Source organism: Peromyscus eremicus, chromosome 1 (genome assembly GCF_949786415.1).
Source record: "Peromyscus eremicus chromosome 1, PerEre_H2_v1, whole genome shotgun sequence".
Classification (NCBI taxonomy): Eukaryota; Metazoa; Chordata; class Mammalia; order Rodentia; family Cricetidae; genus Peromyscus; species Peromyscus eremicus.
The window spans coordinates 45,974,167-46,046,255 of record NC_081416.1 but is presented as its reverse complement, the minus strand read 5'-3'; the positions used below and the strand labels follow the sequence as shown (position 1 = coordinate 46,046,255).

General features: G+C 45.1%; 1 protein-coding gene, 1 non-coding gene and 1 pseudogene across 2 annotated transcripts; 2 read left to right on the top strand and 1 right to left on the bottom strand.

Annotated features, from left to right (window-relative positions):
• The first annotated feature begins 27,151 nt into the window (after window positions 1-27,151).
• LOC131904125 (zinc finger protein 131-like) lies at window positions 27,152-28,276 on the top strand (annotated as a pseudogene).
• Window positions 28,277-38,718: 10,442 nt separating this feature from the next.
• Window positions 38,719-63,039, bottom strand: Psat1 (phosphoserine aminotransferase 1). Its single transcript, XM_059260086.1, has 9 exons — window positions 62,909-63,039; window positions 58,888-58,948; window positions 58,037-58,106; window positions 55,391-55,596; window positions 54,190-54,362; window positions 50,542-50,711; window positions 44,308-44,436; window positions 40,615-40,752; window positions 38,719-39,780 (listed from the first exon to the last, which is right to left on the bottom strand). Exons 1-9 carry the CDS (start codon window positions 62,966-62,968, stop codon window positions 39,675-39,677), a joined length of 1,113 nt encoding a protein of 370 aa, XP_059116069.1. The 5' UTR covers window positions 62,969-63,039; the 3' UTR covers window positions 38,719-39,674.
• Window positions 53,182-53,245, top strand: LOC131902897 (U7 small nuclear RNA). Its single transcript, XR_009377168.1, has one exon. It is a non-coding gene; the product is annotated as a U7 small nuclear RNA (small nuclear RNA).
• Window positions 63,040-72,089: the final 9,050 nt, after the last annotated feature.

The window sequence follows — 72,089 nt, the reverse complement described above, 5'->3', positions numbered from 1 at the left end:
TTCTTGAGTGTGAGCAGCAGGAAATATTAGATAGAAGGATTTATTGCGGAGAATATCTCGGAGATAAACAGATAGAAAATAAAGGATAGCCTCCAGAGGGCCTGGAACCTTTTCCAACAGGCCCTGACTGTCTCTGCCTCAGGGTATTTATAGAGACGCCAAGGGGTGGAGCAAAAGACCTCCTCCCCCAGCACAGCCAAGTGCAGATCATTTCAAACACCTGCACTCAGGCCCGTGGCCCTAATCATCCTCTATGCAGATCTGCTGAATAAAGCCACGAGGAACCTGAAAACGGGCTCCCACAGAGCTGTTTCCCACACAGCATGAAGCGCTTCACTGAACTACACAATTAAAATTACTAAGATTGTAAATTTTACACCTTATGATTTTTCACAAGAAAAAAGAAATCTTAGCTGTCAGTTCTCTAAGTAAATATTCCAGCTGGGGCCACCTGGCTCAGCAGGAGTGGGTCCAAGATTCCAGACCCTTCCATGCCCACTCTCTCCCCAGCAGCTGCCAAGGGCTTTCCCTAAACACCTAACTTCTAGATTCTAGGATGACTCCGGGAAAAGCTTCAGGACAAGCCATACTCTCAAATCTCTCTCAGAAGTCTTTGTGGCCTGTCTACTGTCATCAAGTCAAATGCCTGGCCATGTTCCATGTGACCTTCCCTAGTGTGACCCTAGTTTATGTGTTCCACCTGTCCCCTTCACTTTAATCACAGCTCAGCAGGCTCACAGGTCAGACCCTGGCACACAGCACGTTATGATATCCACAGCTGCTCCTACTGCGGAGTGAATCCTGCTCCCTGGATTCTCCTCTTCCTGCTGCTCAGAGTGAACCACAGGCCGCTGACCTTCTCCACCTAGTCTGAGCCCTTTTGGCCATTTGTACTTCCACCCTGAAATAGATGAGGCTCTATCCTCATACCTGTCGCTCTCCTCCAAGCTGTCCAGTGCCTCTAGCTTGTCTGTTCTGAGGGCGTCACAAGGATCAGGGCCCTCCCATAGAAAACTTGGTGGCAGAGTTGGGAGAGACTGTGGTGCTGAAGAACACTGATAGCTCCTGTCATGGTTCCATCCGGAGGAGGAGGAGGGAGAAAACAGGACCTCGAGGACACAGCTTTACACAGCGTCCTGCAGCCCACATCCCAGAGAGCTGCGGGAAGAAAGAAAGGCAGGGTCATTTGTAGCTTTAACTAATAATCCCATCTTAGGACAGAACAATGCGTGTCTTTGCCTGTGAGGCTGCTCACATCTTCCTCAGGCCCTCAAGTGGCCCACTTCCACCACACAGATGTTCCACCCACACCATTACTGCCCATCACTCACTTTGGTACCCCTGACCCAGTTCATGCGAAGTTGATAGAAAGGAGGCAGAACAGGGAAATAAGGCATTTGAAAGGGAAAGCCATGGTTCCTAACTTAGATCTGCATCCACTCCTCTGCCGACAACAGGAAATTATTTGGCTACCCAAACAGAGAAGCCCGTTTCTCTTTCTTGGGAACACGGTGATTATACACATGAGAGGGAGTAAATAAGATAAAAGACATAATGTTCACTGAATTTTTCACTGGGTGAGCAGAATGAAAATCATTTGAACGTATCCCTGTGGAAAAAATAATCAATTTTTCATAGACTTGTTATAGGTTTCATAAAATATATTGCACACATATTTTTAAAGTAAGAAAATGGCTTTTTAATGATACTTAAAATATATGGCATGGCAAAAATTATCTAAAATGTGTTTCTGAGGCCTGAAGTTTGGCACTGCCTGCTGAAATATAGATGATTTGGGTAAGCCTGTCTTCGTGGGATAAATGTGGAACCCAGCACATCTTATTATAAAGCTAATATGAAGAACTTGGTACTCAAGCAGTTAAGTAATTGGCATAAATCCTCCCAAGATATTAAATCCCCTAAACTTCCACTATTTACCAGTTTGCCCAGTGGCCTGTATCATTAAATAACTGCTTTCAACCCAGAGGCCAGAAAAAAAAATGTTCACATAGAAAAAGCCAACCCACCACAGAACAAGTACAGGCATCATCAAGAGAAGTCAGCTAGCAGACATCCCAGGCCAAGTCGAGGAGCCGAGAACACAGGGCTACACCATCAGCAAGACCTGGGCCTCTGTCCCTGCTACAGACACACCAGCTCGGTTGTCTGAGCAACTGGCTTGATTTCCATATTGGTTAGCAAGCTTCTTGCAGGAATGCTATCCATTACTGATGAAATGCTGCCCCAAATCCTCCTCTACCTCCTGTAAACCCTGAATGGTGGTCCACAGGGCACATGCAGGAACAGAGAGGGCAAACTCTGGGAACAAGAGCACAGAGAACAAACACAATTCAGCATCTTCAAAGCCATTATTGCCAGCAAGCATGAGGGTCCTTTCTCCAGAGAATGGGGCCCATTCGTCACTGCCAGAAAACTAAAGTTTTTCTCCACTTTGCCAAATAGAAATGTGCCTGGCACATAGCCAGTACGTCATATATAGCCATCCTTTGGTCCCTAAAGGATTAATTCCAGGACCCACAAGGGAGAGCAAAATCTAAGGGGTGTTTACATCCCTCATTAAAATGCTATAGTGTTTGCATATAACTTCCACACATCCTCCCATCTACCTTAACCTTCTAGACGATTTGCAATACTTAACCCCAGGCAAATGCTATGCAAATAGCCCCTGTACTGTCTTATTTAGGGATAAAGACAAGACTGTATATATTTATTATAGGTATTTTTAGATCATTTTAATTGATAGTTTGTGGATAGAGGTGAAAACCAAATATATAGGGATGATTGAGCTGATAGATAAGAGAATCTTTGAAATCACTTGTAGAATATCCAGTATATGAAATTTACTCCCACCACCCCTGGCCACGCCTGCTTAATGAAGCTCTCTCTCCCTTTTGTTTTTTTCCCCTATTATGCAGCCAGTTACATGTGTCACACCGCAGTTCGTCTGGCACCTTTCTCTAAGGAGCTCTGCGCATGACCAATGTCCGAAGATTTAGGTTTAGGTTGAGAAGACAGTTAACAACCCCAGAACAAGGAATAGGACAGCTGTGTGACCCTCAAGAGGCAGATGTCAAAAGTCTTCAGAAGGAAAGGTCACCTCAGGGCCCCCAGTTGGCTGAAAGGACTCTGGGAGCTTGAAGAAGAGCATTGAAATAGGGGCAGAGGCTGTTTTCCATCCAGAGATGGAAAAACAGACAAAGATTTAGAGGCACAAATAAGCATAGTGTTTGCTGATAGGGGAGAGAGTGCCTGTAGGACACAGGGCTCATTACAGGGTGGGGCTTCCTGGGGGAAAGGGGTAATGAGCGCCCTGAGAAGTCGGTCTATTACATAGAGGAGTCATTCTGGCTGGTGAGTAGGAATGGCAGAAGTGTCTTCATTGTGGCAAGAATTCACCCCAGGATTCCTTTAAAGAGTACGCTCCCCCTGACATTGAGTTAATGATTTCATTTGCACTCAGCTTTCCAATATCCCATCTCAGTGGTTCCCAACTTATGGACCACAGAGTTATGGCAGAGGTCCCCAAAGTCATATAAGCACTGCCTAGAGAACAGCGAATGACTTGCTCCCGGTATATTGCCACTATTTTGTCCTAATATGTGGAGGTACTGTAAGACATAAAATGCAAATTCATTCGAAAGTTAACAGTAACCCGAGTTGCCCCAGGCATCAGCCTGTGGCGACACACAGAGTCACTTTAACAATAACCGAAATGTCACTGACTCGGATCTCCCCTGCTGTTCACACAGGGATTCTGCCTACAGTAAACTGCCCCCTCCAGGATTCCTAGAGATTTTGCATACATTCCTGGAAACAAATCTATCCTCCCCAGAGAGCCAGTGGATGGCGCTACACCTGCATAGCCCTGACATAGCCATGGCGTGGTTGCTCAGGAGCAGAGCAAAGATACCGGATGGTTACGTGGCACAGTGAGGGGCAGACACCTCATTATTCTGTGGAGCTAGTATTCCCCAAACAGTAATGCTTGTACCGTTATGTTCTACTGAGGATTGTTTTCCAGTTTTTACTTAACAGCTCTTAAACTTTAAGTGGAAAAGGTAGTATTCATACATTGACCGTTCAAGAAGACCAGCAGGGACATATTCCTTCCCACCCAGTACCCAAAATTCCCCTCCCCCGATCCTCTTTGACCAGCAATTAAGGTTTTACGTATGTGAGGAAATAATGCAAAGTGTAGAAAGACTAGCACTGTAGATGATTTGCAAGAGCGAAAGGAAGAAATACAGACATCGACTAGTGAAGAAATAGCCCATCATGCCATTTATTGTAGACGATAGGCAGACATTAAAAGCAGTGAGGTTTGCATCCAAATTTTGTTACTGGAGATCCCCGGGGCACACTGATAAGTCAAATTAGCCAGTTAACATACATCAGATATATTGTGCTCCCATCATAGAATTAGGGGGCATAAGTTAACCACGTGGATGTGTATATATTCAAAGTGAAGTCCCTGAGGTGTCAGTATCCTCCCTCTCCCATCCCTAATGAGGACTGTTTTCTCACCACTCAGATCCTTTTATGGAACTAACTAGAGGTAGGCGTTCATGCTTGGTCTGCCCCCACCCCCACCCTGTGTCAGGGATGGAACCCAGAGTACTGTGTATGCTAAACAAGCACTCTACTCCTCGGCTACACCCCAGCCCTGGACTGGGAGATTGTAAGAGAGGGGTTTAGTGTCCAAACAGCCTTACTAAAGGAAACAAGAAATCATAGATAAAGACTGACAGGCAGACCAGAAGTGGGGAAAACCAAAACTTCAGTTTTTAAAAGACGGATTCTGCAACAAATGCCTCCAGGCTTGGATCATGGGAGAGAAAGCCAGCAAAGTAGAGGTAGCCTGCTCTCGTGCCTCAGCTGCCCTGCCTGCTTCACGTTAGTCCTGGCCTGCCTTGACTCCTCCTGTCTCTGTCAAATTTCATTTCACCGCAAGTTCAGACACTATTTGCCACATACATAGTTTAGAGTTCTTGGTCACTTCAAAACTATATTTCATGGTTTTGTCATGTGACACTTTGTCTGCAACTGAGCAACAGAAGCCGCCAAACCCACAAAGGTGTAGGACCCCCAGTGTGTTTTGGGGATCAGATCTGTGTGCCTTACATGTTTCTGCACTGTCCATTAAATGGAGGCAAGAAGACTAGTTTAAGGTTGGAAATAAGTAGGGGGGGCGGGGGGGAAACAAACACAAGGAAGGAAGTCCAAGAAATAATCTCTCAGTGTTTTCTCTATAAACCTAAGTTAGCTAAAGATGGACTTTACTACAATCACTATGGACTGCATTCAGAATTTTAACGGGCATAATTTACTCATGCTTGGGGCCAGGACTGCCATGGATGAGACAAGTGGAGTATCTGGATCACAAAATTTAAGGAGGCATGGGTTTCCAGGGTCTTACTCACTCAGAGATGCTATCAAAATACCCTGCAAGGGCGTATTTCTCCTTAAATTTTGTGCCTCAGCCACCCTGCCTGCTTCACTCTAGTCCTGGCCTGCCTTGGCTCTTCCTGTCCTAGTCAAATTTCATTTTAATTCAAGTTCAGACACTATTTTCTACGTACGTGGTTTAGAGTTCTTAGCTATTGCAAAATTACATTTCACTGGGTGCTTGTAACAATCTCTGAGGAACGTAAGCATTACTCCCCATTCTGCAGAGAAAGGGGAAGGTCAGGAGTCTTGTCCAAGGTAGCACTTCAGGCCAGTGGCAGGCAAGCTCCACCCAGTTCAGTCACCCAGTGGCTGCTACCAAAAGCATTGGTATTGCTCATATCGTCCACCCATAGGCTCCATGTCTCTTCCTTTGCCCTCCTCAAATCCAGAGAGTACAGACGAGCTAGAGTCTAGCCTAGGCCGCTGGCTACTCAGAATGAATGCCCCTGAATTCTCCACTCCCTGCAGCCTTCCCCAACGACCACAAGCAGTTAGTCCTCTGCTTCCAGTCTCAACCATGTGGATGGGCAATCGGGGAAGGCACTTGCACAGGAGGCCTTAGAGTCAGTCACAGCCAGGATCCATGCTGTCCCTAGCTTTCAGCATCTCTGCCTTTTTCCTTACTGGAGAAGAAAAAAAATTACCATCAGTTGTGGGGCCATTACCTGGAGCTCAGTCAAGAGGGCTGAAAGTCTGATTAGGGTGTTCACTCAGCCAGGTCATGATGCACCCTGTATATCCAGGGTACCACCAAAACCCCAACTTCAAATTTCATCAAAGTGAATATCCTTCCCATATCCTCTACAGATTTCTTTTTTTTGGTTCTCAACTGGTACATTTACGAACTGGAAGTAAAATGAACTCATTTTCAAATTGCAATTTTGTGTTCGTGTGTGTGTGTGTGTGTGTGTGTGTGTGTGTGTGTGTGCAGATCTTTATCGCACTTGTCAGAATTGATTCTGTTATTTGAGTCTCCCTCTCTACAGCCTGGATCTTAGGCATTATTAGATAAAGCTTTGCCTCCCTCTGCTGTTGAGAAGAAGAATCGTGTGTGGCAAAAACAAAATCTGAGTTGGAGAAAACATTCCAAGGAAACTCTACCTAGGGATATTTGTATAAGTTGTAGAAAGTGGCTGTAGAGGGGGTCTAGTATTACAGTACTGTCCATATAACACTTGAAGAAAAACCCAACTTCAGACCCAATAACATAGATCAGGACAGATGGCATGCTCACCTGCATAGTGGAAAAAAATCAATCAAGTGATTCTTTGGTCACTGGACTAAAAGATTCAAGATTGATTTTTCCCCTTTTAGTAAAATATGAAACTCCCTGGAAACTAAAATATTACTGGGTCCTGTATCTTATGAGGATTTATGTGGCCAAGGCATAGCAATTTGTCTAAAAACTTTCCTTTGACAGCTATACAGATGGCTGAATTTGCATGAGCTCATCAGGCAATGATTTTTAAAAGCATTAACCTCAGAAGTAAGGGAGGGTAGAGGTTTCCTGCTAAGTACCAGGGTTCTCAATCATAAAATTAAATATTCCCTTGCAAACTTGGCTGTATGATAATCAGCTATGACCCCTTGCAATAGTTGGTGATCTGCAGGGAATTCTGAATTTCTAAAGAGCTTGATTGTGTCCTCAATGTGCCACGTAATGGAAAGCTGATTTACAGGAAGTCTCTCCTCCTGAGGAAGATGCCTGCACACTACAGATCACAGCAAAGCCCTGCCAGGCCCATCTCACTCAGAGGCTGAGTCCCTAGCGTACATGAGGGCACCTCTTCAATAAGTGTTTCCACTCTTGAGCACATGGTTGGGTTGTCCTAAGTAAGCACTGTGTCTATATAGCCTCAGCCAAGGTCAAAGAAACGGGGGGGGGGGGGGGGGGGGGGGCCTGAGGTACTTTAAGAGTAAGGTATGAGCCAGGCAGCAGTAGCACACGCCTTTAATCCCAGCACTCGGGAAGCAGAGCCAGGCGGATCTCTGCGAGTTCGAGGCTAGCCTGGTCTACAGAGCGAGATCCAGGACAGGCACCAAAACTGCATAGAGAAATCCTGTCTCGAAAAACCAAACAAACAAACAAACTATCAAACAAAAAGAGTAAGGTCCATGCTGACAGCCAAGGTTCCACTCTTGGCCTGTAGGAAGGTACACAGGAGAGCGGTGCTTCTGTGGAGCTGAGAATTGCCTGGAAAGCTTCTCCAAAGAGCCATAACACCCTTCCCAGAATTCAGACCTAGGACAGATCAGAAGTTGTCTATCTTTTACATTTTCACTTTATTTGCGTAAGGGGGCAAATTGTGAGTTGTGAGTGTGCCACAGTTCACACATGAGAAGGTCGAAGGACAAATACTGGCCCTCTCCTTCCACCCTGTGACTAGAGGGGTAGAAGGCCAGGTATTGGGCCTGGCTGCAGGCGGCTTTGCCCATCGAGCTGGCTTGCTAGCCCCAGAAGTTGTCTTTTTAACAAATGATTCAAATGATTTCTTTTTCAATTATGAGGGATTAACCCTAGGGCCGTGTGTATGTGAGATAAGCTAGCTTTGCCACTGAGTCACAACCCCAGCCCTCCAAGGGATTTTTATCACCTGAGAAGAAGAGAAAAGCCTTAGCCAGAGGGGGCAGGGTGGAGAGACAGACAACTCTTGGGTTGTTGACCATAAGGTCTCCAGCCCAATGACTCAAATGCAGCCAAGTCTTCTTGATGGTAAGTGGGAGAGGCTGTGGTCCAATGCTTTGTTTGTAAAGAGTGGTGACTGGCCATCATCGGTGGTTCTCTGTCTGAACACTCAGAATGTCATTTGAAAAAGACATGCGTGCTTGCTGTCACCATGTTGAGATGGTACCTGTCAGGCATTTGATCTACATGAGACTCCCCCAAACAGCATGAAGCCTCACTCCCAACAGGAAGCAATGTCAGTGTTAGACTTGACTTCGCCTCCACAACGCCTCCAGCATTTTCACAGGTTTATAGCATCCCACCATTAAATGATGGAGAGGAGGACACCGGTGGGTCAATCACAGACAGAGATGAAGCTTTAAGTCATCATATTAGCTGTGGTGGCACAATTACAAGATGGCTCTAAGACTGTCCTCTCCAGTGTCACACACCCTCTTCCCAGCCATCCAGTCACATGGGTCTGATTGGATAAGATGGGCTCTTTAAACCTGGGTTTAGAGGTCAGAGACAAGCCAATCAGAGAGGATCTAAGCATAAGACAGATGATGCAGGGGTAACCAGGTTAGCAGAAATGAAGGCATTTTACATAGACACTTGTGCCTCCATATTTACCTGTTGAACTATTGAAACAGTGGTCTCCAACAACTTGGAATACCTCACAGACTCTCGTGTTGGGAGAAGGAAAACGCTGAAGCTTAGAGCCAGCCAGAGGAGGGGTTTGTCTCCCAGGAAGTCTCCGCACAGTCCTGACAGTTTATCAGGCCACCTCTGAGGAGAGACTGGAGCTGAGACAGTTGACAGTCAGTGATGGGCAGGATCACACCCTGACCAGGACTGCTCCATCATGCATTCCTCTCTCCTTCTAGTTAAGCCTACACTTCATGCCAGGGGCCTGTGGGGTGGAGAATCACTGGCCTGCTTTGTTCCTCTTCTCAGGGTGGCCATATTGAGTAAGTCCCCTTGCTCTGTTTTTCGAAATTATTTGCTTAACTGTCCACTTGAGGACAGACAGCCAAGCTTAGCTTATTAGAGCTTCCAGGGCTCAAGCGCTGACCCTAGCAACTCCAGGAACTGGAAAAGTCCATGACTGGCTTTAAAGTGAAGGGGCCATGAGATACAGAATGTGAGGGGACTCTGGGAGCTGAGTACTCTCAGGTGACATCATCAAGGTAAGCGGCCCTTTTCCTGTGCCCATATGGAATGGGTTCTGCCAGCAGTGAGTGAGTGTGTGAGTGAGTGAGTGTGTGAGTGAGTGTGTGAGTGAGTGAGTGTGTGAGTGAGTGAGTATGTGAGTGAGTATGTGAGTGAGTGAGTGAGTGAATGTGTGAGTGAGTATGTGAGTGAGTGAGTATGTGAGTGAGTGAGTGTGTGAGTGAGTGAGTATGTGAGTGAGTGAGTGTGTGAATGTGTGAGTGAGTGTGTGATTATGTGAGTGAGTGAGTGAGTGAGTGAGTGTGTGAGTGAGTGAGTGTGTGAGTGAGTGTGTGAGTGAGTGAGTGTGTGAGTGAGTGAGTATGTGAGTGAGTGAGTGAGTGAATGTGTGAGTGAGTGTGTGAGTGAGTGAGTATGAGAGTGAGTGAGTGAGTGAGTGAATGTGTGAGTGAGTGTGTGAGTGAGTGAGTATGTGAGTGAGTAAGTGTGTGAATGTGTGAGTGAGTGTGTGAGTATGTGAGTAAGTGAGTGAGTGAGTGAGTGAATGTGTGAGTGAGTGAGTGAGTGAGTGAGTAAGTGAGTGAATGTGTGAGTGTGTGAGTGTATGAGTGAGTGAGTGTGTGAGTGAGTGTGTGAGTGTATGAGTGAGTGAGTGTGTGAGTGAGTGAGTAAGTGAGTGAATGTGAGTGAGTGTGAGTGAGTGTATGAGTGAGTAAGTGTGTGAGTGAGTGAGTGAGTGAATGTGTGAGTGAGTGTGTGAGTGAGTGAGTGTGTGAGTGAGTGAGTATGTGAGTGAGTGAGTGTGTGAATGTGTGAGTGAGTGTGTGATTATGTGAGTGAGTGAGTGAGTGAGTGAGTGAGTGAATGTGTGAGTGAGTGAGTGAGTGAGTGAGTGAGTGTGTAAGGTAAAGGATACAGAGCTTCCAATGAAAGCCACAGCCTTGGCCAACACCACACATGCACAGCAGAGAACATACCCATACCTATAGTATATCCAGTTTTCACCAACAAAATCATAGGGACAATAAATTGACATCTAATCAACTGCTAAGTATGTGATGACCTGGTATACGGAAGTAGAAAATGATGCAGAGAAGTCTCAGGCTTTGATGTCTGGCTCACTACTGGGGATGACGGAATCCAACAATATCTTGTTTTAAATGTAAATGGATTAGAGCCATGGTCACTCACTGTACCTGGATTCGCTCAGAAAAGATAAATAAGGAGTTCCCATGATGAGAGAGCAACATTTGAAAATCAATCACGGAGCAAGAACTCTTAGGAGACTGCACCCGGCTTGGAAAGCAAAGCCACTGACTCTGGACAAGAAAAGATGGACTGTACCCAAAGGACACAGTATCAGCCAGGAACAGAGCACAGCGCTTAGAACTAGAAAGAGGCTTCAAGTGGCAAGTGCTGCTGTGGGATGTTCAGGGCTTTGGACTGTGGTCTCTCTCCTGTGATGCCCTGGGAGTCTGGTGCATCCCATAGGACCTGCCTGCATCCTCGGAATTCGTAGCTCAGACTGCCCAGCTCTCTGTTGGGGCATTTGTGCTCATTCTTTGTGCTCTGCTTGGGGACAGTACTACCAGAGTGGTGTGTGAGTTGCTGTCCCTAACAACGCCCCTGCCGACTGTATGCAGACACCACCATCAAGTGCCATTTAGTCACAGACTGGAGAGTCACCATCACCTTTCAGCCCTTGAGCTATCCAGAGTCCCTTAAACATACCTCAGAGTGAGGTATGGGCAGGAGGCAGTAGAGGAAACACCAGCACAAGGGTAGAACATACTGGAATTCCGATTGGCCCCGCTCCCAAACAGCCTTTTAACAGAGATGTCTAATTGATCTTTATTGAGCAGAACCTTCCCTTCTGCTTATAAATGAAATGATTGCTCTCCCCTCTGGTTCCGTCTAGAGAAGTTAATAGCCTCAGTTTTCTCTTACAGCAGAGCAACTTAATGACCGGAGACTATCATAAATAGAGTTTATTGTCCAAAATACGAGCCTCAGTCTCATTGGCCTGCCCCATTGAGAATGCCTTGTTCTCAGATGTTGATTTTTCCCGTCTCTCACAGCCATCATGAGCACTGTTCCTATGGATGAGGGTCTGCTGGCTGGTTAACAAACAAATGTCTTCGGCAATCTATAGCTGCTTTCTTTTTTCAAGAGCTTCCCTGCCCCACAGGATGCTATACTAAGCACCAGTGTGGACCTCTCCAGCAGCAGCTCCCAATGAGGCCAGAGAATGGTCTAAGATCATTCGCTGTGTGGGATGCACACATTCTGCATGTACAAAGCATTGTTCCATGCTTCCAAGAGTCACACTCACGGGGGTTCCTTCAGCAAGCCACCGCCTTGGAGACTCAAAAAGTGGCTGAGCAGAAGAAGAGGACCAAGCCCCCTGAGCACATTTGTAGTGGACTTTATTGATATTAGTGTTACTTTCTGCAACCAGGAACCAGGTTCGTTACAACCAGGAGGAACGAATGTTCCATGGTACTGCTAGGAAACTTGGGGTTAAGTTCCTGTACTGACACACTGTAGAAGGTGGGCGTTTCTGGCATCTAGATGGTGGTACTTGATGCTAAGCCCTGACTAGGGATGCGTCCTAGTCATGGACGAGGCTCCTCTTTCTGGTTGTTGGTCTTGTCCTAGCCCCCATCTTCTTCTCCAGTTTGCCATGTTAAGAATGGCAGACACCATGTCTATCATTAGTATAAGCCAACACTGGAACCTGGATATTAAAAAAAAAAAAAAAAAATCTAAGCTGGGCATGGTGTTGCACGTGTTTAGTACCAGCACTCGGGAGGCAGAGGCAAGTGAAACTACATGAGTTCGAGACCAGCCTGGTCTACAAAGTGAGTTCCAAGACAGCCAGAACCACACAAAGAAGCCCTGTCTCAAAAGAAAAAAGAAAAAAGAAAGAAAAGAAAAACTAAGTTTTCTAAACTAAATGTTCTTAGACAACAAGACAAAACTTTTGAGAGCAGAGTTGTCCAGAAAAAAACAAAGCAAACATTGGAGACATGGTCACACCACATGTGGCCCTAACAAATCCCCAACTAGCTAACGAAAGACTGTAAGAAGGTCACACCTGGTGTTTGCTGCAAAATACAATCAAGGCAGGTGTAAGGTGTGGGCCCGAGGCTGGAGGATTTACCTGAGGATGTTATGGCTTTCCTTCTATTTCTTATCACAGTTAAACCCTTAGAACTATGCTGTTAGCAGGCGTTTGCCAGGTATATGCACTGAACTTCATCCCCTAAAATAATCTATGTGGAAGCCATAGCCTCTGGGGCCTCAGAATGGAACTGAATTTGGAAATGGGGCTTTTAAAGAAGTAGTTGGTTGAGGTAAAAAAAAAAAAAAAAAATAGGCTATTACAATCCTCCTCAGCCAATCTGACTGGTGTCCTTAGAGGAAGAGATGCCAGGGATTCACAGCCACAGTACAGTGGACAAACCATATGAAAATCCCTGGAGAGGGCATCATTTGCCACCTCAGACAGAGACCCTGGGTGAGGGACCCACGGACCTGGATCCTAGCTTCCAATCTCTAGGAGTCCACAAAGCACCAGGCAATAAACACACTGGTGGGGGGGGGTCACCAGGCAAGGTCTTTGAACAACGGCAAGTGGCACTTCTCAAGGGTAGGCAGTGCTGTCCCCAGCTAGAAGTGTCTGTGGCCTTGAATACCATTTGGCTTTTCCAGAGGGGTGTTTGGGGTGCTACACTCCAAAGCATCAGGTCATCGATCAGCCCAGATGCAAACCTTTGGCCTGTTGCCTACTAGCCACTTTTCAACTGGCACACCACATTACACCAGGCCCCTAACCCTGACCTGGCTCTGTACTACCAAAGGGATTTACTGAAAAATTACACACACACACACACACACACACACACACACACACACACACACACACTGCTTCTCTGAGCATCTGAAGAGGATGGATCCTGAGTTTACAAGCCTGAGACAGCAGAAGTGGCAGTCACATGGCAGACTTGAAAGCAGGGTCTCCTGGCTCGGGATGGGAATCCACAGCTGTCTGACTCCCAGACAACAAATGTGGAACAAGCCCTTCAATAGGCAACACCCACCCACGGGGTGCTGCTTCCTGCCGAAAGCGACTCTGAACACACTGCACGCTTTGGGCGAGCCTTAACCATCACCTTGGTACAGCAGCACTGTAAATATCACACCATGTCCCAAAGGGAGGCTCAGGGACTTCCAAGGCTGTCCTGGCATATGGGAAGGCTGGGACTGGCCCCAGTCACCAGCCTAAGTCCTGTGCTTGATCTCAGAACTGTTGCCCCTTTCTGCAGCTGATCACGAGGCCTTCCAATGCTGCCACCTAGAGGCATTTCGACAGTTCTAAGCAGACTGTGTCCCACTCCAGAGAGGTAAGGACTAGGGATTGGGGAAGTTGCAGGCCCAGGAAAGCTGACTCAGCATGAAGGCCTATAGGTGCTGAGACACTTGGCCTGCTGAGATGAGGGCCCAGAGGAAGCAGGCATACTCCAGCATGGCACTACCTGTTTGCCAGCCCAGCCAGAGCATGGGTCTGCTGGCAGGTGGCCTAGGTTGCTCTGGGCAAGGGGTGATTTCTCAAGGACAGACAGAAAAGATGGCACTGGGACCCAGGGAGACATCCTTCCTCCTCTAGGAGGGCTTTCCAGCCTCCACACCAGCACTACTCTGAGCTGAATTCTTCACTGGACTGGCTGCCAGGTATACACTAGGTACAAGCCACATGTTGCCTGCTTGTGACAGTAGAAATGTCTCCAGACCTTGCCATATACTCCTTGGAAAAACAATTACCTCTGTGGAAAGGGACTTCTCCACCCTACCTATGTGTAAAACAGTTACAACACTGGAAATTTTTCCACGTCTATGATACGCATTAGAAGTGCATCCCTGACAAGGTGGTGGCATACACCTTTAATCCCAGCACTTGGGAGGCAGAGGCAGAAGGATCTCTGTAAGTTCGAGGCCAGCCTTGTCTACAGAATGAGTTACTGTTACACAGTAACAGTTTGAAAAAAAATAACAAAAAGAAGGAGGAGGAGGAGGAGGAGGAGGAGGAGGAGGAGGAGGAGGAGGAGGAAGAGGAGAAGATCCCCACCCCCTCTGTGCAGTGCACAATCTATCCACCTGTACATAGCAGCAGCCCTCTTCAGCTTAACGGGAGACCGGTGTTAATCCGCCCTACCTTTGATCATTCCTTTCTACTTGGCTAACTTCTAAAATACTGAAGGGATCCTTAGAGTAATGCAATCATCAAAATGCAAGCTTCCTAATTTAAATTTGGAGTTGAGTTTGGGAAGGACCAGGCTCTACCCTGTAGAGAAATTAAAGAAAATAAAATCCCTGCTAACCTCTCTTCACTGTTTTTATCCAGTCATTAAGGTGTGACAGACATAAGCTGCTAATAATATTTTCCCCTCACTGCTGGAGCAATAGGTACAACAACTAACTTTACAGCCCTCTTCCCCTATCCCTAAAGCACGCTATCTTAATTAGGAAATAAATAGTAACAAGGTGTCGCTAAGGGCCCCTTAATGCCTTCCCACCATCTAAGCCCATAGGCCACCATTTCTACACTACCACATACTCAGGGTCAATTGTAGTATGGAATTTGCTCCTTCTTCCCCAGAAGGAGACTGCTTTATTTAAACACTTAGAAATTCTCCAAGTGGCAAAGAGCTGTCTCTGTGCTGATTCTTCTCTCTTCTGGCTGTGAAGGGATCCACCCACAGAGGATGGGGGACCTCAGAATGAAGACCTGGAGAGACAGTGTTGAGCAAACTGCAATCCACCTTAAATTGCTGGCTGTAGACCTCCAAGTGTGGGGTGACTTTCTCCACCTTCCCTGCCTATCTGTCTAAGTACAGGTAGAAGGAAACTGACATCTCTGTCTGGCTTACAGCATGTAGTCCTGTTGCTGTATGCATTTTCTTCCAACAATGCCTGCCCTTTACAAAAAGAGCTTGCATTGCTTGGATGCTGCTGTGGCATGTATCTATTATCAAATGTGATCCCCATAACAAACTCATGAGTAAAGGATTCTGCTGCTGGGGAAACATGCCACAGAGATTAGTTTACCCCAAAATTGCACAGCGAGGGAATGGGAGAGTGTATTTCTAAACCTAGACTGTCAGTCCATAATTCCCACAGCCTGGAACTAGACTCAAGGTATGGTGGATTGAAAGTAAAAGGCCCCCATAGGCTCAGAGGGAATGGCATTATTTCAAAACATTAGGGCATGTGGCCTTATTGGAGTAGGTGGGGACTTGTTAGAGGAAGTATGTCACTGGGGGTGGGCTCCGAGGCTTCAGAAGCTCAAGCCAGACTCAGTAGCTCACTCTTTTTTCCTACTGCCTGCCAATCCAGGTGTAGAACTTCTGGCTCCTTCTCCAGAACCATGTCTGCCTGTGTGTTGCTATGCTTCCTGCCATGATGACAATGAACTAAAACTCTGAAACAGTAAGCCAGCCCCAATTAAGTGTTTCCTTTATAAGAGTTGTCATAGTCATAGTGTCTCTTCACACAATAGAAACCCTAACTAAGACACAGGGCCTATATGTCTTTTGGACTCACCCTGACTCAACAGTACAGAAGCTAAAGATATCATACATTGCCCAATGGTATCCACAGCACCTGGAAGGGAGGTTGTTAGAAATGCAACATCCAGGGCCTTGCCCCAGGATACAGTGTGCCTTAGTTAGGATTTCTATCGCTGTAATAAAATACAAACTTGAGGAAAGGGTTAATTTCCTTTTACAACTTGTAGTGTGTCCATCATCTAGGGGAGTCAGGACAGGAACTCAAGGCAGGAACCTGGAGGCAGAAACTGACACAGAGGCTATGGAGGTGTGCTGCTTCCTTGATTGCTCAGCTAGCTTTCTTATATATCCCAGGGCCACCCACTCAGAGATAGCAGCACTCACAATGGGCTGGACCTTCCCATATCCATCACTAATTAAGAAAATGTACTATAGACTTGCCAACAGGCCTCTCTTATGGAGGTGCCTTCCCAATCGAGAGTTCTCTTCCTAGAGAAAGAAACTAGCTAGAACCTATACTTTACTAAGTCTCTGTATCAAAATCCATATCCACATTAAATCTGAGAAATGCTAAGCCGGCAACAAAACCTCAGCCCTAGGGGCATAGTCCTCTTGTCAATCATGAAAAGGAAGCAGGGTTTCATAGGGCACAAGCCTTGTCTTACCCTCAATGACTGGATCCTCACCAGACCGACAAATACAGTACTTCAGCATGGCCAAGCACTGAGTTCCCATAGCACAGCACCACAGGTTGCATTCCAGCTCAGAGCATTCCCCAGGAAGGCCATAAGTGCAAAGCACTGCAGCCTAGACTGCAGACCAGCAGTGTGGACCAGCGTCTCCAAACAGCTCATATTCTCATGGACACACACAGGAGCCGCCATGACCAAACAGCGCCTCAGTGGAAAGCTTCGATCGAGATTGGAAGCAAGTCCAGGACACCCAGTCTTCCCATTGCTGTTAACACAGCACTCAGTTAGCACAGCACTCGGTTAGCACAGTACCCAGTTAGCACAGTACCTGGTTAGCACAATACCCAGTTGACGCAGTACCCAGTTAGTGCAGCACTCAGCACAGTACTCACTCAGTTAACAGTACTCAGTTAATGACACAGCACTCAATTAACACAGTACTCAGCAAAGTACTCACTCAGTTAACATAATACTCACTCAATTAACACAACACTCAGTTAACGACACAGCACTCAGTTAACACAGTACTCAAAGCCCTAGACAGAGCAGTTGGGCCTACCAAAAGTTTTAGGGCAGCCACACTAGAGAGGAAGAAGTAGAATGGTCTCCGTTCCCAGATAATGGATATTCGTAAGAGAAAAACCTGAGATGTCTTCCCAAAATAGTGTTATTAGGACTAATACAAATTCAGCAAAAAAAAAAAGAAACAAAATAACAACAACAACAAAAGTTCAGCTAAGTTGCAAGATACAAAATCAGCACCCACAAACAGTAGCAGCTGGTGCTGTGGCTCACCTGTACCCCAGCCCTGGGCAGAGGAGGTGGAGTGGTGCTAGTTCATGCCGGACTGGGATACATATAGAAACCCTATCTCAAAAAACAAAGTTAGTCAGATATGTACACAACAACAATTAACATTCTGAATGGAGAAGTCAAGAAAAATGTAATTACACAAACATACTTAGATATAGACAGAGATATACAGTCTTTTGAGACAGGAACCTGCTAGGTTGGCTTTGAAATTGCAATCCTCCTGCCTCAGTCTCCCAAGTGCTAGGATTACAGACATATGCAACCACACCCACCTCAAAATACCAGAATTAACTGAACAAAGACTCAAATGACTTGTACATTGAATGCCCCATGTTCAAGAACTTAAGAAAAGATTGTTAAGCTGGCCATATAAAACAATCTTTAGCTCCAATGTAACCCCCACCAAAAACTCAATGGCGTTTTCTCACAAAAATTGGAAGAAAATCCTAAAATGTGCATGTAATCTCAGATAACTACAAAAAAAACAAAACAATTCTGTTCGTTTTTTCTGAGTCGGAGTCTTCCATTTAGCCGAGGCTGAACTGAGCTCTCTGTTGCCCAGGTTGGCCTCAAACTCACAAGGCTGGCCTCAAATTCTCTCTCCACTGAGACTGCAGGCATGCATTACAATGCCTAGCCCTAATCTTGAGGGAGACAAAACTGGAGCCTCTCACTCTCCGATTTCAAAACATATGAGAAAGCTGAAATAGTCACGTGGGTTTAGACAAAAGGCCACACAGCCAACACAAAGCTACAAAGATCCAAAGAGTTTGGCATTGGTCTGAAGACAGACAGGCCAATGAGGCAGAACAGAGATGCCAGACCCAAACCTGACACACCTCACCAACAGACTGAGACAAGGAGCAGAGCCTTGCAAGGGACAAGAGCACCCACAAGCCCTGTGGTGGAAACCCACAAGGGAAGGAGATTTATCCCTAGTCCAGATACAAAAATTCAATCAATTACAGCCGGGTCTGGTGGCACACCTGTAGTCCCCGCACTCTTGAGAATCATGTGTTTGAGGCCAGGCTGTGTAATAAGAAACTGTCTCATAAAGGGGGGTTGGGGGGGTGGATACAGCCCTAAAGCTGTATTTAAGAGGAAGCTTTGGGACATTGTTGTTTACTGTGACAATAAAAAACACAAGCAACAAAAGCAAAAGGCAGGTAGGTGAGATTACCGCAACTCAGCTTCAACCTGTTGAAGGAAACAGTCAGCAGAGAACGCCTACAATTCAACAAACGAATCAACAAGCCAACGTAAACCTACATGGAGCTGGGTTCAGCCCCAGGAGTTCAACACTTAGCTCCAGCCTGTGCAGCACAAGAGCCCATCTGAAACACGTTGGCAAACAACTCAAACAGACATCCCAGAGAAGACACACAGGTAACCCCTGTATGAAAAGGTGGCCGGTGCCATCCATAGCCAGGGAAATTCAAAGCAATAACACAATTTAGAGGGGATGGGGGGAAGCCTGGAATACTCATGCACAACCAATAAAATGTAAAACTGTGCTATAGTCACTATGGAAAGCAAAATGGTGGGCTCAAGAGAATAAAAACAGACTTCCCATCGGATCTACTGTTCTAGCTTGCTTTCTGTTACTTCGACAAACATGACCAAAAGCAACTCAGGGAGGAAAGGGATTTTTTGACTTACACTTCCATGTCACACTCCATCAGGGAGAGAAGCTGATCCAAAAACCAAAGTGCAGACCAAAGAGGAACACTGCCTACCAACTTACTTCCAGACTCATGATGAGATATATTTCTTATACAGCCCAGGCCTACCTGCTCAGGGATGGTACTGCTTACAGTGGGCTGGACCTTCAGGCATCAGTTCCCAAACAAGACAATGACCCACAGATGTACACATAAGCCAACCTGATGGGGGTCTTCCCGAGTAAGTCAAGGTAACAACCACGTGATTATCTGCCATATGCACAATCCCACATCTGCGTGTATCAGAAGAATTGGAAGCAGTCTCAAAGAGGCATGCTGGTAGCAGCTCTGTTCTCAGGAGAAAAGAAATAGATTTGACCAGACGTCTCTGGGTGAGTGAAAGGATAACCGAAGGAATGTGGGCGGCACGTACAGTGCAACATTGCTCACCCTTTAAAAAGGAAGAAAAATGTCACATGCTAAGACATGGATGAGACTTAAGGACACCAAGGTAAATGAAATGAGCCAGTCACACAATAATCAAGCCTGTACGATTCTACTTATCTGAAGCAGCTAAACTCAGAAACAGCAAATAGAGTCGACAGGGTGGGGTAGTAGGGTGGGGGACAGGGAGAAAATGAGAGGGTGGGAGTTGCTAAATGGGTGCAGAATGTCAGCTTAACAACATGGAAAAGTACTGAGATCTCTGCGCAGCGTGGGCATCCAGCTGGCCCACTGTCCTGTATGCCTTAAAACAGCTAAATGATTTTAAAACCAAAAACACAAAAGAGAGACACCAGGAAATGTGAGAAGTTAACTCATGTTTTGAAGTCTCGGATTGTAGTGATTTAAAGGGAAAATTCTGTTTTTCTGGGCCGGTTAGGAGGAGTGCAGAGAGGGCGTCTCAAGGTCCCTTCCGGACTCAGGATTTAATGCCTGTTTATTGAGAACCTCTTGGTGCGTGTTCTCTGTACTACATCGGAATGGAGTTTCCCGGGCGTCCTAAAAGCTTATGAGCTAAGGAGACCAGAGAACAGGCAAGACATAAAAGCCTGTCAGAACACTGCGACAGCCTTAATCAGACTGTCTTTGCTTTTCTCTGCTTATAAGTCACTGGCTTTAAATTTAATATAGTGTCATGTCTTTATTTTTCTTAAAGTTTTCTTAAAAGATCATATAAAGATTTTCTTCCATGGTAAGACTTTTATATTATATTTTTCTTAAAACGGAGTATGGTACATTTACCCTCCATCAGACAAGTGCGTATAACTCCCCTTGCTTTATTAACAACACTGCTCGAGGCTTCTATGCCCCTAGCAATAAAAATGTGTTTTCAGACCCATCAAACCAATGAAATCTGAGTCTTCAGAGCACAAGATAATGAAAATCTCTAGGTCGGTGTCTTTTACTACTTTTAATCTGTTAACAGACCCTGAGTGTCTCAGATGAAAGGCATTCTGGCGTGAATCGCTGTCGTTAATAGCATTCCATCCAGGTAAGTCTTGATTATTCCAATTTCTCACAAATTTGGACACTTTTACTGCCTGTAACATCTCTAGGGGAGAGAAGGGAAAGAGACCCATGCAATTGATTTCTCCAAACATACACAGAAATGTAGTGTGCGGGCCAGCAAGCCGACCTTACAAAATGCTGGACGTGGAGCCAGGGGTTTCCAGCCACAGAGTCCCCACACCTAGAGGACAAGCTGTCACCAAAACTCCACTCTAAATGGACTGAGCATTATTAGAGGCCACTAGACCAAAGACTATAGAGACAGCTTTTAAAGATGCAGTTGCAGGGAGAGCGTTCTAGAGCTGGAGGTGCATCTGGGTCACAGAGCACTTGCCCAGCATCTGCAAGGCCTTGGGTCCATCCCTGGCACTGAAAAGCATCAAACAAAAATAAACAATAGAAAAATAAAAGACGTTTCATCTCCCCTCTTCTTCCTCAAAGTGGAAGGCTACAAGTCCCATGTAGAGGATGTCTGCCCTACAGCAGGGAAAAGAAATGCTCTTCTATGGACTCCAAAGCTGAGAGGATTCTACACAAACAGATCCTGAATTCCTACCTTCCTCAGCCTCCCATGTAATTGAGTTAGCCTTTCTGCTTCTCTGTGTTCAGCCTTTGGGCTTCACCGTTCCTTTGTTCTTCATCCTCCTTTGCTCCGCCTTTCCTTGTGAGCTGTTCCTATGTCACACACTGCTTAGAGGTGCTTTTCTCTTGCTAACCTGGCTTATGTCCATTGAATTCTCACGCCCAGTCTGAGTCCTCACCTGCCTACAAGAGTAACATCTTTCCCAAGGACAAGTCAATCCCTTGTTGCTTCTCAATGAAACAGCAAGCCCTCCCACTGTTGGAAGAAAGCTAGTCACCTTTTGTTATGTTATGCATGTGAAATGTCTCCCACAAGCTTGTGTGTCCCTAGCTATTTGGGGCTTTTGGGGGAAGTTGTGGAACTTCTAGGTCCTGGGCCCTAGCTAGAGCAAGTGGGCCACTGGGAGTATAGTTTGGGCTCACAGTCTGATGAGACAGTGCATCACTGCGAGGAATTCAGGGCCAAAGGAACATGAGGTGGCTGGTCACACACTGCATCCACAATCAGGACGCTCGCTTTCCCTATTTATTCAGTTCAGGACCCCAGCCCATGGATACTGTTGCCCACCTTCAGGGTGCAGTCTCTCCTCTTTAGCTAAAATTTTTCTTAAGACATACTCATAGTCACCTAAGGTGTGTTTCCACAGTGATTCTAAATACAGTCAAATTTACTGTGAACATAAATCATCACAGGAGCATGTCCTTAAAGGTCCTACCTGGACCTCGTCCCTGTCTCCTTTCCCTGCTACCTTTCTTCTTCCATGAGGTGAACAAACTCCTTCATCACCTGTTCCTGCCCTTGCTCAAGCACCCAGGGAAAGCCATTCAACCATGAGCTAAAACATAGCATTCCTCTGTTAAAGTATTCTCTCAGGTTTGATTAAAGTGACGAGAAAGCCAACTAAACATGCCAGTTTTTTGAGAAACAACATGTAGTTATCCAAGGGTACTGGACTAGGGAATTGTTTGAGAAAACCTGTCACCATGAATGGGTTTTTGTGGCCTGATGTACTAAGAACCTGACCTTCACGTTACATGGCTCAGGTGCACGCAAGACGTGAGGGGAAAAAGGACAAATGAGCCAAGAAATCTTGTTCACAAGAATCCAAGGGCAACCTCCAGGGGTCAGAGTGTACAGTTAGAGATGTGTATTGTCTAGCTGGTGGGATGCTAGGGGACGTAGGGGCTCAGGAGGCCCCTGTCCCTGCCTTCTCTTGCTGGGGCTACTTCTGTAAACTCCACCGTTGATCCTTGACAGCTGGGGGTCAGAAGCATCATCAAGAGGTTTGAAGTGGGGAGGAAAGGAGAGGCCAGGGTGTTTCTTTCTCTTCAGCATGGCCTATCTGGGGAGCAGGCAATGGCGCCTGCTGTTAAGGGGCTGTGTTACCTCCTCGCTTGCCCCTGCAGCAACTGAGTGGCTGTTGTGACTTCCTGGCTGTCTCACCATTCCTGTGGCCTTCTAGCTTTTTCAACACCGTATGAAAGAAGCCTGAGGGGGGCATTTCATATTCAAGCCATAACAGGTTGTTTCCCTTGGGGAGAAACTTTCATTATGTAAATGTGGTGGGAAGAGCTTGTAGAGGAGGGGACTGTGCAAACATAGAGATGGGTGGGGACACATGGGTTGGGGGTCCAGGGGTGAAAACTGATCAGTTGTCCTTTCTCTGTCTAGATTATCCAATCCCCTGCAAATGTCCTAGAAAAGGGGAACTCATCCCACCCCCCAAACGTGTAAGTCTTGTCCCTGCCAGGCAGACTTGGATGCAATCTTGGGTCCCCACACTGGGGGGTCTGTCTTTTTGTGCTTTGCTGTGTGCACTTCTGCTTTCACAGAAACTTGGCTGAGTACCTAGATCTTGTTTTTCCTGCCTTTTTAGTCTTTAAATCAACATAGAAAAAGGATCCATTCCTTCAATACTGGATGACCTCCCCATGGCAGCATCAATATTTTATGTGCTAATTAAAAATAAAAATAAAAAGAGAATGTGCCCGATCTGCCAAGTATTGCTAATATTTTGTGGGCATATAATTGTAACACTGCCTTGGTTTATATGGAGCTATTATTGTGAAATACAGTGACTGTTTCCAGGCAATGAATATGAATGTAAGTCAGGATGACCATTAGATGTAATTATAATATAATGATGAGAAACCAGATGAGAAGCCATGGTGAGAAACCAGAATATCAACCCATGGATTCTACCTATTCATGTTTACAATTTTTTATTTTATTACTATTATTATATTTATTGTATATGTATGAGCAAGAGCACATTCTGTGGTGTACAGGTGGAGGTCAGAGAATAACTTACAGGTGTTGGTCCCCTCCTTCCACCGAGTAGGTCCTGGAATCAAGCTCAGGTTGTTCATCATGCTTGACAGGAAGCACCCTTTACTCACTGAGCCTTCTCTCTGACCCTCAAGATACATTTGACTCTAAGCCTTTAAAATACTCTGGTTCTAGTTTAGTGTCTGTTGTTATGATAAACACCATGACCAAAAGCCACTTGGAGAAGAAAGGGCTTATTTTAGATGACAGGTGTCCATCATCGAGGGAAACCAAGGCAGAAGCTTGAAGCATAAACCATGGAACAATGCTCTTTACTCAGATGCTTACAGGCTCATGTTCAACTACCTTTCTTTTTTCTTTTTTTTAATTTATTTATTATGTATACAGAAGAGGGCGCCAGATCTCATTACAGGTGGTTGAGAGCCATCATGTGGTTGCTGGGAATTGAACTCAGGACCTCTGGAAGTGCAGCCAGTGCTCTTAACCTCTGAGCCATCTCTCCAGCCCCCTCAACTACCTCTCTTACACAACCCAGGCCCACCTGCCTGGGATGGCACCACTCACAATAGGCTGAGTCCTCCTACATAGATTATCAAACAAGAAAATGGCCCTCTGACATACACACAGGCCGATCTGCCGGAGGGAATTCCTCCACTGAGGGTCACTCTTCCCAAGTATGTCAAGTTCACAACCAAGAGTAGCTGTCTGTGGAGGACATTTCACCTCATTCCCACAGAGAGCTCTAGATACTGAACTTCCAGCAGGGAAAAGGTCTCCCCTGGAGCAGGACTTGTGCTTCATATGGAGATGGCACATGAGCTGTACCAGGCCCAGCAGCTCTGCCACATCACCTGTATCGGGGCATGCAAGGTAGGCACTCAACCACTGGATTATATTCCAGCCTTTGTGCCCATTTTTGGTTGGTTTTTATTTTTAAGACAGGAGGCCATATTTCCCAGGCTGGCCTAGAACTTATAGGCAGCTTAAACTTCTGATATTTCTGTCTGCACTTCCCAAGTGCTACGAGTTCAAGCGTGTACCTTCACTCCCAGATTATGCATAACCCAAGGATTCATGCCTGGTAGGCAGGCCCTGTATCGACAGCTACATCCCCAGCCACCTTGCTTCAATTTTAAAGTAGAACCTGATTTTTTGGTGAGATCCCTCTAAACTCTTCTAAGGTATACCTATTTAGCCTTGGCAAAACACGTTAAAACTTAACCTTGGCAACTCCATGCTCAAAGCGACTTAGCAATTTCCCTCAGAAAGTAGCCTGTTTCAAAGAAGCATAAGTCAATACATTTGTATTTTATCAGGACCATATTTTACAAAATGTCTCCTATCTTGCATTATTGTCTCTAGAAAAGAAAGTTATATTAAAATTGTTTTAGTTTAAAAGGATTTGATGGCTGAGCGTTTAAGGCATTGGACTTAAAGTTGTTTTAGTTTAAATATAGAATAGCATCCAAATCTGTGGCTTATTTTGAAAAATTTTTTTAACTTAAATATCTGGCTATACCTCCCAAAGTAAGGCAGTATTTGGAAACATCTGTTCTGACCAGATAGCTTAAGGAAATTTCTGGATTATCTACATTTGAACAAGTCCTTATTTTTTAAAGATTTATTTTTCATTTTATATATATGCATGTATGTCTCTGTAGTTGTTGTATTTTTCTTTTTTTTTTTCCTCTCTTTTTTCTCTTTGAGGACCTTCCACCCAGGTCCCAAATAAATACACTGAGACTTATTCTTATTTATGAATGCCTGGCCTTAGTTTGACTTAATGAAGCCATTTATTTAGTAATAAGTGTTAAATTATCCCAACCAAACACAACCAGGTCATTCTACAGTGGAATGAACATGGCTCCAGGCTGAGATTTCTTCACCCTGAACACCTCAGTTAGATGTTCATTCAATTCCACAAGTCTCAAGAGAAACAATACCCCAGAAGCTCAGGGAGATCCAGGAGGCATGGGCTAATTTGCTATGATAGATCTTTTTTTTCCACAGTGGTAGGTATTGAACCAAATACCTCATATATACTATGTAAGTGTTCTACCACTGAGTTATATCCCCACCAAGGAAATACCTATTAATTAAGCATGAATGTGCATCATTTTTCCATGGCTATCAATACTGTGATCTACATTCAGCCAACATTTACCGAATGTCACTTACAAAAGTTGGCAGTGTTAAACCATGAGAAGATAAGAAAAGTGTAGTGTACTGGGGGGATATCCAGGAGGTCTTTTGCTGGTGTTAATGGTCTACAGATTTCTCTACTTCCACTCTCCTTGGGCAGTCCAAGCCCTGGCCATGATGGACTCAAGCACCACAAGAAAGAGCATCTCAGGTTCTCCAATCAGTCAACGCCCAGGGCTAATCTGACTTCCTCATGCACTGGGCACCTACTGTTGCCTGAGTCTTTCCTCCTGTGGCCACTTGTAGAACCTGCCGTCCCTGCAGGGTACCAGAGGAGTTAGTTCAACACTAAGTCTCCCAATAAAAAAGTCAAATGACAACTGTCCCCCAAAAGACGTCCACTTTTCCCCCTTTCCCACTCTTGGCCTCCCCTTCTTTTCTGCCTCAGTCCTTCCTCTTCATTAACTCCTGTCCTACATTCAGATCTCGGCTTAAATGTCAACTCCCACTTCCCAGTCTGGACACCCTTACAGTTGAGTGTTCTTTTACGTATTACAACCACCTGTTCAGTCATTCTTTGTCTAACTCTCCAACTGGGCCAATGGTTCTCAACCTTCCTAGGGCTGTGACCATTTAATACAGTTCCTTATGTGGTGACCCTCAGTCATAAAATTATTTTGTTATTATTTCATAACTGTAATTTTTCTGCTGTTGTGAATTGTAATGTAAATATCTGAAGTACAGGATATCTGATATGTGACCCCTGATAAAGGATCATTTGACCCCCAAAGGGGTCATGCCCCACAGGTTGATAACCACAGTGCTAGGCTGTAATCCCAGGGCTTGGGGTGGCAAAGTTAGGAAGACCATGAGTTCTGGGCTAGCTTGGGACCTAAAGCAAGACCCTGTCACCAAATAAAAAATTAAAAATACATTAACAGAGACTTGGTTTTCATGGTCTGGAGTGCAGCACCTGGCCCATGTTGGGGTGAATGCATAGTGGATGTGATGCTAGAGGTTCTAAGTCCCAACATAGCCAGTCAGCTGACTCTACCCTCTGCCAGAGGCAGGGGCCATGTAGGTTCCTCCATATCATCTAGTGCCTGGCCCAGGGATGCACCATCAGTGGAGGCTGAAAAAAAGATGGAATGCCTTCTAGAGTTTCCTGGACATAAATAAAAGTAAAAATAAAAATAAAAAAAAAAAAAAAAGATCCTGGACCTAATGAACAATGGAAGCAGGACCAGTTTACTGACATCACTGGGATTGCCAACAGATATCATTTTAAGGCCTGTAGGCTGTTTTAGTTGCTTTTGGTAAGTTCTACAAATTCCTTCAGGAGTTTAGTCAAGAACCTTCAGTTGAGGGTCTGGAGAAATGGTTCAGTAGTGATGCACACTGGCTGCTCTTGCAGAAGACCCAGGTTTGATTCCCAACACCCACATGGAGGATCACAACTCCAGTTCTAATGGATCTGCCAGCACTATAAGCATGTACATACATACAGGCAAAACACACATAAAACATGAATAAAAATATTCTTTTTTAAAAAGTACCTTTGATTGAGATAGACTGTTAGTAAAATGACAATTTGTCACTTAATTGGCCACATATACATCAAAATTCATGATAGCAAGAAGCAGTCATCAATGGTGTATGAAAAGCAGCAGTTTCTACAAATGCTAGAAGCTATTAAAGCCCTTGAAGTTAGGAAGCAGCTGAGAGGAGATGATCCCTATTGGGGGACAAATGAACTTGGTGACCAGCCTGCCCTACTCAGAGTTTTGGACAAGGAAGAGAAACAAAAAACTCATCTCCATTGTAGGAAATACCACCAAAAAAACAAGGCCAAGAAAAACAAAGATTCCAGAAAGGTCAGATGTTCTCATTGAATCATAGCCCACTGGGAATCAGAACCTGCTGAAATGGAGGTGGAGATGGCTGACTGCACAGTTGGAGGAGAAGACGAAGGCACTGGAACAATGGCAGAAGGGATTCTGCCCAGCAGTCTGTAAAGCCCACGTAGAGTGCAGGACCGTTAAGCTGAGAAAAGATAGATTAGTGATGCATGCACCTGACCCCATAAGCAAACAGGAACACAGGACATCTCACCCCGCTGAGAGTTCCAAGTGTGAAATATACAATAAAGGCATCTTCGAGAGAGTGCATGGAGATGACGCCTAAATTGTTATGTCAGTAAGAAGCCAAGAACTGGGGGAGAAGTTCACATGGATCCATATTGTGGGCAAGTCAGACCACCCTGGACATTTTAAAGAGCACCTTTGAAAAAACTTTTGAATGTTAAAATTGTCATGAATTTACTAGAAATAACACTCTCAAATGTCACCTCACTACATACCAAACTAGAGTAGGGGCAAAAAAAAAAAAGGAAGAATCTTTATAAATGCCAGATCTGTGACAGTGTGCTTAACAGTGAGGCCAGTCCAAAGACTACTTGGTAATATACATTAGAGATAAGCCCAACCATTGTTCTCTATGACTTGTAGTTTATGCAAGGAAATGAATTACGGAGGTATCTTAGTGATGCTCACCATATTTCAGAGGGTCCAATAACTAACTAAAGAAGTCTTTTCAGTAAAGCATGTGTGCAAACTGAACCATCAATGACTCTTACAGAGCAAGCTGGGAAAGTGCATGTATTACTGTTGCATCAGGTCTGTGAGCCAAGAGGAAAGAACGACCCTTAGCCATGCAGACATTGCTGAGGCTGCCATGGAAAATCAGGAAGATAGTGAATGTATACAGATCAAATCATGGGTGTATTCCCAAACAAAGAATGACAGAACAGCTGTGCCAATTTCAGAATGAAGTAATAAATGTTCTTAAATTTACATGCAGGGTGAACTGATGGACCGTGTGACTCTCCTTAAGTTGGGTGGACCAAAGTTAAACTATTTCCTGTTGTACTGAACTGTTTCTTTTTTTTAAGATTTATTTATTTATTATGTATACAGTGTTCTACCTACATGTATGCTTGTACGCCTGAAGAGAGCACCAGATCTCATTACAGATTGTAGTAAGCCACCATGTGCTTACTGGGAATTGAACTCAGGACCTCTGGAAGAACAGCCAGTGCTCTTAACCACTGAACCATCTCTCCAGCCTGCACTGAACTGTTTCTATGGAAACAAACCAATGTCTGTCCTTCTCAGTCAATGCCACAGAATGGGGATATTTGTCCTAAGTGGTAGCTTTGAGATGTATATTTCTAGTAAATTAAATAGATTGTATTCTGATTATATAGTTGAATACAAATATATCTAGTTTCATCATAGTGCTAAGGGTCTCCCTTTTATTTTTCCCAAATCACATCCTTTTTCAAATTCTTTGCACACTATAAAAATCATACAGAAAATTATTAGTGGCAAACATGGCAGCCAATGCCTTTAATCCCAGCACTCAAGAGGCAGAAGCAGGTCAACATCTGTGAGTTCTAGGCCAGCCTAGTCTACACAGGGAGTTCCAGGAAGGCCAGGACTAATAGAGAGATCCTACCTCAAAACATAAACAATAAAAAAGCCTGAGAATACATAATATGTACTGTAATGCACGTAAGAGACGTAAGTGTGTAGGAAACACAAGGCTGCATGAAGAAATGTGCAATGCTACTGTGCAGTTAACTTTTGGGGTCTGGCTGGCTTGCTTTTGGACAATATTCTCGTCTATCCAGTGGTTACTCTGCCATCTCTGCAACAGAAACAGAGAGGTGGTAGCAAAATTTCTAGAATGTTTAAAAAATAAAAACAAACAATGAAAAAATCCTGCCCATGTACCTTTTCCAAACCAACTAAACCTTTGTAAAGCATTTCTGATTTTTTCGAAGTTTTTGTTTTTAGGAACAATGTAAACTGCTTTGGTAATTACTGTTTTTGCTTTAAACAACAACTACCAATTCTTTTCCATTTAAATTATGTTGAAATTTTTTCACCTAACGGCAACTGAGGGGCTATTTGTAATTGGAAATTGGCATATGTGATAAACTTTATTTTGAAGAGATGTTGCCCTAGTATTTTATCACAGATTTTAAAAAAGTACACAAATATCATTTTTAAATGAACATATTTAAAATAAAGCCCAGAGGAATAGATGTATGTAAATATATCAGGCTTTGCTTTGAATTGAATCTTTTTCTCCAGCTGTGTTCATTTCTTTGTGTGCTGTGAGTCAGGCTCTCACCATGTAGCATTGGCTGGTCTTATGTAGATGGGGCTGCGCCTCTGCCTCCTGAGTGTTGGGATTAAAAGTGAGCACCACCATGCCTGGCCCCATCTTTAATGTAAAAATTTTGTGCTATAATTTTTAAAGCGATACAAACAAGAATGATAAATTGTGGACTTAAAGTAGGTATGTAGAGTGCTGGAGATGGCTCAGAGGTTAAGAGCACTGGCTGCTCTTCCAGAGGACCCTGATTTGATTCCCAGCACCCACACGGCAGCTCACAACTATTTGTAACTCTGGTTCCAGGGGATCTGATGCCCAGTTCTGATCCCTATGGGTGCCAGACATGAACAAGTACCCAGACATACATATAAGCAAACTTTCATACACATAAAAATACTTTTTAAGTATATGCATGAATATTTGTAATCAATATGACTTATAAAATAAAATATAGTAACTACATTTTTAAAAGTCAGAATTAGTTGTTGTTGCTTGAGACAGGATTTCACTATGTATTCCAGGCTAGCATCAAACTTGAGATTCTCCTGCCTCAGCCTCTGGAGTGCTAGGATTAACGCTGTACACCACCATATCTGACTCAAAAGCAGGATATTTTGACAAACAACCAGGTTTCCATAAGGCTTAGCTGGTGTCTTAGTTTGGGTTTTATTGCTGTGAAGAGACCATGGCAATGCTTATAAAAGAAAACATTTAATTGGGGCTGGCTTACAGTGTAGCTGAAAGTTTTCCTATGTCTCTCCCAGTCCACAGCCACTCAGACCCAAATAAACACACAGAGACTTATATTATTTTTAAACTATGGCCACGGCAGGCTTTTCACTAGCTAGCTCTTACATCTTAAATTAACCCATTTCTATAAATCTATACTTTACCACATGGCTTGTAGCTTATTGGTGCTTTCACATCTTGCTTCTCCTGGAGGCAGCTGGAAGTGTCTCCTCTGCTCTCTTTTCTTCTCTCCTATCTTTCCAGTTAGAATGTCTCGCCTAATTTATTCTGCCTCACCATTGGCCAAACAGCTTTATTTATCAACCAATTAGAGCAACACATATTCACAGCATACAGAAAAACATCCCCATCATTACAATTCAGAGGTTTAGCCCATTATCTTCATGTGACGTGCAGACAGACATGGTGCTGGAGAAGGAGCTGAAGAGTTCTTTATCTGGATCCACAGGCAGCAGGAAGTGAAAGTGATACACTAGCCAGGCTTGAGCTTCTAATACCTCAAATCCCACCCCCTAGTGACACACTTCCTCCAACAAAGCCACACCTACTCCAACAAGGCCACACCTCCAAATAGTGCCCCTCCCTATGGGGGCTATTTTTATTCAAGCTGTCATAGCTGAGGTTGGCCTTGCTTTTCAACTCCACCAGAAGCTAGACTTGATTTAACCAATTGGCCTATTCTTTCCTCCAGTTGGCTCAGGGGTGAGACCCTGAGCTAAGATAGCCCAGTCAGAATGTGCATGGGGAAAGGCCAAGGTGGACAAGTTCTCACCTGAACAGCCTTCATACAAGGACAATGTCTGAACTGCTGCTGCTCTGTGGGGATCATGAAGCAAGTTATGAGTGCAACAAGTGTGAGTCAGGAAGGCTAGCACCCAGGAAAGGCTGACTAGCCATGCCTGCAGGCTTTCCAGTTTTATTAACTAATACATTTATTTCTTATTTGTCTTACTTATTTATAGTTTCATTTATGTTTTATCCAGTTCGTATCAAATATTCTATTTATTGTAACTAACAAAATCTGAACTGTTTCAAAACCTTGACCTTGTGCTCCTAACTGGCTATACCCACAAGAATCTTGTTCATGGAAGGCACTGAATGCTTTGAATGGCTGCCATATGATGGACTGCTGGGGAAATGGAGAGGGGGTGGTGCTGAATGGGGAGGAGCTGGAGCTTTCATTTGAACTCATTTTTCTTAAAAACATAATTTGTTCTTGATGGAAATGCACCCCAAATGCAAAAGTATCTCCCCAGCACATTTTAGAGCAGGTTTGTGGCTTGGGGTGTTATCAACTATCCTTAGGTCACATGTCACTTCCCAATAACTCCTAAAGATTTCTGCTTCCATCAAGGACTTTCACTCTCAAGAAACTATGGCTTTCACTCAAGGAAGAAGAAGCAGAAAGGAATGATTCCTCCTTTGGCTGCCTTTTATACCCCCAGACAAAATAATTCCCATTTCTGATAAACTACAACTTTTTTTTAAAGAGTGTCTCATGTAGCACAGGCTGGCTCAAACTCACTATATAGCTGAGGATGACCCAGAACTTTGGATTCTTCTGTCTCTACATCACACAGGTTTATGTGGTACTGGGAATCGAACCCAGAGCCTTGTGTGTAGCACTATACCTACTGAGTTACGTCCCCAGTCTTACTTTTACATTTCTTATACTTCAACTGAGTCTTATTTCTCAGACATTTAAGATGTCTTCAACCTTTTACCTGGCTCAATGGAGGCCAAGGTTTTATCCTCCTCTTGGGGACAATTCTGCTGAGCAACAGTTATTGGCACTGACTTTAACTTTTGGTTATTATATGACATCTTTCAAAGCATAACAAGGCTGTATGGCTCATGCTCTGGCTATTAGATTAAAGCCCCATATTGCTGGAGGGCTGCACTCCTAAAAATAGAGACATAATAAGCTTGACTAGATAGAAGGAAAATAGAATCCTCAATCTTGAGCAGAGAATTATTTTCCTGGTTCAACAAAAGCACATTTTCCACAAGTAGTTCATCACTGTGACAACATATCTTAGAAGAAGGGTCTTATGGCTTCAGTCTTCTGGTGTTTTAGGCCCTTGGTTTCAGAGTTTGTAGTTTGTGGTCTGCTATGACGTCTTTCTGTATGCTGTGACTATGTGTTGCTTCCATTCGTTGATAAATAAAGCTGCTTTGGTCTATGGCAAGGCAGGATGGAGCCAGATAGGAAATCCAAGCAGAGATACAAGAAAAGAAGGGCAGAATCTGGGAGATGCCAGGCAGCTGCCCAAGGAATAGCTGCCAGCAGACCTGTAAAAGTCACCGCCACATGGCAAGACATAGATTAATAGAAATGGATTAATTTAATTGTAAGAGCTAGCTAGTAATAAGCCTGAGCCATCCGTCAAGCATTTATAAGTAATAATAAGCCTCTGAATCATTATTTGGAAGTGGCTGCGGGATGGGGCAGGACGGAGAAAAGCCTCCTCTACAGTGGTCACAGTGCCATTGTTGCTATGCCTGTGGTGAAACAGACCTGTGGAGAAGAAACCTACTCACCTCATGTGGAAACAATGTGAGAGGCAGAGAACTGGACAGGCACTGGAGACAGGGGCCCATGCAGTCAATCCAGACACGGACCAGCCATTGGCATCACAGTCCTCATGACACAGTCACTTCTTCCCCAATCTAAGCAAGGGCGTACATGCTTTACCACCTTCTCAAGTTCATTTTCAGGGCCTATGCAATATAAATCTTCTAACTGCTGGTACAGGGCTTCTAAAATGTACTTTTACACCCCTCAACTTACATTCTTGAGTGTTATAATGGGAAGGACGTAAACATAAACAGTATATCACTTTGCCTCCTTAAATTTTATTTTCTTTCCATAGAACTTGTCACTTATTCAATGAAGAAAAGGAAATTTAGTCTTAAAATATTTCCCTATAAATAACTTTTCACAGAGGGCCAAGTAGTAAGTTGACATCAGGAAATTCTGAGACACCAACATCATGAATCTCCAGCCAGGATGCTTGCGGGACACAGTATCACTTCTGTGACACATTTCTTATTTTTAGATCTATTTGTTTTGTGTGTCTGTGTGGTATGGAGGTCAGGACAAGCTGCCCAGCATGCCAAAACACATAGCCTGAAGAAGCCCCATGGAGGGGCTGGAGAGATGGCAGCCCAGTGGTTAGCAGCCCACTTGCTGCTCTTAGAGTTTCCAGAACCCTCAAGGTAGGTCACAAGTGTAAGTCCGGGTAGAAGTGGTCCTGCACTCTCTTCTGGCCTCTGCATGCACCAGGCACGCTTGTGTGGTGCACATACATTGATGCAAGCAAACACTCATACACATAAAAGCAATACATTTTAAAGAAAGAAGCCACGCAGAGACAAATGTGGATAAGCCAAATTCTACTCCACAACAAGCCTTCAAAATTTTCCCAGCCTGTCAATAACAAATAAGAGATTGAAGAACTAGTTCATATTTAGATGACAACTAAGTGTGACAGGGGGATGTAAATATTAGATTGAAAAAAATACCCATAAGAGATGTTGTGGGGTGAGGGGTAAAACCTGAGTATTAACTGTAGATCAGTTTATAAGTTAATGTCTGATTCCACTGTGCTGCAGTGTCTGAAGGAGAGACCCACTCCCTCAGGTTGTACACACACACATACACACACCAAATAGATCTAAAAATAATAATTGTGCTGTAAGATAATGTCCTTGTTCTTACAAATAAACACCATATAGACATGAAGAAACACAATGTCTCCAACCCACTGGTTCTGACTAGTTTTTTGTTTTGTTTTGATTTGTTTTGGTTTTGTCAACAACTTGATCCAAGCTAGGGTCATCTGGAAAGAGGGATCTTCAACTGAGAAAATGCCTCCCCAGATTGGACTGTAGGAAAGCTTGTGGGGCATTTTCTTTCTTTCTTTTTTTTTTAAATATTTATTTACTTACTATATATGTAGTGTTCTGGCTGCGTGTTTGCCTGCAGGCCAGAAGAGGGCACCATATCTCATTACAGATGGTCGTGAGCCACCATGTGGTCCTGGGAATTGAACTCAGGACCTCTGGAAGAGCAGCCAGTGCTCTTAACCGCTGAGCCATCTCTCCAGCCCCAGGCATTTTCTTGATTAAGGATCAATATGGGCCATGGTAGGTCCTGGCTGGTTTAAGAAAGCAGGCTGAACAAGTCATGGAGAGCAAGCCAGTGAGCAGCACTCCCTGCTCCCACCTCCAGGTTCCTGCCTGAGTGCCTGTGTTAACTTTCCCTCATGGTAGACTGCAGTCAGGAATGAAGGCTGAAATCAACCCTTTCCTCCCGAAATTGCTTGTGGTTAAATGTTTTATCACAGCAATAGAAAGCCAAGAAGGACACCAGCCTTAGTTCAGAAAAGCATATGTATGTGAAAACGCAAAAGCAGACTTCTAAATCCCTGAAGTTGTCAGCCATGTGATTCCCACTTCTTCACCCAATCTAGTCAATTTTCTATCAGCTATCTATGTAACTGCATATATAATGTCATTTCAAAACGTAACTTGCAAAAGATACTACTGGTAACAAATTTAAAAATTAACTACATATATTTCAAAATGAATGTATAGCCCACTGTATCAATCTAAACCAGCCTATTCTTCAGGTGTTCTTAGGCAAGTTACAAATAAAGGCTAGGACAGTGACAGAGATGGGGCCGGTGGATTCAATAGCCTGTCTATATTTCTGGTAACTTAGGTTTTTTTATTTGAATAAAACATTTTAGCTTTCCTTAAACTTGGCATGGAGTACTTACTTAAAATCATAAACCTTACATTCCAAACTATTTTTTATGTTTACTAATTTGTTTGAGGGAAAGGGAGTACATATATGGACAACTTTCAGGAATCAGTTCTCTCCTTTCACCTCAGTGCAGGTATCAACCACAGGTCGTCAGGCATGGTGACAAGCACCTTTACTCACTGGACCATTGTGCCAGCCTATAAATTTCATATTCTTCCCCAAGGGAGGTCCAAAACTAGTTAGAAAACAGGGCTAATTTCTCTTAGCCTAGAGAACTTGCTTGTGTGTAAACTTTTTCCAATATGCTTAGTTCCCTATATTCTTAGGAAATCTGGTTTTTTATCTCTGGGATCTTAAATACGCAAGCTTCTGTTTCTGTCACATCAAGTGAATTTGTCCTTTAGCTCCACAATGGCTTCAACAAGTCTTTGCCCACTGTCAGCCCCCCTCTCTCCAGCATCTCTTTGATCAAGATTTCCTACCCACTCTGGAATAATCCAGAAGTAATTAGAATTTCTTACCTGTTCTGCCCAAAAGGAGACAATTTATCACAAACTGTCAGGGATCCCAATTTTAAATTACCAAGAGCCCAATAAGAGAGTTAAGGAATCTTCTTTCCAATTAAAGTGATTGATTTCTTAGCAACTGAGTAGCATGGCACTTTTTAATTATGTTCATTCCAATCCAATGTGAGAAACTTCATTTTATTCTCCTTCCCACGAACAAGATACAGCAAACATTAATCTCAGTGGTATGGGGCCAGACCCTGCAGTGCCTGTGGCAGAAGTGACCATGTCATCTGTCAATGGTGCTTGTCTGTTTTTAACGGTCTTAGTGGCCGTTTCAGCACTAAAGAGAGGAAGAAGAAAAATCATTCACTCACATAGGTCACCCAAAAGCATGCCAAGCCTTCCAGCCCCAGGAGCCACAGCCATGACAACATGCTAGGTACGTCTCCCAATAGACAGGAATCTAGCAGGGAATGAGGGGTTAGAAACAGATCTTGACTCTTTCTTGTGCAGAGATCAGAACTATGGTATTGGAGACATAGCAGTGTGTAGAGTAAGTTTGGGGTCACCACCATTCCAAATGAAGTAGCTGGATCAGGCGTAACGTGACACTTTCCAAGAGGGTGTGCTCAGAGAGCAGGCACACAGAGGACAATGTGCACTTGGTTTTTATTTTTTTCTAAAGATTCACTTATTTTTATTTTATGTACATTGGTGTTTTGCCTGCATGTATGTCTGTGTGAGGAAACCAGATCATCTGGAACTGGAGTTACAGACAATTGTGAGCTGCCATGTGGGTGCTGGGAGTTGAACTCTGGTCCTCTGGAAAAGCAGCCTCTTAATGGCTGAACCATTTCTCCAGCCCCGGTTTTTATTTTAACTCAGGCAGTGACTGTGTCTTTTCCTCATTGGCTGGGGCTGAACCTTATTCAGTCTTATGCAGTTGGCCAGTCTATAAAGAATTGGTGTACAGGAAGTGAAGGAGGAAGGGGCCAGCCACTTTAAGCTGAGAGTGTACCTGGGCTTTTGTGTAAACAAAGGTTTTGCTGGGTTGTAGTGGGGGATTAAAACATTTGCATAAAAGTCTTACGAGGTGAAGGACACGAAAAGATTTTAATTCCTTGCCATCACCACAGACTTTATAGTATTTGATAGAAAACTCACTTTACTTTGCTTCAACAGAAGACACGAAGGTCTTTCCCCACTGGGATGATATCAGGACATGTTATGTGTCACAAAGAACTGTGAAAGAGTCCTGGAGAGATGGCTCCATGGTTAGGAGCACTGGCTGCTCTTCCAGAGGACCCAGGTTCAATTCCCACATGGCAACTCAAAACTGTAACTCCAGTTCCAGGAGATCGGACACCCTCACACAGACATACATGCAGGCAAAACACCGATGCCCATAAACTGAAAATAAATAAGTTGGTTTCAAAGAACTGTGAAAGAGAAAAATAAACTTCAGAAGCAGTTTAGAAAATGCCAAAGAACATGGGTCAGTCCTTCACCCAGCCTCATGGGGACCCCAAAGTTTCCCCTATTGTCTTGTTCCTAACCTTCGGTGACAGGCCAGCAGGTTCCCATCTCAAAGTCTCCAGAGCTGATGCATCCCCAGCATCCCCTCCCACCACCCTCCATGTGATCAGCACACTGGCATCACCTCATCTCTTGTGGCATACAAAGGTCACATTTTATGCTCTGGTTATTTTCTAAGATCTGTGCTCCAAAGTCTACCAGGGCCAGACAACTGGCTCCCTCCAAAAGCTTTCAAATGGTAAAGCTAATTCTAAAAACCTCTTGGAGTTTTAAACTTCCCCACTCGACTATAGGACCCTAGTCAAACTGTTAGTAGAAATTGCATTGTACACTAAGCTTTTGATATTTTATAAAATCTACGTGCTGAGATTGCATTCTGCCTTTACTGCCCCAAGCTGTTTGCAATACTAAGAAAACAGCGCACTATGCTCTGCATTCATTAGGCAGTCTAAACATCTACATGCAAGACAGACAAGCAGCCACCTCAGCATCACAAAGGGGTAAGAAATGGGCCTACAGATAAAATGGTCATCTCCATGACAACAAAGAAAATAACAGAAAAAAGTAGAGGCAGCAGATGTTGTGCAGAAAGACTGGTCTTACTGAGTTGGGCAGGAACTCGAAGCTTAGCATGGCATGGGCAAACATGTAACAGAAACGCTCTAAGAACCATTAGCACAGCAGACAGGAAGCCAGGCAGAGGTTAGGAAGCTCTGACTGCTACACTACAAAGCCTTGATCATTCATGCAGCCAAACACAGAGCAGAAAGTCAGTCCAAGTGGCTGTGCTGAGAGGAGTGGATGGGGCAGAGACAGGTGCTGAAATAATCTAAAGGTTGTCACAGCAGGGCTGGCTGTGACATGAAGGGTTGAGACAATGGGGGCTGACAACAAAAAGGGGGGTTAGTTCTGAGCACTACTGCTGTTTGTGGATCCTTAGTTGATTCCACAGGCTGGCTCTTGGCATTTGCAGAACACTGTGATGGTTTGTCACACCCCAAAACAAGACCTGTTTTCAAGCCTTTCAAATTACAGGCATCCTGCAATACCGGGTATTGTTTCCATCCTTCTACAAATGGGAAGGTGAAACCTGACCAGGAGAACCAATCAATCAGTGTCTTCTCCTTGTGAAATCAAATGAACCAGGAAGAGCTCAAAACTGTTCTGCCGGCGTTTTTCTGGACTAACAGAGTTCACACAAGTGCATACTGGGAGCTGTGCTGGAAGGGACTCTGCTGATTGTGTCTGTTCCAAAAGGAAAAGGTAAGCAACCACACTGAGTTGCATGAGAGCTAGCCTGACCCCTTTGTCTGGACCAAACTGCTCTATCACAGGCTACTTTAGACCCTGGGCTTCCTGTCAGAATGTCTAAAAGGCAAACAGAAGAATTCACAGGCAATGGTTTAGTTGCTTTAGGACTTTAATATTCTTCACACAGTCAACAGAAAACACTAACAACACATGAACAATGGGGAAAGACCTCAGCAAAGATCTGGAATGTGTAGTAGTGCCCTGGTCAAACCATAAAAACAGCCATGTGAACACAGTTCACAGGGGTGAAAGGGTAACTGGGTTTTGTTTAACAGCCTAATCGAAAAGCAAAGAACCAACCATTTCTTCTACTTGTGGTAAGGATAGGAAAAGTGAAATCGTGGAACTTCTAGGTCTTTCTTATGAAGCAGCTTTAAAAAGGAGTAGGTGAGAGGGTACAACTGTCCATAGCAGAGGACAGTCATGCACAAAGTTGAACAAACTCTAAAAGCATCTTCAGAACTGTTTCATTAGAAATATAAAGGCATAGATACAAACCGTATGGTGTTAAAAACACATTCACTATATAAGCACTCATATAGTATGTCACTTTTATCTCTTTATGAGAATAGCAGTATACAGATCCAAAAAGCTCCAAAGAGTCAGTGTTGACTTTAACCAACAGCTGCAGAACCCAGCAAACCCCCTGCTGTCAGATCCAGCACATAGCGCCCCCAACCTCCTTGTGGTATGCTCCTGTGAACCCAAAAATAACTAATCAGAACTGTCAGAACAAAGTCCAAGGCAAGGACTGCAATCCACCTAGAGACAGGAGCAGCAGAGCTACCGGGCTGACTTTGTTAGGAGAGCAACAGGAAAGCTTTGACGCTGCTGCCTCCAGGTCAAGTCAGAATGAAGGCGGCCGTTAGCTGGTAGTCTCATCAGTTCTGCAGAGCCCCGGATGTTTAGTTGTTATTCTTGGAAGAAGAATCTGTAATAAGCATGTATTTGGAAAAAAAAAATCCAGGTCTGTTAAGTTTCTGTAACCAATCCAAAGTTACTCTGGACTCTGCATGTTGCTCACAGGCAGAGTGTAGCTAGTCATGTTCACAGCTGATGCATCTCCAAAAAATTCTTCATGAAGGCAGCCAACTTCTCCACATCTTCAGTTGTGACAGCATTATACAGAGAGGCACGGATGCCTCCCACTGACCTAGAACAACAGAGACCCAACCATGAAGACTGAGAATATCATGAGGAGAAAGCATGTCAGGGTTAAAGCCCTTACCTACAATACAGAAGACTCAGGCTTGATCCTCAACAACACAGAAAACAAGTGAAATTTAAAAGGCATCTATTTTGGCACAACACACTTTCAACTAACTATCCCTCCTAAGAGTTGCAACTCTGAGGCCAGAATGCTCAACTTCCCGCCTGCAAACCATCCCCAGGAGGTAGCAAGAGGCTTCTGAGTCATTAAGGAAATCCCTTGTGCAGTGAAGGTCATCCACCATGCTCACACTGGATTACCTCAAACTAGTCACATTTTTAGAGTAATTATTAACATTATTTGTACAAATTAATGGGTTTCACTTTGACATTTCCATACATGCATACACTGGACTTTGGTCATACCCAAACTATTACCTTTGATAAAGAAGAAACTAAATAAGTGGAGAAAAAAAAAAAAAGAAGCCAGACAAAGAGGGTGACTATGGGTTTGGGGTGATACCACTAGCTAGGCTTTGCAACAATTCCAACCAGACAGACTGAGCACTCAGCTGCTACAGGTCTCCTGTGTGAGGACATTTATTGCCCAGGGTATCTGATGTTCAGCTGAGCCCAGTGATGGTCTAACACCAGAGTAGAGCAGGCAAGCCCTACCACAGGCACTTTCAGTGTGGATGCAACCTATGCAAGATGCACCACAACCCAGCCAGAAGTGGGTCTATGCCCCAGCAAGTCTGTAACCACGGCTCCAGGCTGTGCAAGGTCCTGGGTTTGTTCCTTTCTGCCTCGGACATGCCTGGAGATGCGGTGCGCTTACCTGTGTCCCTTCAAGGAGATCATGTTGAGTTCCACCGCCTTATCAAGAAATCGCTTTTCTAAAGCCTCGTCTCCCTTGGCATTGCCAATGCGAAATGGAATATTCATCCTGCTTCTACTCTGACGCTCCACTGGACATCTGAAAAGCATGGTTATTATCCCAGCTGTATTTCTCACGGGTATAATGTCATAAACAAATCTGTAGGTTTTTAAATAGTATCTAGGGCTGGGGCTGGCATTCAGCAGACGGAGTGTGTAACACATAGAAGGTTCTAGGTTCTGGTGGTACAACCCTATAATCACAGCAATCAGGAAACAGAACCATGAGGACCAGTGTTCAGGGTCATCCATAGCCACATAGTGATTTCAAGGCCAGCTGGGGCTAAATGAGACCCTGTCTCAAAAATAAAACAAATGAATGAGTTAAAAGACCCACAACAAGGAAATTAAATAAAAAGGAAAAAACTCTTCCTCAGAACATTATAATTTACCCAGAGGAAAAAAGAGTCACTCATGCAGGTTAGCATTCGCTTATATGACTTTTATCTAATTTCTGTCAGACTCAGCCCTTCACTTGAATATCAGGAACAGCAATGTCTCTGTTTCACACTATCTGTGCTTCACACCATCTGTGACAATTCAGTGGGTCACTTACATGGTTTCCAACATGTGTCAGCCACACAGCACATGTGTACAGCTTTTTCGGATAGGCTACAGACAAGCTGGGCCTACAGGTGGCTGAAGACTTAAAAGACTCAAAGATCTGGACTTGCAGCTCATGTCCACAAATTATCCACCCCTTCATGAAAGGAAAAAATAACTCAAGGCCGGGCGGTGGTGGCGCACGCCTTTAATCCCAGCACTCGGGAGGCAGAGCCAGGCGGATCTCTGTGAGTTCAAGGCCAGCCTGGGCTACCAAGTGAGTTCCAGGAAAGGCGCAAAGCTACACAGAGAAACCTTGTCTCGAAAAACCAAAAAAAAAAAAAAAAAACCTCAAAACAATCATATCATAAAAGCTCAAAACTGAAGACTAAATCACCAGGTAACAAATACATTACACATCACCCACAACGGCAAGTCCCCCACACACAAATGAGAAGAAAAGAAGGGGATCAGTCGTTTTCAACTGAGAGAAAGATGGCAGAGAGAAATTATATTTCCAAGTGAGGAGAGCGATTAGCTGGAGAGGGCCGCGGAGACGGAGTTCCAAAGAGGTAATCTTGCTGAGAGGGGTCAAAGAGGGGGCATGTGGAAGTAGGGAATGAAGAGCAGAGGGGGCAGAGGGAAAGGGGAAGACTGCATGTATGGAGGAGGTGGCTGCCGCACTCTGGCTGAGTCAGCATGTTGAGCTCCTGGCCGGAGTGGCTGGAGGCACACAGGCCTGGCCCATGGAGAGCCTGCAGACACTCTTCTGGCATTTGACTAGATCCCTGAATGATGAGGGGCAGTGAGTTTGCCCAGTAATCGATTTGTGTTTTAGAAAAATAGCTATGGGGGGTGGGGAGACGGCTTAGTCAACCAATGGCCTGCAGTGCAAGCGTGAAGACTTGAATGCAGATACCTAGCACCCATGGAGAGCCAGGCAGGGTGGTACCCTTCTGTGATCCCAGCTTGTGGCTACCCAGCCACTGCAAGCCAAGAGCTCCCACAAGCAGACACAGGCACTTTAGGGGAAGGGGACAAGAGCATGTTTTATTAGCCCAGTTATCCAAGAATGCATCCATACTCTCCACCCACACAAATTCAGCAAGTCTTGGGTAAAAATTACAAGTCTAAGTTAGGATTGCAGCATCGTTCTTTTCTATTCCGCGTGGCCCACAAAACACTCACAGGTAGTGCAAGTTACTTACTGTTAGGCAGATATATCTATTACAAGAGACTAAGCCTCAAAGAATCATGATCATTAAAAATGGAGGTCCTGGCCGGGTAGTGGTGGTGCACACCTTTAATCCCAGCACTCGGGAGGCAGAGCCAGGCAGATCTCTGTGAGTTCAAAGCCAGCGTGGTCTACAGAGCAAGTTCCAGGACAGGCACCAAAACTACACAGAGAAACCCTGTCTCAAAAAACCAAAAAATAAAAAATTAAAATAAAAAAATAAAGGAGGTCCTGGCTTGCTCAGTAAATATAAATGTTTATGCATATACATGGAATTGGCTATATAACAACACATTCACATACCACATGATATATCTGTGTACATCTGTGCCCACCTTGAGGGCTAGGGAAGATCAAATGTCATTACTATCCATGATGCGTCTAAGTCCCAGGCACTGCCATAGGTGCCTCCCATCTGCCATTATGGCAAGAAGCCTGTTGTGACAGGTTGGACAGTAGACACATATCCATCTTTCATCATCTGGAATCCATGAATCTGACCTATTTGGAAAACTTGTCTTTTGCCATCAAAATGATGATAATGATCTTGACATGAGGCTACCATGCAGCACAGGTGGGTGTGTCAGTCCATGCCCACAATCCCAGCCCTTGGGAAGGCAGCAGGACAAATCCAAAGCCAGTCTGAGCTACACAGAAAGTTCAAGGCCAGTCTAGGATACATAGTGCAAACACGTCTCAATACAACAGCAAAATCATCCTGAAGTACTGGGGATACCTAAATCCACTGGCTCACTCTCACAAAACAGAAAAACAAGAAAGGAAAAGGCCACTAAAGACCAAGATGACGCAGCTTAAGCCAGGAACAATCTGGAGGAGAAGAGTCTGCCCTAGAGTCTCTGGAGGGAGTCAAATCAAGAATATCTTCATCTTGAATTCTGGGCTTCTAAAACTGAGAATTTCTATTGTTTGAAGCTGCCAAGTTCATGGGTGCTTTATTACAGTGGCCCCAGGAAGCACTTTCAAGATCTGTGCATTATTTGTAGACCTCACAAACACAGCCAGTGATCAACACATGACTTCCCCATTCCTTTGTCATGAAAGTGTACAACTAGATACAAGTCAACCCTGCCATAGCCAATCTCATTCAGACTGCAGGCCAGCGATGGGGACACCTGTCCCAGAAAAGGGAGGTAGTGAATTTGATAAAGGGGGAAGGACGGGTAGGGAAGTGGCTAAGTGGGCAAATTGTTTATAGTGTATGAGGACCTGAGTTCAAATTCCCAGAGCCCACATAAAGTCTGCTGGGGTAGAATGCATCTGTAGTCCCAGAATGCATCTGTAATCCCAGTGCTTCTAAGGTAAGATGGGAAGAGAACCCCTAAAGTTCAAGGGACTGTTAGCCTGGTAAATGAAACTATGAAAAACAAAGAAACCCGGTTTCAAACAAGATGGAAGGTGAGGACTGACAAGGAGGTTGTCCTCTGACCTATACAAACAAAATGTCCATGTACTGCACACAAGCCCGTGGAGGGAGTGGAATCAGGAGTGGGGATTTACAGCCTAAGAGACTAATAGAAAGCTTTAGGCAAAGCTGACAGCTTTCTGCAACCATTTTCCAGCGTCACAAGGGAGGGTGTAGAGAGGGGGTCCCACCCCAGACTGCAAGGCATACTTTCCCAGGTCAGCCTGTCTGCTGACATGACTCAAAAGACTGGGATTTCCCAAGAGCAAAGAATTTCCCTACCTCCAACCCTAGCTCATGAGGCATGGGAGCATCACTCACCAGTATGCCAGTGTCCTGGGAAAAGGTAAGTCTCAATGTTTACAATTCACAAGAGATATGATGCATTGACTTACACATAAAATCCTTGCGAACTATCAATGATCTCATAAATCATTTGGGATTTGATGGAGCTGAGCTTCTCCATGGCTGCGGCTCCACCATTGTTCTTGATCCATTCCAGGACCATGCCCATGACGTAGATGCTAAAGCAGGGATAAAACACACCATTAAGTTCAACTCTGTAAAAGTCAAAAGGACATGTAAGCAAAGCGGAGTCACACTGACACTTTAACATCGTTACAAATGGATAAAAGCAGACCACTTGAAGAGTATACCAAGGACTAGGCCAACACAATTATAGCTCATGCAGCATTCTAAAGAGGCAACATAGTGCACCTTCGTAATGCCACACCAGTCCCACTAGGGCCTACTGCATATGCTCCATGACACCCAGACCACACATCCCCAGCTCTTTAGACCAGTGGTTCTCAACCTGTGGGTGGTGACCCTGAGGCATTAAATAACCCTTTCACAGGGGTTGCCTAAGACCATCAGAAAACACAGATATTTACATTATGATTTATAACAGTAGAAAAATTAGAGATATGAAGTAGCAATAAAATAACTTTATGGTTGGGGTCCCCACAACACAAGGAACTGTATTAAAGGGTCGCAGCATCAGGAAGGTTGAGAACCACTGCTTTAGACTGTCCCCCCAACCCCACCCTAAGCTAACCCTTCACCTCCCGAGTCCCCAGAGTCCCTTGCTCATATGATCCATATAGGGTTGTGGGGGTTGGTTTTGCTTCTGTCTTGCCACTCCTTTATTTTAAACTTCTGTGAACATGTCTATGTCTTAGATCCTCATGCTAGAAGGCTGGAAGCCCCACTGTTCTTCTTTTCTCTCCTAGAGCCCCAAGTCAGCACCCACAACTGGGCAGAGGCAGTGGCAGACACCACGGATTCCACACAGGACTAGTCACCATGAAAATGTAAGCCTTGTCTTTACTACTGAGAACAAGGAGTCATCACTACCTAAGGTGGACACCTCTCTTGCTCTTCTCAGCTCTACCCCCACATCCAACATGCAGATCCAGCAGCAAGATTTGCTCCCTGGGTCACAAGAGGTGGCATTAGACTTAACTAGATCAACCAGCAACTTCCCTGGGATTTTCTCAGATGGCAGTGGGAAAAGGGAGAACTGGACTAGCTCATTCCAAGTAGAAGGTGAATCCTAGCGGATCCTAGCTAAATAGAGAAGCCAACATCCTGGCTAGAGAAGCAAGGATCAGAAATGAGAGCAACTGACCTGTAAACCTCAGCACATGGAGACTGAGGCAGCAGGACGGTTTAGCCTGGGCTACATAAGAATTCCAGGCCAACCTGAACTACATAGCAAGCCCCTATTCTCAAACAAACCGAAAACAGAAGTGGAGAATAGATGGTTTAAGATTTGTGTTCCTGGTTCTAGGAGGCCCAGCCACAACACAGAATCATCCCTTTCAGACGTCTTATCTCCCACAAAACCCATGCTTAGCACAGGACCTGGCAGGAGTAGCCCACACAAATGGTAGCTGGTAGCTACCCAAACTAAGCTGAAATTACATGGAATTTGAGCGTGGCAGGTGGCTTCCCCATCAGTCTGGCTGCCTTTAAGAAGGTTCCACACATCCCTTACTGAAACAGAGCAGAAGCAGGTCTCCTGTCCTCCTTGAGCTTGGAATCTGCAGGTGGTCAGCTGCCAGCTCCATTCTCTTCAGAGTGCGGCTGGGTCCAGGTGTGAGATAAAGGTACCCATGGGAAGGAATGCTGAGCAAAAACCTGGGGTGGAGATGCCCCAGCTAGGCCGCTTCCTGTTCACTAACATGTTACCCTCGGCCAGGACAGAAGATCACCAGGTCTGCAGAGCTCTGACCGCCATAGGGGCTGTCACTCAGAGACCTCTAACATCTGATTGCTCCTTCACTGTCTCAACCAGGTGAGTCAAGAACCCAGGAGTTTCATCCCAGAGCGCAACAGAAAGCAACAGTAGACACACGGGCACTTTACAAAAAGTAGGCGGCATGCAAAAGCACCCCAGAACCTCTCCAGAGGCTTCCCGGGCCTAGGACTCCAGGCTGGTGATGGAGGAGAGGCAGAGGAGATGCAGAAGACAGCCTTGAGTGGCTGGACAGAGGAGAGGGAGAGGGATGAGAGGGAAGGGGCCTTACTGAAGTCTACAGAGCCCCAGTCCATTACAGACCACAGAGCCCGATTCAGAGGCTCCACTCTCCCAGTTTACAGACAGACAAACAGACTCAGAGCCTCACTTGGCTAAAACCCTCCATCCCAAGCAGCTTTAAAAGCTAAGACTCTACCCCTAGTGTCGGCCTGACCTCAAAGCCAAAGTGTTTTCCCCTAGTACCAGGGCTGTTTTGTCTAAGACTATAGGGTTCAATCACCTGCTTACCTGTGGGGCAGAAGGGCTGTCACCAAACCTGTCCCAACGGCCACCTGTGTGTGCATGTGTGTGTGCCCCTGTGTAGCTAAAGATGCTCTCAAAATCTATGCAACCCCAAACTGCTCCTCCCCAGCATCCACAGCCTGCTCACCCATGAGTCACACGAACATCCCACCAGACTACCAGAGCCGAGCAGAGTCCTGATTAATACTTTCAGGAAACCATGGTCACTTTCACCTGATGCTTTGTTATCCCCGTAATTCAAAACTGCGGATTCTCTAAGAAATCCAAAGCAACAAGGGCCTCAGTCTCAGCCAGACCTCAAGACCAACATAGGAGCCTGTGTTTGGGCTTGCTGCCCATACTCTCTGGCTGCCTTCTTAGGATCTGAGCAGGCCTACGCAGCAGAACGCGAACACACATCCACAGACCACCTGCAGCAGCCCCCTTAGCCTGGGTCTCCAATGCCTTCGTAAGCAGCAGGTGGATCTGCAGACAGCAGAAAGACAGCCCCAGGAAGAGGAAGCTCCCCGTTTCCCCACCCAGCTCCTGGGTGTACAGTGATGTTGGGCCCCAGTGACTGCTTCTCACAAGGTCTTCTGGGTTTCCACTTTCTTACTAACTCATACCTCCGCCCTCTAAAGCCAAACCTCTTGAAACCTCGGAGCCATACAACGCTATGTGGATCCACAGCGTGGGCTCGATTCTTTCCACCATAAGTGCACACTTTTAACTAACTGATGTCTTCAGTTCTAAACAGGCTACCTACACACACACCAAATAGGCTTACCACTTAAGCCTACCTGAACTGACTAAACCACGACAAGCCTGTTCTCTGGAATAGTGTGCAGCTTTGAAGAGAAAGGTAAAAGGGGGCAGGCATTTAACCTAACGTGACAGAATGCCCATGGCACACTGCTGGGTTGAAAAAGGGATTCACACCAGTCTGAACAGCACTGTTCACAGTTCACTGGCACAAACAAATAAATGACAGTATACAGCTGACCCCCCAAAATCATGAGTTTGGCAACCGTGGACTCAGCCAACCTTGTACAGACAAAATTTCAAAATCAGTGTCTGGAATGAATATAAACAACCAAATCTTTTCCTTGTCATTACTTCTTACCCAATACCATATATAAATTATTTGGAGCATTTACATAATATTAGGTATTATAAATAATCTAGAGATGACTTAAAGCATGTAGGAGAATGTATATAGCTATACACTATGCCATGTTTAAAAAGAGATTTGACTCCTTGGGGGTCCTGGAATGAGTCTTTGATGATTAATGAGGGGTGACTAGATAGGCAGGCACTGTTTCCCTGGTAACGGTTCACTTGGAAATTTTTGCTAAGAGTAGTGTTATTTTTATATATTTTTAAAACAATATAAATTATACCCTGCGTGTCAGAGTTTAGAAAAGGTCACAAGAAGTCTCCAGGCTGCAGACGAGCTCCTAGGCTGGGGGATCAGGTGTCATAACTCTTTCAGAAGCTTCTGAAAGCCTTCATGCAGCTAGCCCTCCCTGAGGTCAACTCCCCCACAACCTTAGGGTCCCAGCTTCTCCTCTCAAGGGCCTCTGCACAGGCCATATGCTATCCCTGCATTTGCTAAGTAGCCAAAGATGACCTTGAACTCCTGATTCTTCTGTCTCCTAAGTCCTGGGACTACAGACATATGTCTCATGCCTATATCTTATATTTTCACCAACTGAAATAAGATAATTGGATAAGCCGGGTGGTGGTGGCACACGCCTTTAATCCCAGCACTTGGGAGGCAGAGGCAGGCAGATCTCTGTGAGTTCGAGGCCAGCCTGGTCTACAGAGCAAGTTCCAGGATAGGCTCCAAAGCTACACAGAGAAACCCTGTCTCGAAAAGCAAAAAAAAAAAAAAAAAAAAAAAGATAATTGGATAAAAGACATTTTTTTCCCTCATATTGGAGATAAAAACAATCTATGCTTAGCAGCTCAATATGTATAAATAGTGTTTTGTGAAGTTTGAAAGGTTGTTTACTATCCTCTCCTCTACCCACTAATAGGGTTGAGTGTTACTAACGGGTTAAAAAGAATGTCATCCTAGCCCTTTATTCCAGCCCAGTTCCTGCCTAAGGCTGCTAATAACAACTCATGGCCCAGTTTATCCAGAATGGTCAAACAGTTCTGAGGGCCCACAATCTTTTGGCTCTGACCAAACAAACAGAACAAAGAACATCATCAGGACACGCTTGCATCCTTATCTGCCTACAGGACAGAGTGGAGAGGCTTCTGGGTGCCTCCCCTGCCCTGCACACAGTCATCTCTGTGAGGAGATGGCTCTCAGTGGGCCATTTCTAACCCTGAATGTCAAAGCACTACAGTGAACTTCGAGTACTTCAAGTCACATGGAAGCACACAAAGTTTTCTCCTTTTGTCTCATCCACAAAGAAATAAAAACCGGGGGGGGGGGGGGGGCAATTGGGTTGGGAATCCACCCAGCCCTACCTTTCACCTTCTATGCATTGGCTCAGTTTCAGTCTAAGTATTCGCCACCCTGACTTGCTCTGAGAGACTATTCCAATCTGAGGAAGAAACTGCTCCTTTTCTGCTGCTTCTGGCTCAGCAGCCTCGGGCAGGGAAGGCCTAGAGAGGGGGTTTCCATCCCAGGAAACGGCCAAAGAGGGAGGTCAAGGTCAGCTGAGGCTTAGCAAGGAGGCTGAGATGTGGACTTTCCACGTGTCCAGTTTTTCTGCTTCCCACCAGATAACTGGCCTGTTCTCCCACTGTTCCTAAAAGGGTATTCAGCAAAACACTAACAAACCACATATGAACACACTCATCACATTTCTTTAAAGCCTCCAGAAAAGATGCCCGAGAGTGTACTGCTCACCGTGGCTCTTCAGTTGGCCTCTGGACACATTTCCAGGACAGTCTTCACTCCATCTCTTCCTACCTTCTCACATTATTTAGATTTTGAGATAGAGTCTCACTATGTAGCCCAGTCGCGATCTTCCTGACTCCACATCCTCGTCTTGAGATTGGAGGTGACACCATCACATTGGGTCTCAACCTTCTCCCTTCTAAAGTGCCCCCCTGGAAGACTGAGCTGTAAGGCGGATATGTGGCCCCACCTTCTAAGCTCCTGCCCCAGAAGCCTGGCACCTCAACTGCTCCCCTAGGAACCCTGCCCGTGGGGTCCCCAGTAGTACCTTCATCACCCTTGTCTTTGGCTTCCTTCCTGACTGGTGTTCACTGGTATTTCCCCACTGCCTGGAACCCCCAGAGGGAAGTGGGACAGAACTGGGCCCCATGCCACCCCTGGGCCAACATGCATCTTAGAAACATCTTTAGTCCAGCTCCAGGAGTAAGGGTTAAGGGTGACCAGAAGAGTTAACCCCAGAACACTACTCCTAAGCAAAGTGGGGGGACACCAGAGACTGTTCTGTATCATGTGAGTGACATAGAACCCACAGGGGGGACTTCCAACCGAATGTGAAGTCCAAACTCTTCACTTTCTTGTGTGTGGGAGGCATTTTCTGCAGGAGGGAAGAAGAAAAGAGAACTCTGGCACCCTTACCCTAGCCTGACCCTGTTTTTCTGGAAAGGCGCCCTGTGTGTCTAAGACACAGGCCATGGTACTTTATCTACAGAGAGCTTGTGGGTTAATGGTCAACAGTCGGTGCCTGGACTATCAAGATCAAGCAAAAACCAAGATTGGCATCTCCACAGAAAGGGCAATAAGAAAAACTGACCAAACAGTACCTAGAGGCCAGGAGGCGAGCCGGACAAAGAATGCTGAGTGTGTCTGGGGCTCTTGGGTCACTGGCTAATCAAGCACATTCTACTTTACCTCCACTCTGACGGAAGACGACAGCACCCAGACAGTTACCTGAAACACGGAGGTGTGTTATACAAAGAGTTGTTCCCAGCCTGCACTTTGTATTCAAGGACTGAAGGGCACTCTCTGAGGGCGAACCCCAGCAGGTCATCACGGACGATCACCACCGTCACCCCAGCAGAGCCAACATTCTTTTGAGCACCAGCAAAAATCACACCAAACTTAAAAAAAAGAAAGAGAACATCGGCTTTTTAGAGGGAATCTGTGGTCACCCCTAAGGGATGCAGTGCTGATGTCTAGTTCTTCTCTCAGCACAATTTTTTTAAAGCAAGAATTTTTTTAGGAATCTCTACCCAAAACAGGTCAGCACTTGGAATGCTGAGACCCAAGGCCTGGCCTTTGCCAGGAAGAGGCCTCTCATGCCCAGCACTGTGAAGTCCCAGGACATTCATGCTGTCACAATCCTTGTTCTACCTCCAAACCAGTCTCTAGGACAGGCCCTCTCAGGACAGGAGAGACGGCTCAGCAGTTAATAGCACTTGTTGCTCTTAACAAGTGGACCTGGATGTTTCCCAACATCCACATGGTGACTCACAATCATCTGTAACTCCAGTTCCAGGGGATCTAACACCCAATTCTGAGAGATCCAGGCACACACATGGTACACATATATACATAAATGAAGGCAAAATATTAATATAATAAGTAAATAAATCTTAAAATATTGTTTTAACTAAATATCCAGGCTTGGTGGTACACATCTGTAATCCCAGCAGTTGGGAGATGGGAGCAGAAGGATCAGGAATTCAAAGTCACCTTTGGCTTCATAGTGAGTTCAAAACTAGCCTGGTATGCAGGCCCTCTGGATTGAGGTATATAGTTCATTAATAAAGCATGCTTACCATGCATGAAGCCTGGGCTTCATACCCAACACTGCAAAATAAAAAAAAGAAAATGGGGCCTCCAAATCTTTTGTAACCAAAATGAAATACTATCATTTAATCTAGAAAATTTATTTGTACAACTGTTAATATTTCATAATTTTAAATGACAAAAGTTTTAGCTACATATCTTTTAATTAAGTATTGAAATGGTCAAAATATAAATCTTTAAATCAATAGGCTGCAGAGATGGCACAGTGGTTTAGAGCATTTGTTGCTTTTGCAGAGGACCTGGGTTCAATTCTCAGGACTCACATTGTATCTTACAACCATCTCTAACTCTAGTTTCAGGAGATCCAATGCCCTCTTCTGACCTCTGCCAGCACCAGACACACATGTGGCACACATACATGCATTCAGGCCAAACATCCATACATGTAAAATAAAATAAATAAATCTAAAAAAAATAATATTAGATCAAAAATAATTCATACAAACTTCCACTTAGAGACAGTCAGAAGCTGCCGTGAAGGGGGCTGTGGCAACAACGCCTGAGTGGGTGAGATACCTGAGGGAGAACTCTAGAACATACCAATGGCTAACGGTTCTTGAGGACATTTTGTTGTGCAAGATACAGGTTCTATATCACTCCAGGATATCAAGTAAGGGTGTACGGTTCACAACTGACATGATTTGGAATGGCCAAATGTGTGGAATTCTGCCAAGAAGGAGGGAGACAGGAGGATTTCAAGTTCGAGGCCAGGCTGGGATGAGCTATGCAGTGAGACCCTTCTTTAAAAACATAAGGTGTGACTATAAACTAAATACCATAGACCTATATAATGGAGTATTAGTCTAAACCTGGAGTTCTGATATATGCCACAGCATGAACCTTGAAGATATTAGTGAATTAAGCTAAGCATTAAAGAACAAATATCATGATCCCATTTATAGGATTCATAAAGTTGGATAGTAGCTAGCAAAGACTGGGGGTGTGGCATTTTAACAGGAACAAAGTTTCAGTACAAAATCTGAAAGTTCTTGGAGGTGGATAGAGGTGAAGTCTGCACAGCAATGCTAATGTGCTTAATACCACTGAACTGTACATCTAAAAGTGGTCAAAATGGGGCCAGCAAGGTGGTCCAGCAGGTAAAGAACCTGCCAGCCACACGCACACCACGGCAAGTGTACATCCACACAGAGAAACAATAATAATAGGTAAATTATATATGTGTATATATATATGTGTATACCACACACACACTAACAAATATAACAACAACAAAAACACAGGTTCTCACTGTATACCTTTGGCTGGCCTGGAATTCAAAATGTAAACCAGGTTACCATTAAACTAAGGGATTCATCTGCCTCTGCCTCCTGAATGCTGGGATTAAAGGTTTGTGCCACCATACTTAGACTTAATTTTGTTGTTGTTGTTATTGTTGTTATTGTTTTAAGACAGGGTTTCTCTGTGTAGCCCTGGCTGTCCTAGAACACACTATGTGTAGACTAGGTTGGCCTTGAACTCAGAGATCCACCTGCCTCAGCCTCCTGAGTGCTGGGATTAAAGCAACCACGTGGCTGGCCTAAATATTTTTTTTAAACATGACTAAAATAATAAATTTTACTTCAAGTATATTTTACCACATTTAAAGGAGGCATAGCTGGGCATGGTAGCCCACCATAATGGTGAACTCTGAGTTCAAGGCCATCCTGGTCTATACAGTGAGTTCCAGGAGAGCCAGGGCTATATAGAGACCCTGTCTCAAAAACAAAAACAAGAGGCAGGGGAAGCGGGAGGGGGCAGAACTGTTACAGCTCTTTTTAGAATTTGTCCAGTAGGATTTCTGACCTTCATCTAAAACACCATCACCACCACCACCACAAAAAAAAAAAAAAGGGAGGGACGAGGAGATGGCTCATCGGGTAAGGGTACTTCCTACGCAAACCTGGTAACCTGAATTCTACACCTGGAACCAAATAAAGGTGGGCAAGAACGGACTCCTGACTCCATAAAGTTGCCCTCTGACATGCTCACACATGCATAAACCTGCAAACAACACACATACACACACACACACACACACACACACACCAAATAATAAATTTTTAAAAATCATTTTAAAGGCAGACAACCATTTGGCTAGCTTGGATGCTGTTTTTAAACTCTTTACAGACCCCTCTTATTGCATGTGCTTGGTACAATGCCCCTCACCCCTTACCCGCCCGGCCTTAGCAGACCACTCTTAAAGTCTGTATGTGCCGTTGGTGGACTTTCGAGTTGAGGTTGATAAAAGGCATGGGGTGTTCTTCATAGATCCCAGGGCTTAGTAACTTCTCCTGACTTTGGAGTGAACATGCCACTCCCAGTGTGCTTGCTAACAAGTTTTCAAGAACCACTCTTTTATTCGTTCCCCAGGTTTTTTGAGTCAGTTTCTCTGTGTAGCAGCTCTAGCTGTCCCCAAGCTTGTTTTGTAGACCAGGACGACCTTGAACTCACAGAGATTCACCTGCCTCTGCTTCCCGAGGGCTGGGATTAAAGGCGTGTGCCACCACACCTAGCTCAAGAGCCACTCTTAAAGGCAGGCAAGTTCCCCAGGCCTGGCATGTAGGTCGTGAGCAAGCATTACCACAGACTTAGATGTTCAGACAGCTAGTGACGAAATAAGCAGCTGTCAGCCTGCTCACCGATCTCTACCCTGGCTTGAGGGGCTCTGCCAGCCCCAGACTCCCCCAGGTCTTTCCTATGGGCATATGCATCAAAACACTTCAAAGAAACGTCACTGGTTCCCTGACCCAACCTTTCATACTCTACCTTGGAAACGTCCACTGGCCTAGATAAGAAGTTTGAGGACATGTCACAGACCAGCACTGCTCCCTTGACGTCAGGTATGAAGTCAAACTCCACTCCGTGCACAGTCTCGTTTGCACAGAAGTACACATAGGAGGCGTCCGGGTTGAGGTTCCAGGTACTTGGGTCTGGAATTTCTGTCACAGAGGGCAAATTGAGGTTCTGCATATTTCCTTCCTTTTTCCACATGTAGATAACATCACCCAGGAGACGGGTTAGTTTCCTGACGGGATTACTGAGTCCAAAGTACTTGGCAAGTTCAAACACCTGTCCACCTACTCTTACCAACATCACCACAAACAGCTGAAGATGATCTGTCACACCCTCTAATTTATTGGGCACAAATAACATTCAAATGCAGCACAGAGGGGCCAAGTGTACTGGCGCACATGTGTGATCCCGCACTTGGGAGGCTATGGCAGAAGGACTGCTCTGAGTCCAAGGCCAGCCTGTCCTCCATCAAGTCTACCAAGTCGGACTGGAGAGAAGGCTCAGCCCTTAAAAAGTTAGACTCACAACCAAAAATATAAGACTACCAGGTTATGTAGGGGTACATAGAAAGATCCTGTCTCAAAAAAACAGATCAAATAGACCAGCAAAGAAGATGAAGGTTATCTGAAAGTTTTCTTGTCATCACATATCCATCTGCCCTATACCTGTTGGTCTACTAGCTTCTTCTTGGGACCCCAGTGCTTACCCACTCAGGGCCCATGTGGTTCCAGCAAAGCCCATCAAATCCACATCCCCAGGGGTAAAATGTGACTCAGGCAGAGTCAGTGATGAATTCACAGCAGGGCACGTTGTACTACTATGGAGATGCTCCAGCAAGAGCACTGAAACTTGGGAGAATATAAACTGAAGAGCAACTGCAACCATCTTCCACATAAGGGACTGTTTTCTGGACTACAGCCTACTATGAAGGAGACAAGGGGTGACTAGGACATGGGCAGCATCACTGGGGCCTCTTAGGTCCCCATACCAAGTACCACACTGGCTCCTGGGCTTTTAGCCAAGCAAGACTCTCATCCTTCTACAGTAGTTAGTAGACTAGCACAGCTACAGTCGAAATGAGATCAGTAACTACTGACGAGGGGACAGCAACAAAGGAACAGCAAGGGCCATGGCCAGTCACCACCTCACCAACCATTCACCTCCCAGAACTCACTTGTGTAACTTCCAAGTTTCGGGTAGACGACATTCACAGTCCCAAACTTCTTGGCTTCTTCTGCAGCCTTGGCTGACCAAGCTCCAGTCACCACATAGTCGGCACACCTTCCAGCTTTCAGGCCAATCAGATTTAAGGGGACAGCACTGAACTGGCCAGACCCACCTCCTTGTACAAAGATCACCTTGTAGTTGTTGGGAACATCCCTGGACATAAAAATAAGGGAGAGTAAATACATAAGCTCGCACATCAAGGATAGAGAATGAGGGGTGCTCTACCAAGTGCATACTTTTGGTCTTACTCTACAGAGGCTGGGAAGATGGCTCAGTGGTAAGTGCATGTACTACAAGAGGACTTGGGTTTGGTTCCCAGCACCCAAATTAGGCAGCTCACAACTGCCTTTAACTCCAGCACCAGAGTATATGATGTCCTCCTCTGGCCTCCATGAACACACACACACCCACACACACACACATATATGTGTGTGTGTGTGTGTGTGGGTGTGTATATGTATATATACCTTAAAAGAAAAAGAAATACAGTGAAGTCTCACTATCACTCTGTCTTACCCAATTTAGTCATTTATTTACTGGTTTCTTTGACATTGATTGGTGATGATGGTAGAAACCTATAGTGACTTCTTCCTTTTCTTACTAATGGCCTGCTTTCTTTTAGGGAATCATACTTTTCTGCTTCTCGACACTCAGATTTCAATTATGGCTGCCCCAACCGAGGAGATGAGCTGTGAATAAAGCTGCTGATGGACTCTGGCTGAGATCTTTGCTCAAATCACAGAGAGGTACTAATCTTACAAATACCGGTGGCCTCCTGGCAAAGCTGACACACAGTTGAAGAGGGCCTTAGATCCTCCTGGTGCCAACAGGGCTCCTATGTCCTCCTTTAGCTATCACAAGGCAGACATTCCTATTTTTGCTTAAGTTGGTGCATCGGATCCATCACCTGTAACCATACTGAGCCAGGCATCACTGAGAGATGTCCATCTTTGACAACTCTAGATCTAGCTGAGTAAGGAAAAACCAAACACAAGTCAGGAAAGTGCTCTGACTTCAGGATGGAAAGGATGGTCAGACTGAATGCAGAGACCCCAGGCTTTGTAATAGTCAGAGCTCAGGAATGAATGGACAAAGGACAGAAGTCCAGCATCAGAACAAAACAGAAGGGGCCGGCAAGGTGGCAGGAGGATGGACGACAGGTGTTGTGTACGCATCTTGTACTTGGCCTACAGTCAGCTCAATTAGCTGGCAAGCCAAGTTGACATAAGCTAGAGTCATCAGAACGGAGGCAGCCTCAATTGAGAAAATGCCCCCTTAAGATCTGGCTGTAGATAAGCCTGTAGTGCATTTTCTTAATTAGTGATTGATGTAGGAGGGCCCAGCCCACTGTGGGCAGGGCCACCCCAGGGCTGGTGATTCTGGGTACTATAAGAAAGCAGGCTGAGCAAACCATGGAGAACAAGCCAGTAAGCAGCATCCCTCCATGGTCTCTGCATCAGCTCGTGCCCTATTTGAGTTCCAGTCCTGTCTTCCTTCAACGATGAACTACAATGTGGAAGTGTAAGCCAAATAAAACCCTTTCCTCCCCAAGCTGTGTTTTGATCATGACGTTTCATCCCATCAATATTAACGCTAAGACAGAGGTGTTAGGCCATGCCAAGCATGAGGGTCTTAGCACCAGGAAGGGCTGGCAGAAGCCAGGGCTCCAGGTTTATGTTATCCACAGGCAGCGGCACGGGACAGAAACTTACTTAGGAGAGAACTATAAAGTAAACAAGGGTTCCCGTCAGAAGAGCCTCTTAGCCACGTGGCCAACGCTAAGGTTCTAAATGTCCCCTCCATCAAGGACAGCACTGGTCTGTGACTGTGACACAGAAGCTAGCGAGGCAGATAGGAGAGCGACAAGCCAAGCAGACGATCAGCAGGTCTTAAAATTCCTGGAAACACCTGTGAAAAAGTTTCTCCAGACAGTCTAATTCAGTAAACCTAAGCTGGGCTTCAATTTTAATAGCCACCCCATCCAGGTGACTTCAAGTGGCAAGAGGCCTGTTACTAAATTAGTTATGTTGACAATGGTGACCATTTCTTTGTCAATAAATCCCCTTCAAGCCAATTAATCTGCCAAACACCTCATGCCCTGTACTGAGAAACCTTTCCTAGATACAATTATCTCATATCACATAAAACAAAAGCAACCACAGATATGCAGCCATGGTAACAAGTCAAAGGCAATATGTGCTAATAAGGAATTTGAGAGTACTTGAGATTTTTTTTTTTATTATGGACTTTCCGAACAAAGTGTATAATACAGAAAATAATATAATAGATACCTAGGTTTATGGCACATAGCACAAAACTAACAAGTTGGTCTTCTTAAAAAAAAAAAAAAAAAAAAAAAGCCTTACAGCAATAAGGGGCTGGAGATCTGGCTCGGTGGTTGAGAGCACTTATTGCTCTGTCAGAGAACCCAGGTTCGGTTCCCAGCAGCCACATGGTGGCTCACAGCTATCTATATTCACAGTTCCAGGGCCTCTACCTCTTAGTCTGACCTCTGTAGGCTCCCATGTGATGCACACACATACACATAAAATAAAAATCAGTATTTTTTTAAAAAATACTTGTAAAAACTTACAGCAATTCCCTCACAAGATTCTCCGTGTTGTTAATAATCTTGGCAAAATCTGATGACCTGTGACTCATTTCTGTGAAAGCAAAGAAACAACAGAGTATAATACTGAACAGAAATGCTTGTGAAATTTACGGAAAAAATATTCATTAGAAAGCTCAGAGTTCAGATGGTGGGCACATGCGCACTTAATGTAAAGGACAATTCATACTGATACTGAAACTGTGAATATGTCGGTCTTGTAGTCACAGTGCAGTGATTTTTCAAGTGCCACATTAACTGATCATTAGGTTCTTATCAGACCCTACTCTATCTCTTTCTCCCAAACTAGAGACACAGACAGCTAGCCCTGAAGTCCCTTCACACAGTGCCACCTGTGGAACATGCAAGAAAAATAAATAAATAATATAAACATAAAACAGAGCTTGGACGTCCTCTTCCTAAACAACACAGGAGCAAAAGTCTAATAAAGAAATTATTAATGAGCAAGATTTTTATAGAGGCTTGTGAACTTTTTAATTTCTGTAAGTTCTTATTTAAGTATAATAAAAACTTTACACTGAATGTGAAGCCATATTACAGACCCTTGATGGCACCCTTATGCAAATGTACAGTATCAGCTAATCCCACAGCTGGTGATCAGTAAAAACCCGTTAGGAAGCAGTGAGCTATGTCTAAACTTCTCACCAGTGCTTGGGCTGTGTTCAGTCTTGACTCTAGTAACGTGCACCAGGACACTGAACTTAAATGTACCTATAACAGCCTACAGGAAGACCACTCAGAATAAAGCCTGGGCTGGAGGCATTTCTGTTCCTTTTTAAACTGGGATAGTAACAGAATCCAAAAGTAAATCTTACCAAGCACACTGATGCCAAGTCCTTTGTAGTCCAGTAGCTGTTTCTGTATCTCTAACAACACCTAGAAAAAGAAAAGAAAAAGAATTCACATGCTGTGCAGAGCTTTCCCTCTTCACACACATACCTGGGAGGTGGGGAACGTCAGGTGAGCAGAGGCCCAGAAGGCGCCCAGCTTCTGTTCCCACGCACTGCCAAGCCCCTTCCTCCCTCAGCTCCTCAGAGCCTCACCAGTACAACTTCCACAGGCTGGGCCTGAAATTGGGCAACATGATTGATTCAAGAGACTGTGTCTCCTACAAATCTTCTTCGCCTCTCTCTTAAAGCTCATTTATTAAACATGTAAAGTTCTCAGTTCAGGAACCAACAGAACAAAAACTAGTTATGTCCAAATCATACAGGCAGGTCAGTTTCTCATGGGGGGGGGGGTGCTGGCTAAAGTGGTAGATTCTGATAGGTGGCATGGGCAAGAAGATGCTATGAATTAATAAACTCTAGGAGCTGGGGCTATACCACATCAAGTTCAATGACAGAGCAGTTGCCTAGGACATAGGAAGCCCTGGGTTTAATCTGCAGCAAAGCTGGGGGGGGGAGTGGAGGAAAGGGAGGAGGGGGAAGGTGGAGGAAAGAGAAAATGTATCCAGTCCAGGCTGAAAGGAAGATTTTCTCTCAGTTGTGGGCTATATCTTGACTTTGCATACTATTATTCCATTCTGATAAGGTAGCCTTTGAAGGGCCATGGGGATTTACTGATGTGACATTAATTGGGAAACTCATCATTCACAAAAATGTCTCTTACTAAACCAAATAAGCAATATCAATTCCCCTATCAGGAAATGGGAAACAGAAGCCAGGGATGCAGCTCAGTAGTATAATATGTGTTGGGTACACTGGAGGCCCTTGATTCGATCCCAGCACTAAAAGAAAGGAAATCAGGAGAGGGGAAGGAAAGAAAGAAGGGGTGGAAGGGAGGATGGAGGGAGAAACAGAAAATAGGATATATGTTCTCCTGATCTAAAACAGAAATTAAAAATCAGTATTAAACTATGAGAGAGAGAATCTCAGTTTGCTTAAATAAGATTGTCCGTATGTTGAATGTTGCTGAGAAAAGAGATAGGTCCTTGCAGGTAAATAAAGTATGGCCATAATAAAGAAAGGCTCAGCAGGCGTGCTCATGCACACCTTTAATTTCAGCACTCAGGAGGCAGAAGCAGGAGGATCTCTGTAAGTTTGAGGCCAGCCTGGTCTACAGAGTGAGTTCCAGGACAGCCAGGGCTCTAGAACGGGACCTTGTCTCAAACAAACAAAAAGGGATACTAGCTAAGAACTGGTCTTGTTAGGAGTTCTGTAATCCTAACTAGTGGGAGACTGAAAAAGGTCTAAACCCCACCTGGCAATCTGGCTTAAAGAAAACAAAAGACACCAAGACATCATTAAATTATATGTTGAAATACTGTACACTGTCAGATGGTTGATGATAGATAGATAGATAGATAGATAGATAGATAGATAGATAGATAGATGATAGATAGATAGATAGATAGATAGCAAGCTATCACACCAATCAAAAACATTGAGTAAAGTTTAGTGAATACATTCACATAGTAAAAGCAACACTGGCCTGCAACAGAATCTTGATTTGTGTGTGTGCTGGGGATCAAACAGGACCTGCCTTTGCAAATGAGAGGTCAGAGTTCTCTACCAGATCCCTTTACTAACCACCTGAAATCATCCTTACACTGATTTTTTTTTAAGATTTACTTATTTATTATGTACACAGAAGAGGGTACCAGATCTCATTACAGATGGTTGTGAGCCATCATGTGAGTGCTGGGAATTGAACTCAGGACTTCTGGAAGAGCAGTCAGTGCTCTTAACCTCTGAGCCATCTCCAGCCCCCTTAACACTGATTTTTATTGGTCTAGATTTACTTTATTGTTCATTTATTTGTGTGTCTACCCTCAGGAGCCAGAAGGCATCCAATACCTGGAAGCTGGGGTTACCAGAGGTTGTGAACCAGCCAAAGTGGGTGCTGGGAACCCAAGTCGGGTCCCTCCACTCTTAACTGCTGAGCCATCTCTCCAGCCCTGGTTTTTTTTTCCCCCCTGTGTTTTTCCAAGTGCATTCCTTGAAAAGCACATCTGTAAGTTTATAACCGGGACTGAAGAGATGGCTCAGCTGTTAAGAGCACAAACTGCTCTTCCAGGAACCTGGAGTTTGATCTCCAGTTCCCATATCAGTTGACTCACAACCACCTTTTAACTCCTCTGGCCTCCTCAGGCACCTGAACTCATAGGAACATACCCACACAGAGACACACACGTATACACATAATTTTGAAAAATAGAAAATTTTTATTTTATAGCCAAAAATCACTTTTTTGAAAAAGACTTCTAGCCAAAAGCTAGACTGCTGAGCCATCTCTCCAGCCTCACATATAGAATTTTTATACATTTCATTCTTCTTTATGGGTGACAGTCAAAAAAATTTTGAAAGCTTCTCTAATCTTTATAATTCAACTAAATCAAGATTCCTAAATTGAAGTTAATAGCACACACCTGTAATCCCTATGTGCTGGCTAGTTTTATGTCAACCTGACACAGCCAGAGTTAATGAAAAGAGGGAGCCTCAGTTGAGAAACTTCCTCTATAAGATCAGGCTGTAGGCAAACTTGTAGGGCATTTTCTTAATCAGCGATTGACGGGGGAGGGTCCAGCCCATTGTGGGTGGGGCCATCCCTGGGCTGGTGGTCCTGGGTTCTATAAAAAAGGCAAGCCAATAAGCAACACCCCTCCATGGCCTCTGCATCAGCTCCTGTCCTCACTGCGTTTTTGGTTTTAGTTTTGTTTTTCGAGACAAGGTTTTTCTGTGTAACCCTGGCTGTCCTAGAACTCACAGAGATCCTCACAGCTTTTAATAATGAACGGTTATATGGAACTGTGAGTGAAATAAAACTTTTCCTCCATAATTTGCTTTTGGTCATGATGTTTGATCACAACAATAGTAACCATAACTAAGACATCCTCTCTTGGGGAGTGGAGGCAGGAAGACCACCGGCCTGCAGTACAAGGTAAATTCTGGGCTAGCTTGTACTGAGACATTGCCTTACAATACCCGGCCAGAAAACAAAAAAACAAAACAGTCCACTCCAAAAGTAAGGGAGAAGGTGCCTGCAGAAGTTCCCACAGATCTAGCAAAGAACACCACCGAAGATGAACTGCAATGACCGCAGAATAAGCCCTGTTCTCAGCTTGTGCGGTTGTCACCACAAAAGCAAGGCGTCCTTCCCGTCTCACACAGCATGATCCTGTTCCTACCCCCACAGAGGCCGCGGTGTCCCAGGGAGATCGCCAGGGTTCAACAATAGATAATTGTACAATCCTTGGCCGTGCCCGAGCGTTGTGGCAACCGGTTATCAGATAGCTGTTTCGGCAGCTGGTCCATGGGCTCCAAGCCATGAGAGGCATCTCATTCCGCACAGCTGGGGTGCGAGAGGAACCCGCGCGGGACGGGATGGCACCCAGATCAAGCGAATGGAACTTGGCCAAACAGACCAAAGCCTTGCAGAGTCAGAAGCCCGGGTGCACGGAAAGGAGCAGCAAGTTTCCAGGAGAAAGGCTTAGGGGCTGAGTGGGTTCGGTATGGGTGAGGAGGGAGAAGCTGGCAGCTTTCCATTTCCGAATTCTGAGGACTGTGTTCCCAGCGCGCCCGAGCTTAGCCTGCCACCCCGGAGACAGACAAGCTCGCCCCTGGCCCGCCCGCCACCTCCCATTCATTCACTCTCCCACGCGCGCCCGTGCACGCCTGAGCCGGCGCGGCTACGCCGCCGGGAGGCCCAGCCTGAGGCTGCAGGTGCCCGCCGAGTCCACGCCGGCCTCTGCACAGGGGCGCACTTCGGCCTCAGCAGCTGCATCTCGATGGCGGCATCCCGAAGCCCCGCACACCGATGTCTGTCTCTTGACAGCCGCATCCCGACGCCCTGCATCCCGATGCCCGCGCTCCGACACAACCCCGGCCATCTTACCGAGTGTGGCAGCTTGGCAGGCCCGGGCCCAAAGTTAACCACTTGCTTGGCGGCGTCCATGGTGCTGAGGCGACAGCGGGGGAAGTGGCAGGAGCAGAGACCACGCGAACTGCCCGCGCCTCCGGATGCTGGGGCGGGGCGGGCTCCCGCCCGCAGCGGCGGCGCCCCATTGGCCTGCTGTGTCAGGCCACGTACTGATTGGCTTTTACCCAGAAGCTCGCATCCCCATTGGCCGCGCTCACCATCCGAGCCTGCGATCAATTGCTCCTCCTGTAGTTTAGAATTTCAACCCGCCTTGGCTGTCAACGCAAGAGAGCAGGGGATTGCACCAGCCGCCCGCGTGGCGGGGCGCCTGCTGCCTTTGCGCCCAGAGTCTCCGGCCAACTGCGAGATGGTGCGCAAGCCCATTCTTCCTGGCCCATCCCGCGCTGCGCCGCGCTCAGCTGCACTTGCTCCAGAGGCCAGTCCCCATTAGTTCACCAGACTTTTCTAAGATCCACACAGACACTCCGGTGTAGACAGGGCACTCAAAGAACCATGGGATTGTGACCGGTGCACCGGATAATCACAGGACTTCGGAGGCTGAGGCAGGAGGATAGCTACTTGGAGGCCAGCCAGGGTTTGGTTACACAGAGGGACCCAGTCTCAAAAATAACAAAACAAAAAGCCTTTGTGCTTGCACATGGGCTCTAACTCACTGCACCACGAAAGGACAGAGGTGGCTAAGAACTTTGGAGGAGAGCCTCCCCCTCCCGCAGCTACGCCCACCCTCATCCAGGACAGCCTCTTTCAAGTTGCTGACTCTCCGTTCTCTCTCAATTTTTCTTTCGTGAACCTGAACCTTGGCTCTCTTTCACTGGAGCTCCTCTGGCTGTGAGGAGGTATTAACAGGAGCATTATAAGCAAGCTGAATGCAGTCGGGACCAGAGGAACGTGGCCCTGAGCCGAGCTGGGCACATGGCCAAATCTGTTTATACTTCTCCACACAAGTTCTCTTTTCAAAAGAGTTGCTCTGGAGGCTCACATGAGAATCTGGAACAAGAAAGCCCCTTCTATGTAAGGGCAGTTCCTTTGAAGTTCAGAACATTTTTAAAGCGAATTATTTTTTTTTCTACTTTGCAGTTTAACCCAGATTCCTTTACTATGAAAACATTTTCCCAAGTTCTTGAGTGCATTGGATGCCAAGAGTAAGCAAAAGTGCCTACTAAGCGTTAGCATCGACCACAGCATATACGACCTCGGTTTGACAGGCTTGCAATCCATCCTTTGGGAATTTAGGCTCTTGTTTGCTTTCTGTAGCCTGTAGAAGGGGTGTGGCCGAGAACAGAAACACTACTTTGGGTACAGTAAAGCAAACGTTTTAGGACAAGCTGAATAGAGCGATGTCACTGCCTTCTTCGGAACCTTAAATTAGAAAAGTTGCATAACTGGAACCGGGCATGGTGTCTTAGCACTCCATAGGTAGAGGCAGGGTGATCTTGAGTTCGAGGCCAGCCTATCTACAGAGCAAGTTCCAGAATAGGCAAGGCTACACAGAGAAACCCTGTCTTGAAACAAACAAAAGAAAAAAGAAAATTACATAGCTGAATAATTTCAATTCTAGCCCTTAAACTCAGATAAGATTTGCAATATACCCACTGTTTTATCTAATAGAGTGGTTTTAGACACACACACACTGCTGTAATTAATCTGCTAGAGCAGTGTTTGCCTTCAGTCTTCTTAGAGCTCTAAACACAAGTCCCAGAGAGTGAACAGAGATGAGGCAAGATAGAAGGACAGGAAAAATTAAAAGTCCCTAACACTATGAGGATCAAGAAACTCAATACAGAGCTGGAGAGATGGCTCAGTGGTCTCGACTGCTCTTCCAGTGGACCTCGGTTCAATTCCCAGCACCCACGTGGTAACTCATAACCATCTCTAACTCCAGTCCCAGAAGACCTGACACCCATGCAAACCTTCATGCAAACAAAACACCCATATGCATAACATTTTAAAAAGTAATAATTTTTAAAAATTCAATACAACTGACAAAGCCAAAATTGACAACAGAGAGAATGTGTGTTCTCTTGAAGACACCCCAAATAAAGGTGTTAAAAACAAACAACTCAGGCTGGAGATACAGCTCAGTGACGGCTCGAGAAGCCCTAGGTTCAGCTCTCAGCACCAGCTTGCTTAGAGGCAGAAAGTTTGTCAGCAGGGCCATGAGATGGCTCAGAGGGCAAAGGGGCTTGCCACCAAGCCTGATGACCTGAGCCATGGCATATGTGTGCCTCCCTACAAAATAAGTAAATAAATGTGTGAAAACAGAATGTTTGTAACCTCTCATCCCTAAATCTCAACCACGAACCTCATAAAAACACTTTACAATTCCATTATCAAAAGGAAATTCTTTAAGAGAAATAACTAAACCAGTTCATATATTTACTTAATTTTTACTAAAAGTTTTAAACTTTGCCTCATCTTTAAACTCTTGTAAATGACAGCCTGTGGGCATGTAATTTAAAGCCACAGGATCATATATTCAGCCATTGCAAAGACACCTAAGTGTGACATCTGTCTTCAGTGTGCATTATCCTCCTCAGATGTGTCTCTGTCTAAATATTTAATAAACTCACTAACCGCTTCACTCTGACTTGCCCTGAAATTGTTTTCTGCTGCACAGTCAATGATCTGGCTTTATCTGAGCAGAGGTCACTAAGGGAGAAGGGACTCTTCAGGCTGCTGGTGCAATGCTGGGTTTGTCTCCCTGCCCACTCACAGGGGAAAGTGACCACACATTCAATTTGCCCTCTGTCCCCAGGAAACATGGCTGTTATCTCTACTGTCCAGGTTTATATGCCTGTTTGTCTCTTAGTTTCTGACTACTCCTGGGCCCCATAAGGGACACAGACGTTATCATTCCATATGCTAAGACATGCCATATAGCCATTCCTCCCTGGAGGCCTAGTTTCCAGGACCATATTTCATGGAAGCTGATCACACATACACTCTGCCTTGGACCACCACTGATCTGTGCACCTTCCTTCAAACACAGGAAAATCTCCATCTGTCCCCCAATGCATACATATTTTAAAATTTAAACATTTTCCTGTACAACGTGGATATCTTTATTGTTGTAAATAAAATCTGCCCCCTTCTACGCTTCCTTAAGATCTAGCCACTGCCCTTAGGGTAGAGGCATAGAGCCACAAACACATGCCTCTAGGAACTACACAGAAATAAGAACGAGAAAAGGACTGTGGTAAACTGAGAATATAAGCCTGTACCAGGCTCTTACTTTTAGGCCACCAACCAGCTCCCAAATCATGACACATGTAGGAGCCCACAGAGGCTATCTAGTTCTTACTCAGGGTCAGAGAATCTGAGCACGCTTTCCCCAGCAGAGCTGCATAATGGATGGTTTGACCAGGGGCATGGTTACCAGGTGTTTGGAAGGGTCTACACTTGGCTGGTACAGTGTGCTTTGATCTTGCAAGGGGGAGGTCTTTTGCCTCTCCCCTTGGCATATTGTAAAAAGCCCTTTTCAATAAAGGACGAAGCTGTTGGGTATTGATCCAGGCCCTCCCGAAGCTATCCTATGTTTCTATCTGATATTTCCTTATTCCTCTCTCCTCCACCTAAGAACCCTTCAAAAGGTGGGAGCTGGACTCACACAGACACTTAATGGTTTTGAATGATCGGCCTTAGCTTAGCTCAATTCTCACTAGCTCTCATAACTTAATCTGTTCCTCTTCATCTACATTTTGCCTCAGGGCTTTTTACCTTTTTTCTTTCTGTATATCTTACTTTGCAGCTGTTTCTGGCTGGCTACCTGGCTTCTGGCCCTAGGCATGTCCCTCTCTTTCTCCTCGTCCTCTTCTCTCTTCTCTGATTCTTCTCGAGCCTAGATTTCTCCTATTTATTCTCACTGCCCACCATCCTCACCTATCCTCCTTCTGCCTAGCTATTGACCATTCAGATTTTCTTTTTCCTTTTTATTATTAAGAAATTTTCTATTCACTTTACATACCAACCACAGATCCCCCCTCTTCCCACCCCCAGCCTTTCCTCCCAACTCACCCCCCATCCCCACATTTCCAACCATTCAGCTTTTTATTAGACCAATCTAATAAACCTTAGGCAGGCAAGGTGAAAACAGCAACACATCTTTTCATAATTAAGCACACATCCTTACATCATTAAACAAATAAACAGATGTAACATATCTTTGCCTAGTTAAATATTCCACAACACATGCCCATCTGTGGCAGAATTCATAATGACCATCACACATCTGTACTCTTCGTGCATAGAATAGAGTCATCATCAGGAAGCAGCTGCCAGAACTGTCAGGTACGCTGCAGCTCCCCTTGTGTCCAAGCAGCCATGTGGTGGGGAATCCACCAATGAGATGTCTAAGTTTGTCCTTTTCAGATCAGTGCAATCAAGAAACGGATGTCTCTTTGCCTTCACTTTCCCTTACAAAGACAGTAGACTGGCAGGCCCCCCAGGATGGCAGAAGGATCTCCTAGGCTACCAACAGTCTGAGTCGGTCTGTTAACTAAAGAAGTGAAAATAAGGTCTCAAACAGAATTGGAAAGAATTGAGATAACTTTATTCAGAGAAGAGACAGTGCAGATTTCAGAGGGACATGTCAGGACTGACAGCGGGCCATAGGAGAAAGAGCACTCAAGGACTCTATGAGGTTCGAGAAAACGAGGTGTCTAGTTATTAAAGGTTAACGTTTGTGTGGTGCTCTGCTTTGATTGATAGATTTGGTCATATATTTTGTTTTTCCTAATTGCACACGTCCTTTCCCATGATGCATCTGATTTGGTTTTAGCTTCTTTTTGTTTGTTTGTTTGTTTGCTTGTTTTTTGAGACAGGATTTCTTTGTGTAGCTTTGGCTTTCCTGGAACTAGCTCTTAGACAAGCCTGGCCTGGAAGTCACAGAGATCTGCTCAACTCTGCCTTCCAAGTGCTGGAATTAAGCTATTTTTTTGTTGTTATTTAAAAAAATTATTCATTTTACATACCAACCACAGATATCCCTCTCATCCCTCCACCTGTTCCCCCCAGCCTCTCCATCCCACCCCCACCCCCGTCCCACACCCCTTCCTCTCTTCCAAAAGGGTAAGGCCTCCCATGGGGAGTCAGCAAAGCCTGGTACATTCAGTTGAGACAGGACCAAGCCTTTTCCCACTGCATCAAGGGTGAGCAAGTTGTCCCACCACAGGTAATGAGCTCCAGAAAGCTAGCTCATACACCAGGGATAGATCCTGATCCCACTGCCAGGGGCCCCTCAGACAAACCAAGCTAAGGAACTGTCTCCCGTATACAGAGAGCCTAATCCGGTCCCATGCAGGTTCCACAGTTATCTGTCTAAAGTTTGTGAGTTCCTACGAGTTTGGTTCAGTTGTCTCTGTAGATTTCCCCATCATGATCTTGACACCCCCCACCCCTTGCTCATATAATCCCTCTTCCCTCTCTTCAACTGGACTCCTGGGGCTCGGCCTAGTGCTTGGCTGTGGATCTCTGCATCTGCTTCCATCAGTTACTGGATGAAGGCTCTATGATGACAGTTAGGGTATTCACCAATTTGATTACCAGGATAGGCCAGTTCAGGCATCCTCACCACTGTTCCTAGTAGTCTAATCTGGGGTCGTCCTTGTGGATTCCTGGGAATTTCCCTAACACGAGGTTTCTCCCTTACCCCATAATCTCTCCCTCTACCAAGGTATCTCTTTCATTGCTCTCCCACTCTGTCCCTCCCCCAGCTCGACCATCCCGTTCCCTCATGTTCTCATCCCCCATCCCCTACCCTCTATTGCCTCCGCTTATCCCCAGTTTACTCGTGGAGATCCCATCTGTTTCCCCTTCCCAAGGCAATCCATGCATCCCTCTTAGGGTCCTCCTTGTTTCCTAGCTTCTCTGGAGTTTTTCTTATATTAGTTATAACCTTTTTATTGTTTTAGACAAAAAAGGGGAAATATGGTGATATATTGTGTACCCTAATAAATTTGCCTGAAGATCAGAGAACAGAACAAGCCACTAGATTAAACATAGAGGTCAGATAGTGGTGGCACACCCCTTTAATCCTAGCACTTGAGAGGAAGAGCTCCGTCTGGATCTCTGTGAATTCAAGGCCACCCTGGACTACATGAAATTGACTCAGTCTAGGAGAGAAAACAGAGTCAGGCAGTGGTGGCACACATCTTTAATCACAGCATTGGGAAGTACACGCCTTTAATCCCAGGAAGTGATGGCTGGGCAGAGAAAGGCATATAAGGCGTGAGGAGACAGGAACTGAAGGCTTTTCGGCAGAAGTGTCCCTTTCAGCTAGAGGCTTTTTTGGCTGGAGCCTTTAGGCTGAGGACTCAGAGTATTTCAGTCAGAGGATTCATGGAGTTGGTGAGGTAAACATGGCAATGACTTGTTCCTTTGTCCCTCTGATTTTTTAGCATTTACCCCAATCTGCCTCTAGGTTTTTTATTATAAGACCTTTGGAAATATGAACAGCAAGCTCTTTTACTTTATAAAGTGACCCAAAAGGATAATTTGGTGCTGCAGGGTACATAGCCTGTGACCTCAGCAGTATATCTCTTGTTACTGGTACGTGTTTTCCCATTTCACAGAGGGGACAGGTGAACTCAAATTAAGTGTGTTTTTTTGTTCTGTTTGGGTTTGGTTCCAGTGCTGAGGATTAAACCAGGAACACATGCTTGCTTGGCAAGCTCTCTGCCACCATTAGAGCTACACCCTAATTCCCAAATTGAGGATGTATCCAGGGTCCACAGCCTCTCAGTCATCAGACCAAGAAGAGGACAGCAAATCACCGTATTACTGTTCTAGCAAAAACAGTCCTTCGTATGCACACTGCCTTGTTTTCAAAAGTAGTTTAAGGCTGTTAGTAAAGCTGTTTCATTTCTCCCAGGAAGGAAGCCAGCTCAGCAGAACACAGAGCTGAACCTGCATGATCAGACAAGAGCTGGAAAATGAAAGGCATGAACAGTGGAAGCTGTTGAACCAGCATATGGTGATGGTCTGCCTGGCCATGGCTATTCTCCCAGTGTATCCTTTCCAACAGGATCCAGGTTGTAACGGAGGGTTCCTGAAGCCTCCCTCTGTCCCCTACAAAGTGCTGCTGTCTCAACAGCCATAGATTTGATCTGCTGGCCCTTCCACAGCCTTTGCTAAGGTTTCCCAGTTCTCTCTGTAGGTCTGTGACATCTTTACATGCCATGTTGATTCCCACTTCTGTTCATCTGATTATCACCAAGTTGGATGTTGGCGTTGTCCTGGTCTCCAGTCTTTCTGCAATTGCTGACAACGGCTAACTTCCCTAAGGGTATGGCAAGCAACCCATTTTCTTGGGAAACCTACTTTTAGAACTCCTCCCTGCTGTAAATAAAATGCTTGCCCTTCAAAAGACGGGTGAGGCAGACACTTTCTTAATCCTCTTTATTTTCTTTTTTTGGTTTTTCGAGACAGGGTTTCTCTGTGTAGCTTTGGAGCCTGTCCTGGATCTCACTCTGTAGCCCAGGCTGGCCTCGAACTCACAGAGATCCGCCTGCCTCTGCCTCCCGAGTGCTGGGATTAAAGGCGTGCGCCACCGCCGCCCGGTGCCCTCTTCATTTTCTTATTATTTTACGTTTCTTTGTTCATTGAGCACGCTGGCTGGCCTGTGCTCGGTGTCTTGAGCTGCACTCCTAGACTCCTTTCATGGAAAGTAGTAGAACTACAACTCCAACAAGCTTAGGTGAAAGAAAAATGACAGTCGCAATACCAAACCTCAGTCTAGGGGGACTAAGGTACAGCTGCCCGTTAGGGACTAGTTAAACAGTCATAAACGCTGTCCTTTTGACTTCTGTCTTCACGGCGTTTCAGTCATTCACTCTGGCAGCTGCGCCAAGGGCTAACCAGTGCTAGTGATTGCACCACCTGTGTCATTAAGCAGGGACTCTCCGTCCCTGTTTCTGGGTTGAAAATCATCTGGGAAGGACTCCAGTGCCTTCGGGCCACACGCCCACTCCACACCCAGCAGTGCAGAGTGACAGGGATAGGCAGCGCTCACTAATCACAGTGTCAGAATGAGGTGGGAGTAGCCCAGCCCCTGCAAAATGTGTGCTGTCTGCAGGAGGGAGCCTGAGGGCTGGAAGGCACATACCATGTGTACACCTTGCTTTTCCAGCTCTGGCCCAGACCTCATCTCCGAATCCGGAGGACTTTCAGTGATTTGCACCATCTCCCAGACATTTAAATTCATTATCCGTGTGAAGAGGCTACCTAAACTGAGTTACATATCCCCACAGAAAACCAGCACTTAACATGTTTTACTGAGCCGAGGTGTGAGGTGATGTTACAAAAGCAAAAAGGCGTTATTTTAAATATTTATGGCTTGAAATTGCATATAACCTTACACGGCTGAATTTGGAGTACAATCCATGACTGGAAAACATAAATCATGCGGGAACCTTCCTATCTATTCCAGTGCTTTAAACAATGCATCTTTGCCACGAGTGCTGCTGCACACCTCTAATCCCAGCACTTGGGAGATGGAGGAAGACCAGAAATTCAAGGCCAGGCCTGCTGGAACCACGAGACCCTGTCTCAAATAGAAATAAGTAATTAGTGGGGTGGTGAGGTGGCCCAGAGGGTACAGGCATTTGCCTCAAAGCCTGGCAACCTAAGCACCGTCTCTAGAACCCACACGTGGAAGGAGAGAACCAGCTCATGCAAGTTGCCCTCCGACCTCCACATGAGCACTGTGGCACCCAGCCGGCACATCTACACACACTAAATAACAAATGTTTTAAAAATTATTTCTCAAAAGCATCTCTGCACTTTCCACTCTGTCACCTCAGATTGAACATCCAAGGTTTATTTATTAGTTTTATTTTTCTGGCTTGTAAAACACAAAAAGAACAAACATCTCACCTCTCCTTTTGTAGGAAAACCACAGAAATGGTTCTGTTTGCCAGCACTCACATGGCTAACAACTGTCTGTAACTCCAGTTCCAAAGGATCCTATGTCTCCACAGGCACTGCATGCATGTGGTGCACAGACTTGCGTGTAGGCATAGCACCCATACTCAAAATAAAAAGAAATAAATCTGCAAAAAAAAAAACCCAAAAAAACAAAAGTTATATATTTTCAAAATACAACAGCACAGAGTAAGCTTGTTCCAAAGTGGGAGCATGG

Bases quoted from the DNA above. Each gene is read 5' to 3' on its own strand.
- Psat1 (XM_059260086.1), bottom strand. From the start codon at position 62,968: ATGGACGCCGCCAAGCAAGTGGTTAACTTTGGGCCCGGGCCTGCCAAG. The intron at 54,363-55,390 runs GTGAGTTCTGGG...CCTCTGTGACAG, and splicing joins GAAACTTGGAAGTTACACAA to AAATTCCAGACCCAAGTACC. The intron at 39,781-40,614 runs GTAAGCGCACCG...CTGTTGTTCTAG, and splicing joins ATCTCCTTGAAGGGACACAG to GTCAGTGGGAGGCATCCGTG.